A 69293-nucleotide genomic window follows, 5' to 3' on the forward strand; every position below is an offset into this window, starting at 1 on the left:
TCTTTCCCTGTTCCCCATGTAGAGTTTTAGGTTACAAGTTCCTTGGGAGCAGAAACTTGTCTCCTGGGCAAAGGGGAAGCGCAAACTTAATTTATTGTTCCAGGAGGATGGGTAGACAAACCGAGCTTCTCATTCTTTGCCCTGCCTAGCCAAGTCACAAATTAGTGTGTGTCTGTGTATAATTATGTATTTATTATGTTTACATCTCACTAATTTCCTATAAGGAAAGGCAGCTTACATAATTCTCCTCCTTTCCCTTGTATCTTCACAGGAACCCTGTGATGGTAGTTATGCTAAGAGTCCGTGACTGCCAAAAGTCCCCCAGTGACTTTTGTGGCCAACTGAGGACTATTTTATTTTTATTTATTTTTCTATTTATATCCTGCCTTTTTCGTACAAAGGGCTCAAGGCAGCTTGCATCTCCTCCTCCATCTTATCCCCACAACAACAACCCTGTGAGGTAGGTTGGGCTGAGAGCCTGTGACTGGCCCAAAGTCACCCAGTTGACTCCATGGCTGAGCGGGGACTCGAACCCGGATCGCCTGAGTCCCAGTCCCAGGCTCTTAACCACTACACCGCACTGCCTCTCAATGACTAGAACCAATCTTGCCAATTCCCAGTTCAAGAGATGGACCATCATGGCTCTTCTTATGTTCGTAACACTCTAACCAATACATTGCACTGTATATATGTCTGTACATGCACAGAGACCCACGCTAACCAATCTGATAGCCTGACCCATATTGTTATCACTGAAACCTGATCTGGACAACTTGTCTTCCTCTGGATGTCCTTGGACTACAGCTTCTATCAGCCCTAGCCAGCACAGTGAATGGGGAGGGATGATGGGAGCTGTTGGCCAGAACCTCTGGGAATCCACAATTTGCCTGTGCCAGATTTTGAAGCCAATATTTATCTGCTGAATTTCCCCACAAAACTGAAAGGTCCCAGGGTAGCATCTCACGCCAACAAAGGTGGGCAGCTCATGAAGAAGCAGCTGCCTCATCTCAGTCTTGTTGAGCTTAAACTTGTCGCCTTCCTTGCCGGAATATTTATGGAAGGTTTCTACTAGGACATCTAAAGCCTCTTCAAGGGGGGCGTCCATCTTGGTTCCTGGGGGGAAAGCAGAAGCACAGAAAAGAGCATAATTAGAACTCTGTCTCTGAGGCAGAAGGGAAATGTCCTTTGTCCCCATGACAAGTTTTCGGTTTTTAACTCATTTATTTATTTATTTAGAATTTTTATATGCTGTCCCATTGCTGATAGCCTCGGGACGGCTCACATAAATAAATAAACATAATACATAGACATAAAACAATTAAAAACCCGGAGACACCCTGGCTGCAGAATTAAAACCTATAGGTAATATTAAGAGTTGTTAAAATATCGTTTAAATAAAAAGGCCTTGGCCTGGCGCCGAAAAACAAATAACAATGGCGCCAGGCGGACCTCTCTGGGGAGCGCATTCCATAGATTGGGCGCCACCGCAGAGAAGGCCCTCCTCTGGGTGCTCCCCCTCCTAATATCCTTCATGGAGGGCTCCCGGAGAAGAGCCTCTGCCGCCGATCTCAGGGGGCGGGAGGGCAAATATGGAAGAAAGCGTTCCTTTAGGTATCCAGGTCCCAAGCCGTTCAGGGCTTTACAGGTGATTACCAGTACCTTGATGTGGCTGCCATCCCCCAAACCAAGGCCTTAGCAGAAGTACCCAAATGCACCCTGACAAACCTCTCTGCTTGTTCAAAATCTTAATTAAAAGATGGGGAGACAATTGAGTGGGAACTGAAGCTTTTTCGGGGCAGAGGGGAATCACATCATTCTCCTTGGAGAAGGACAGGGCTGGGGGATAAATTTGCAAGGTTCCTGTTTGAATGAGAACTGACCCTATTTCACACATTGGAGCTAAGTGTACAAAGAAAATCTCAGCCTTTGAGATTCTCCAAATTCTGCAACTCAGTCCTACAGTAAAACAAATGCCCGTATTAGGGGAAAGCATGCGTGAACGTAAGAGAAAACTTAAAAACCTGTTTGGTCAATGACTTGCAGAAATAGTGTCTATTGGGCAAAAAGGCATACAAAAATGCATGGTTGGGATGTCGTGAGTGGAGCCGGCTGCAGCTGGGGGTCAGACTAGATGGCCTGGGAGACCCCTTCTGATGCTCTGTTTCTATGTGTCCATTTCCATAAATGGCCACACTAAGAGCTCTGCATTTAAACATTGTGGTAGCTTTGGGCAGTCCTGGCCTCGCCTTTTTTGCTTTCTGCCCCTCCCTCATTTTGCATGTGGCCGTGCCCATCGCTGGCGTGCAGGCCCCGGGAGCTGCTCCAGAGTGGAAACTGGTTCTCGGACTGGAAAACGTTCAGCAACCCTGAGGAAGAATGAATCCCCAGAGACCGTGTGGCTTGATAGAACAGCCTGGGTGACGCTCATGGCCATTTGATGTTAGAAATCCAAAGCTGGGCTTCACTCTCTGGTCTCCTGCCCAGAACCCCCGATTGACTGACGTCTTAAAGATGGAGTAAAAATAGATACAGGAAAGGGGGGTTGGAGGGACGGAGACAAAGATCACTCACCCAGTTAAGCAGAGAGGGGGTCCCCGCAGGAGTCAGTGGGGCTTTGGGTGATACAGAGCAAATGCAGCCACGGTGTCTTGTCTTTGTACGCAGTCGGTTGGCAACTTGCCTCTGTGAATCTGCCTCCTCCTGCCCAAGTCTGTGCTGGATCTGGGCTCTCCCTTCTCTCCCAGCTAGTCCCAAGTTTGAGCCTCGCCCAGAACAAGTTTGTCTCCCAGTGGAGTCCCAGGAAGGGAAGGAACGGCTGCCCTTAGTCCCTTCTTGTGTCAGGGAGACTCTGCTGGGCACAGACGGTGTCCCCGTGACGCATTCGAATCGGGGATCTCAACAAGGGACTTAATTCCCCCCGCCCTCCTTCCCTGCAAGGCTTGTGAAATAAGCTTCCCAAATTCTCTCATAGGCGTCTTCTCACCAACCTGTCTGCTTGGAAGCCAGGCATGTGTGAACATGCCCCAGTGGCGTTGTCTCATGCTGGGATCGGGATGGATCTGGCGAAGGGTGTCTAACCCAAGGCTGGGAATGCTCGGCATTGCAGTCCAGAGCTTTTCGGAAGGGCTGCTCTGCTTGAACTCTCTTCCACCTCTACCAAGATTTGGCGGCCATTTCCAGATCCTGCAACTCTGGAAATCCTTTAACTGGCTGCTCCAAGAATTCAGCTGGTGACCAGGGCTTGTCTCACTGCCTTAAAATGAACCCCCCCTCCAGCCCCCATCACTGAACGCCACACTTTTCATTAGAACACTGAGTTTTTCTACTCCCCTTTGCTTTACTTCTGCCTATGACCCGCAGTCCTTCGGTGGTGCAATTCTATCTCTGACATGAAAATTGGTTCTGAGGTCTCCTTTGTGAAACAGAAGTAAAGGGAAGCAGAGGCACCTGTCCCAAGGAATTCTAAGAAAAAGTGTAGGGATTGTAGGATTCTAAAAAAGCAGAGCATGGCACCCTTAGTTAATTTCATGACTGCCAGCAGTCTGTGGAAGGTGAATTTTCTTCCCGTTACAACATATTCCCATACCATCAACCCGCAGAAAATGAACTCTTAATTCCCCAGCCTCAGCTGGGACAATATCCTGAATAAGAAATGCAGATAGGAATACCCCAACGGTTCTCTCCCAGGCGCGCCAAAGTCTGACGCTATCAAAACAGGATTGCCCGCTTTCCAACGGCCTCCTGGTTTTGAGCAACATTCCTGCGACACCCAGTAACCAAACTCCCTTCTTGGAGGAATATGAGTAACCGCCTTCCAACATGAATAATTCTACACCGGACTGTAGACAAGGCTCTGCACGGTCGGTCGAGCTGAGACCTGCCCGGCAGGTGTGGGGAGCAACCTAAGCATATCAATTTGGATTCCGCCACCGCTTTCTTTTTCATCTCGGTTCGTTTTCTTTGATGTGGCCCATTGCATCTCCTGAGCATGGGAGCCACTGGGCTTCGGTGTCTCAACATGCCCAGTCCCTGCTTCCCATACGTATGAGCGGCATGCAGCTGAAGACTCGTCCTCGTCTCTCTCCCAGAATATTCTCCAGCTTGCAAGTTGGGCATTCTTGGCCTGCAGACAGAGTCTTCTGGACTCTTCTGAGCCTGAGCTGTATTTAGGTATTTCAAACTGGTATTGAGACCTTAAAGGGGTATCACTTATTTTATATCATGGTGAGCCAATTTGGGGGGGGGGGGGGGCTCCCTGCTCGTGAGCAGAGGAGGGCAGGATGTGCTCCAACAGAGCAAAGCTCAGGGAACCAAGGTTCAGTTTAGAAGCCAGGAAGTACCTCCTGATGGTTAGGACCCCGAGGGTGTGGACTGGGCTTCCACTGGAGGAGGTTGAGGCCCCATCGGTGAGGGTGTTCAAGGATAGGCTAGACAGGCACATGGTGGGCATGTCATCAGCAAAGCTGACTGGAGCCAGGGGTCAGACTAGATGGCCCCGGAAGCCCCTTCTGACTCACTCTGTTTCTGTGTTTCTAGTCTTGTGCAGTGTCTAAGACACGGACTCCAGATTAACATGCATTTTCTGTGACGCCTTAAACAGTCTTCTGCCTTGTCGTCCTCGGTTCCCCCTTTCCTGCAATGATAAATGTCTCATTGCCTACCTTGCAGGGTTGTTGTAAAGATTCCGAGAGGCCGTGAGCATAGTGCTTTGCACAGTCCAGTGTGTGATCTAAATGCCACATTTGAGGATGAGCAATATTCCACAAGAGGATCCAGGTGATGGCACAGCATTTACATCCCCAAGATCCTCACCATTTTTAGGGGGGAATCTGTGTGTGTGTGAGGGAGAGAGAGCAAAGGGGAGGTTGATACCTTGACCAGCAGGTGCAGGTGAGGTGTCCTGGTGTTCTCCTGGGTGGAAGAGCAGAGGGTCTAGTCACGCCTGCTCCCTTCGTGGTCAGAAATTGTCATTCTGTGCAGTTCTCCCACTGAGGTACCTATAAAGACCTTTCTGCCACAGCCTCTGTTGCTGTTCCCAACCTCATCACTCAATTTGCACTGTGGCGAGAGCCCTGTGACGCTCTCTTTTAAAATGTGTCCAGCCATTGTACGGTGACCTCTGGATGATGGACCCAAGAACAGACACGGAGAGGCCAAGGCATTGGTTAAAAATATTTTTTTAATTGCAATTAGAACACTCATCCCTGCAAGCCTTCCGCTATTGGGGCTTATTTCTTGGGGACTGGAAATCTGGGACAGCTGCGAAAAACTCATCAAGTCCTATTGACATACGTGGCAGGAAGCAGGAAAACGCCTGGAAATCCGCTTCATTATCCTTATTGAGTCCAGAGCTCCCAGGACTTTCTGGAGTTCTGCTGTGTCCATTTGTTTCTAGGAGCGTCAGAAAAGGAAAACACTTTAAGAGATCGGAAACTTTTAAGAAGGGTGCTTGTGCTTTCCCTCTGCTCTCCTCATCCCTTTATTTGTGTGTGTGTGATCTCTTTGGGATTTGCAAGCTTCCAAATTGGGACCCATGATTAAGAGGCAATAGGGTAGCCAGCTCCCAGTCACTGAGCAGCTGTCACAATTTGCTTCTGTTTTTCCAGATGGTTAGACCCCCAGCCAACAAACTCAATTATCAAGAAAGGGAAATTTGACTAAACACTAGGGCAAACGTCCAAAAAGGATGAGTCTTTCTTCGCTGGAATGAATCTTGTTTGTTGGAGGTTTTTAGGCATTTGGGTGGCCTCCCAGCAAGGATGCGCTGATTTCCTGGAACAGCGGGCAGGAAGGGGGTGGACTAGATGACCTCTGAGATCCTGCCAATTCGCACATTCCGTTTTCCTTGCTGTTGGGTTAGCAAATCTGGGAGCCTTTTTGACTGAAGAGTTTGGTGGAAATAGCTTAGATGAATACACAAAATCCCCTTTCAGGCTTGGCAGTGGGTATTCGGAAGTGGTTGTCGATTAAGCGAATTTCTTTGTGCTCCTCTTTGCTTTGCTTATGCTGTCTGCTATCCAGTAGCTTCTCTTCCAAGTCCCACTTTTCCAGCAAATTTTGGTTTTGCTCCGTTCCTCAGTCCCGTTTCCTTCTCAGCCTAACCTGGCCTTTCCTTCTAAGCTGGGCAGCTGCTTCGAAGTTTGTTTTTTCTTCTCCGAACTACAGTCCCCTTTTGTTAAGCCTGGAGGGCCAGACACAAGGAGTGATAGAACAGCCAGGAAGCGGCTAAAATGAAGCAAACGTTGCTGAAGCAAATGCCGCTGACAGTTGTTTGCATTCTGTGCAAAATTCAGCAACAGCAATTAAACCAAACCACAGTATGACTCCACCGCATGCTGGATGTTTTCTCTAACACGCAAGATCCACTCAAGGGAGCAAGATACTGAAATCGTGCACGATAAGGATATTTAAAAGCATCCCAAAGAAGCCCAGCATATTCCTGAGGGTCTGGATTCGGTCAAACATATCTTCAGTATGGGTAGCAACAGAAAGGGTAACAAACCCTGGTTTGCTAGACCAGATGGATCTGGGCAACGCATGTTCCAGCAACAACCCGCACTCAGACCTGGGTGCCAGTTATGGGGTTGTCCCAGCCCAGCCAAGGATTAACTTTGCACTTTCGGGATATGAAGCTAGTAGGTTAGCTCGGGACATGAAGTGCATCCTGAATGAGTGAACTGGCCCTTTGGCATGGGCTGAGCCGCCGATGCTTTTCCCAAACCGTGATTTTTGTGACCACAGATTCATAGAACATGATGTGGGTTTTCAGCCCAGCCAGTCGCCCTCCCGCTCGGGAACGTGGGCAGCTCGGTCATCAGAATGTGCCCCAGCTCAGACTGGCCGACCTGAACCCACTGCCTTCCTTCCCAGAATGCCTGTGGAAGGCAGGCACAGCGGTGGCCTGAGCTTTCCCCAGGGGGGCCGCCATGCTGAACGGACCAGCCTGAAGGCGCAGGCAAGGAACTCGGAGCGAAGCTGCACCTGTCTGTCCGGAGCAAGGTGGGAGGAGAAGGTGGCCTGGGCAGGAGAGGAGAGGAAGCTTCCGGCCTGGGGGACCAGTCCCTCCTTCCCAGAAGGCCATGGTACCTGCCTCCCGATCGCCTATCCCTGCTTTTTCACATGCTCTCCACCTTGACATTTTTTCCTAAGCCTGAGCTTTTTTCAGGAAGAGCCTTAAGCTAACACAAGCCGATATTGCTGGTTTGCTGGCCCCACCTGTGGCCCCCTCACTGGGGACCTCTGGACGAGATCGTACAAGCAGAACTGCTTGGACCAACCGCAAGCTGGACATGTATCACGCAACAGCAAAATGTTCGCATTGCCCCAAGAATCTTGCTGCTCTGAGGAGTGGAAAACCTGGCAGGATTTGTACTTCATGGGCCTTTTGAATCTGCTGAGCAAAGAGCCCCCGAGCGTCAAAAAATATTGCTAATTAAAGGGAGGTAAGGAAAGAAAAAAAAAGAAAAGCTGCACCAATTTTGCAGCCGATGCAGAGGACCAACATGGCTGGCACAGGACTCAGAAGGGCTGTTAGACCTTTTCCAAGCTCAGCCACCTGAGGTCGCACCTACCGTGGTGGGTTTTGTACCAGCCGGTCGCAAAGGGCCACTTTGGTGGCCCTTCACCCTGCCAGCTGCTGCTGGTTCATGGCTTCTACACTTCTGGCAAACGAGAGGGCCTGCCCAAACCCTGCCAGGTCTCCATGCACACCTCATTCTTGCCCAGCGGAGTGCGTAACTGCATTAGGCTGCTCCCATGGGCTGTCGGCTGTGCGTTCTGACAGGAGACGAACTTCTGGTCTCAGCGGAATCTACTGCCCTGAGATGAGACTTGACATGTGAAAGGAGATGCTACACAATGCATGCAACCTGGTTTCTCCTCACCCTTTCAACCCCTCTGCCTCCTGAGGACAGCTTTCTCCTCTCCCGCTCCTCCTTGCTTTCATGAGGAAATGAGAGAGAAATGCAAAATGAGCAATACCACATGGAGAGCGTTTCGCTTCTTTCCTAGTTCTAGAATCCAGTGGAGTCAACCCACAAAGGGGAGACTTTATTATTATTATTATTATTATTATTATTAAACAACATTTCTATGCCGTCCCTTGCCGAAGCCTCGGGGCGGCTTACAACACAATAAAATACATTGAAATACGATAGAACATAATAAATTACTACTAAATACAAAAATACAAAAAATACACTGAGATACAAACATAATAATATACAATTAAAATTAACAGTATAAAATAAGTAAATAAAGAATATAGGAGGAGAAAAGAGAAGGAAGAAGAAGTTGCCCTGGCCAGATCGTATATTTTAACAATTAAAATGATGTTTAAATAAAAAGGTCTTTACCTGGCGCCGAAAAACCAGTAACGACGGTGCCAGGCGGACCTCTTTGGGGAGTGAATTCCATAGGTTGGGCGCCACCACAGAGAAAGACTTTCACCCAGTGCAGAGTTAAGCGATGGCGCTTGTGACCACAAGTGGCCGTGATGGCCACCAAGTTGGATAACCGGACAACTTCATGGAAGAGAAGGCGCTTTAGTCTTGATGGCCACGTGTGACTTTCATTCTCCGAGGCAGGGGCATGAGGGTGTGGTTGTATTCATGTCCTGCTTGTGGCTCAAAGACGCACACAGAGGAAAGAGACTCTTGACAAAACACAAGGAGGAAAAACCCAAGTTTGTGATCTGAATTGGTGTCTAGGCAGAATGAATTTGAGATGGAGTTTGGAGAACTTTGGAAAGCTCAGCCTTTGCTGATTCGCACGTCCCTCTTCCGTGTGCAAAGGGCTATGCTAGATCTAGGAGGCCGGGTGTCCAATTTTGCAGAGGACATCTTCTCTGAAGGTGTCCTCTCTTTGAAGCAGTCAGCCCAGTTTAAAGAGCAGTAAGACTTCCAGCTCAGCGTTCGTGTTTGGATGAGGAAGTTCCGTACGGCTGTGTTCCCAGGGTGCGACAGCGGAGGGTTTTGGTAGATTTCCATGCCTTTTCGGCTCATTGGCAATTATGTCATGCTTGCTTGTGTGTGCGTACATGTGTGTGTGGTGGGGATATTTGTCCCCATTGCAACCGTCTGTTTACATTCGGGGAAGAGAATTAAAATGAGTGTGTTTGATAAGGAGGTGTGGCATTGCAATGAATTGCTTTCCCCTGAGAAGCTCTGCAGCACTCCCAGATGGGGGAAGTTTATTGATTCCAAAATGAGGAAACCCGTTATTGGAGGGGGTGTGCAGCAGCAGCAGGCTCTTCAGCGTTTTGGAGGGAGTCCCTGGCAAGCTGCCCTCAGTAAGCCTCTTTCTTGAATGGGCATCCCTCTTGGTCAGGATCATCCCGCCTCTTTGCCTTCCCCAAGCATGGCTGGAGCCCACAAAGGAAGCCCAGCCCTGGGTTTAGTTCCAGGTCTAACGTGCAGCAGTCCAAAGCTGGTTTTCAATGTGGTGGTAGACTTCCGTCAGGACTGTACCACATTGGTTCTATGCTTCTGCCTGGTGGGGGAAGGCCTGTAGTGTAGAAGGTTAAGTTTTCACTGCCTAAGGAATTTATTTTCATACAAACTGGAGGACTATTCTTAGAGGGTGGCCCCCAGTTGCGACCTTAAGTGGCTCCAAATACATGTTTGCCTCCTTCATGAGAATTATGCCTTTATTTAAACCGCCGGTGATGCCGAGTCAAGACGGAAACGCTGCCACACCTTGCCTGGCCTGGGGCCAGCCTTGCAGCAAGGGTGGAAGCTTTGCAAATGTAGTAAAACGACACATCTCATTTCATCTCATCTCATTTTCTGTAGTGTCCGTTTTTTAAACCGTGTTTTGTTCTTTAACTCTCCGCAGCAAAGTTCTGGAAGTGCAGCAGTGATTAATAGTATTTTTTCAAAAGCCTGTTCTCGACAGAAACGGCTTCCTTCCTTCTTTTTGCTCTGCTCTTCGTCCTCCTCGCAATCTTTCGAACCATTCTGTGAATCTCAGTGCTTGCCACATGTCCTCCTCGCAATCTTTCGAACCATTCTGTGAATCTCAGTGCTTGCCACATCGCTCGCCCCCAGAAAAGTCCCTTCACCTGCTTCAGGTCTTCTGGGGTTGGCTTGAAACCAGCCCCCTCCCCACCATCTACCTGGGCCTCCAGGTGTTTGGGAACCCCTCCCCACCATCTACCTGGGCCTCCAGGTGTTTGGGAACTGGTAGGACTGGTCTGATGGAGCCCTTTCTTCAAGGAGTTCTTCAAGGAGAGTATCGTTTTGACTCCTTTAAAAAAAACTGGATCACCATTCAGCTCAGCAGCCGCTTTCCTTTCATTTCCCTGCCTATCTCAACCTGTTATCAGCCCTTTTCCTCCACTTTATCTGTGCTGCCATGAAGCAAACGGATATGAAACACTGGGACCTTGTCTTCTCAGAGAAGGGTTGCAACAGAAAGAAAATATTGCCGATAACATGACAACCATAACAAAATGAAAGATGAGGGATCTGTTTTGCTTTCTCTCCCTTAAAAAAAACAACTCAGTTTCTTTTGTGATCCCAATATTTTGCAAAGTTTGCAACTGTTAGTCCATTGTGAGTCAAAATGAGCTGCGCAAAATTGTCACTCTGTCGTGGGCCGAAGACAAGAAGCAACAGCTGCTTTGCACATGGAAGGCATTGTAATGGCCCTACAAGTGTTAAAAACGAGGTGTCATAGTAGCCAGAAGTAGTCGCAGCCTCAGTGAACTGCCTAATCAATCAACCAGGCTGTATCAGTAAAATCAATCGGGCATCGTGGGCCTCTGAGCATGCACAGAGTGCATTTACTTATTTAAAATCTATTCCACATTTCAGCCAACATGTGTCCTGAAGCAGCTGATGCACAGTCACTTAGGCAAGGTTGCCTGTGGGCTCATTCATGCAAGAATCATGCGCAAGAAGACTAATGCAGCATGCAGATATTATGACGCAGACTGCCCTTGAATATGGAGGTTCCATTCAGCCACTCATATAGCCCAGATGGCAAATCTGGCTTGCTAATGCGTGGATTTAGAGTAATCTCTTCTTCCTGGTTGAATTCTCACTAGCTACTGATGCATCTAATCCTCATTTTGCATGTACACATTTTTCCATCCACCCTTTCACCCAAACAGGCAGCACAATCAAAGCTGGATCAAGGAATAGATCTAAGGACAGGGGTCCCCATGAGGCCGTGCGGAATGCACAGGTAATGGAAACAGAACTGGAAATGCCGGACAAAGTATAAAATCCGTTTGGTTTTCTCCCGTATAAAATCCTTTTGGTTTTCGCAATGGCTCAGAAAGTTGCCCGTCTGGCTAGCTGATGCCTTAACCACAAATTCTCAGAAGTGTGTCAGCTTCCGGACTCTGCACCAGCTTGTTGCAGCTCTGGATGCTGCAGGACCGTTGTTTTAAAACTCATTCCTGCTTTTGGCTTTTAGGGGCTTTAAACGGTTGTTTGTATTACTTGTACTGTGAAGTGCCTGACTCTCTCTTCTGTTTTCCAATGGCTTTTACATTCTGGATTGGGTAGAAACCCATGCTACAAAACCCCTTTGCTTACCCTGATTAGAGGGGGAAAGATATTAAACTGGGAAGGACAAAGAGAGCCAGTGTGGTGTAGTGGTTAAGAGCAGGGGACTGGGACTCAGGCGATCTGGGTTCGAGTCCCCACTCAGCCATGGAGCCAACTGGGTGGCTTTGGGCCAGTCACAGCCTCTCAGCCCAGCCTACCTCACAGGGTTGTTGTTGTTGTGGGGATAAGATAGAGGAGGAGAATGATATAAGCTGCCTTGAGCCCTTTGTAGGGAAAAGGCAGGATATAAATCACAATATGAATGAATGACAAAAACGGGCCCTGTTTGTACTGCATTTCTCTGCGCGGTGATGTTTTGAGTGCTGGACAAGGAAGCCGGGAATTCTGGGTTCAAGTCCCCATTTAGCCACGAAGCTCACCGAGCCAGTCACAGATTTCAGTCTGTCCTACCTCACAGGGTTGTTGTGTTGAGGATAAAATGGAGCCAAGCAAGCTGCCTCGGGACCCTCACAAGAGGAAAAAAGGGTTAAATGCACCGTCATAATGTTATAATAATAATGCTGAGTGCCTGTGCAGGGCAGGGGGAACATTCAACAGGTGCATGGCTCTCTTGGGGAAATGTGGGTGTGTGAGAAGCTTCACCAGGCAAATGAAAAGAGGGCCAAGCCCTTGGCTCAAAGGTTACGCCTGTTTGGCAAGTCACACACCCTTCGACGCTGCCTCCCTCATGGTCTGACCTCCAGCCTGATTTTGCCGGCTGTGTCGGCTCAGATTGAGCAATTGCTCACCCCCGAGAGGTGACACATGGTTTCGGCATCCAGCAACTGTGCGCATCATCGGATTATCATATGAGAGCCTGTGTGGCGTCGTGGTTCAGAGCCTGGGACTGGGAATCAGACGATCTGGGTTCCAGTCCCCGTTCAGCCATGGAGCCAACTGGGTGGCTTTGGGCCAGTCACAGCCTCTCAGCCCAGCCTACCTCACAGGGTTGTTGTTGTGGGGATAAGATGGAGGAGGAGAATGATGTAAGCTGCCTTGAGCCCTTTGTAGGAAAAAGGCAGGATATAAATCGCAATATAAATATTGCTTCTGGCCTGGCAGCCAGCTAGGAAGCAGCGCTGGCACCAGCTTGGCCGGAGGACAAAAAAAATCCTTTTTGGGTTCAGAAACTCCGAACAGATTTCTTGATGAGCCGGATCTATCATGCCCTTTTGTGCTGGTGCCCGGAATATTTTCTCACATTCCCGACTGTGTGCATCGGTCCCCAAAGGGGTCACGGGGTGTTTGGTGTGTGGCCGGGGTGAGGGCACCAAGCCGGTCCCTCTCTTATCCATTCCAGAGCGGGAACAAACCGTTCTTGCTTAGAAGTGCTTTTTGTGGAATAGCAATGCCCAGTTTCTCTGTCTTGGTATGTTTCCACCCAACTTAATATCCGAAGATCTTTCGAGAGCCTGGAGGAAACATGTTTGTGGGTTTTCAAAATGTGCTTATAAAATGACTTGAATAAACACAAGCGAACAGAACTTGTGCATGGACAAATATCAGGATGGATTCCAATTTTGGCATGTGAGCGAATCATAGAATTGAAGAGCTGGAAAGGGCCATGAAGGCCACAACAAAGTTTGTTGTGTTTTAATTGCTTTTATCACCCTGCCAACAAAAGTGCGTATAGTCAAGGCTATGGTTTTCCCAGTTGCGATGTATGGCTGTGAAAGCTGGACCATAAGGAAGGCTGAGCGCCAAAGGATTGAGGCCTTTGAATTGTGGTGCTGGAGGAGACTCCTGTGGTCCTTGGACTGCTAGGCGATCAAACCGGTCAGTCCTAGAGATCAACCCTGACTGCTCTTTAGAAGGCCAGATACTGAAGATGAAACTCAAATACTTTGGCCACCTCATGAGAAGGAAGGACTCCCTGGAGAAGAGCCTGATGCTGGGAAGGATTGAGGGCAAAGGAAGAAGGGGATGGCAGAGGATGAGGTGGCTGGATGGGGTCACTGGGGCAGTTGGTGTGAGCTTAGGTGGACTCCGGGGGATGATGGAGGACAGTGTTATGTCCCACGGTTTTACAGATGAGATTAGAGACCAGTTGGTATTTTCAAGAGAAGGTTTATTTCCTATAGGGACGACACTCTCTCACAAGGATGGGATGAGTGCCGTGCGTTTTAGAGGGACCACGGAGTATTTATACCTTGTTACACAAAAAAAAAGGAAAATCGTTACTTGGCAGCATAAAGCAAGCTAGCATGATTTACAGAAGCGAGACGATTTGTAGCTCTGATACAAAAAAGTGGCGCGGCCTTGCAGTTTGTCTATGTTTTGATAACAGTGGAGATGCTCTGCAGCTGGTCTATCCTTTTAAGTTATTACCCCTTTGATGAAACTTGTCTATTTGATAAAGTAACACTCTGTATGCATGAAGTAACTGATAACCCTTCCATTTGGCTATTTTTATTGAGACCCCAACCGGTCCCAGGCACCAAGGGTTCTCCCCACTTGCCCTCTTGGACATCCAGTTGGTCTGTCACAGGAGTTCACACAGGGTTCACAACTCTCCGTTCCCCCCTCCTCCCTGCTGGACAGGATATACAACATGACTGCGGCTCTCTGGCCAAGTGGTCTTCCTTGGTTTAGCCTAAGTGGAGTGAAAGGGGGCATTCTTGGTAACGCTATCATATGAATGTGCCCCCAAACATGTCTACTGCATTGTATGTGTTATTTTTTTCCCAAGCCAGTTGGGTCAAGTCCAACAGACAGGAAGGCCTGGAGGAGTGTTGTCCATGGGGTCACGATGGGTCGGGCACGACTTTGCTAACAACAACAACGTGTTTTATCTCGTTAGTATGTTTTGTGAATTGTAAGCTGCCTAGGAAGGCCTGGGCAGTTATAAGCGGCCTATAAATACATGCATGGATAGACAGAAAGAAGGGGCAAGCAAGCAACGAGCCCAAGGAGCCGGGGCAACTTCTGGGCTGCAACCCCAGGGCGCTGGCCCCGCAGAGGGGCGCTCCCCGTGCAAGGGGCACTCGCTGTGCAAGGGGCACTCCCCGTGCACGGGGCGCTCGCCGTGCCCCTGGCTTCCGCGGGGGCGGAGAGCCTTGCAGCCGGTGACTCACCGGGCGGGAAGGGCAGGATGTCCCGCGGGTGACTCACCGCGCCGCTCCCAGCGCGCGGGGGGGGGGGCGGGCTCCTTGCACGGGGACGCGAAGGAACGCGCGCATGTGCAGAGCGCTTCCGCGCCGCTTCGTCCCGGGGTGCAGTCCCGCCTGCAGGAAGGTTGGGGGGCCGGCCGGCCACTGGGCGGGAGGGAGGCGCCGCCCGGGCCCCGCCGGCGCTCATTTTGCGAGGCTGCGCCTGCAGGAGCCATTTCGGGAAGGGCGTGTGCCCGCCGGGCGCCTCGCTGCAGCCGCTGCCTCGTGCTGCCCCCTGGCGGCCGCTCTCGCTCAGTGCCGGAGCCCGGCCGCTGCCCCTGTGCCGCCAGGGCGCCGCCATCGCAACTAAGCATCGGAGCAGCCTGGTGTTTTAGTGCCAAGGACACCGAGACTCGCTCCCTCCTGGTGTCTGATGAACCCTGCAGCTGAAGTCAGAAAGCTGAGTGCTGAACACATTTTTAGATTGCTCCCTCGTTAATCTTCCTTCCATGCATATGCGGTCTCTCTCTTTCTCCGAAAGATGGCTATCGAATACGTCCATTATTATATTAGATTTATAAATGCGCTTTTTTTAGATAAGAGCATAAGAAAAGCTCTGCTGGATCAGGGCCCAGTTCCATCTAGTCCGGCGCTCTGGCCACGAACCAGCTGCCCACGGGATGCTGCAGCAGGATGGGAGCGAGATCTTTGCCCGCCCGGCAGCACCTGGCTCTGAGAACAGAGGTGGCACCTGGCGGCGAGGCTGGCAGCCACCGATCGGCTCCTCCTCCTGCCCAAAACTGAAGGCAGCATGCAGGGTCCTGCACTCCATTTTTTCTTCCTGATAGCCCTGTGAGGTAGGCAAGCGACTGGCCCAAAGTCGCCCCGCCAGCTTCATATAGCCAAGAGGGGGACTCAAACCGGGATCCCCCAGGTCTTCAGTCCCGCACGGATCTTCGCACCACACTGGCTCTCCAACACCATGTTGCCTCTCCAGGATCAACATGGATCCCGTTGCAGAAGGCTTTCGGTGTTATTTTTGCCTGCAAACTGCATTTCTGCACATCCCCTTGAAAGCGGCAGCAGTGGCTGCGTTCGGACAACCCACCGCTGGAGGTTGACTGTGAGTCCACTATGGGCTGCCATTGAATTCTGGGTTCTAGTGTTGTCTCAACCCAGCTGAGACAAACCGTGGCGTGTTAGGGCAGCTGTGTCCAGACAATGTTGTAACCCCCCTCTTCATCGAACATGCAGCTAGGGCATGGCTCGTCACAGGTAAGGAGCATGATCAGAGTGTCTTGTTCGCGTAAGAACAAAAACCGCAACAAGGCAAGGCTGACCACAAAGCAGCCTTTGTGGCTACACTCCAGCATAACGTCACACCCTGTACTCCTGCTTGCTTGCTTTAGCATAAAAAAATTGTGTGTGAGTGTAGCTCAGTGGATTTCCCCTATTGTTCGCTGTTGTTCAAGCACCTGCATAGCCGTCCGTGTAAAAGAGTATAAAAATCCTGCCTTCGATCTGCTCAACACCGCACTCTAACGAGTGCGTGGTCGCTGCCGGCAGGTAAATAAATCTCTCGATAATTCCAATCGGTCTCTGGTCTCGTCTGTAAAATCGCCCCTACAACAGACAACACAACCACCCACATTCTGACAACACACAGTTCTAGCTTATTGAGCAAGCTCATTGAGTATGGATTGTGAGCTTGTCTCAACCCAGTCCATGAGTCTACATGTCAAAGCAGGCGCCATAGGGCAGGATAGAAATCTAATACAAAAATAAATAAATAGGTAAGTTCGACTTTTTTGAGGGTCTGTTCTTTGCAGCCCTGTCTCTTGTGTGGGTCGTGATTCTGCAGGCAGAATCATTTTCTTCGTGCTTCTCCGCACTGAGGCGACATGAATGTGGGAGATGAAATTTATCTATCATGAACCACCACTTTTATCTTCACCTTCACCTGCTCATAATTACCTTGATATAAGTGGATTGTAACACGATGGGACCTGAATCGCGTTTCTGGTGTCGTCCCATATCCTGTTCTCAGGTTTCACTCAAGCGCTTCTCTTTTTCACGCCATGCCGGCCCTCCACTCAAAGATGTGTTCAAAGATAGGCTGGACGTGCACATGGTGGGCGTGTCGTGAGTGGAGCCGGCTGGGGCCGGGGGTCAGACTAGATGGCCCTGGGAGGCCCCTTCTGACTCGCTCTGTTTCTGTGTTTCACCCTGGGGCCGCGTTTGGCCTCTTTGCAGAATGCCTCTTTCTGCACCCTGATGCCGTGTTAGGTTTGTGATGTGAGCCAGCCAGGGAGCCAAAGGGCTATGGACTGGCCTACAAATGCAATCAATAAATAGATAAATAAACAGATAACCCACCCACCCTTTCCTCTTCCCTTCCCCACAGCATGGCACCGCACCGAATTCTCCATGCACAGGTGAAGTACAGGATTGGGAGCCATTGTTGTCTGGTTCTGTCACTCACCGTGCCATGAAGCTCTCCCTGCTCGGACCCCTGGCATCTCCAGACACGGCTGGGCCGGCACCTGCCCGATCCAGCTACCACTGCCCAAGTTTGAGACAGGTGAAGCAGGCTCTCTTTGCTGGCCGGATATTACAAACAAAGAGCAATATTTTTTACTTGAGGGATATTTTAAGAATAGAACAGCGGGTGACAACTACAAGAACCATTGTTCTGATCCAGAAAGGCTTTCTTTGCCTCCTTGACTCAATGAGGGCTAGAAGCTTGTTCAAGAAAGGTTACCAACAGAGGGAGAGACCTTTACGGGGCTTTGATCCAACTCCAGACTTTATTATGAGGCTTTTCAGGCAGTTGCTGCACTCTATGGCACATGACCAAGTGCAGCTGCTGAAAGGGAAACGTTGGCTTTTGCAGTGAATTCCAGTTTTGCATTGATATGCTGATGGCATATGTCGGGCATGGTCCAGGTCGGCATGATGGCAAGGGGAAAGGGGGCTGTGGAGCACCGTGGCCTTGATTGTCGTCGCTACGTGTGCCGGGCACAATCTACTTGGTGAACTTCACGCTTTCCTCCTGCTGCCGGATCAGGCATGAGATGGGACTGGCGATGCCCCCAATCAGGTTCCAGTATTCATCGAAACTGATCTGGCCGTCTCGATTCTCGTCTAGATCACAGATCAGTTTGTCAGCAGCGTGTTTGTTTTTGGTGTCCTGCGGGTGGGAAAAGCAGGTGGGTGAGTCTGGAACCAAAAGTCAGATCGGAAGCCTTCCAACTGAAAGTCCACCTCTTTTTCTGTGCTTCTTCCCTTGAGTTTATTTATTCATTTTATTTATTTATTTAAGATATTTATATGCTGTCCTGTCGCAAAAGCCTCAGGACGGCTTACACAAAAGGAATATTGTTATATTTAACAATATTGAAATATTGTTATATTTAACAATATTGAAATATTGTTAAACCGCCCCAAGCCTTCGGTAATGGGACAATCTACAAACGCTCTAAATAAATAAGTACAATAAATAACGCTCCCTCTTCTTTTCACCCCCAAAGTGCCTTTATGTGTGATAGACGCTTGCGTGCAAAAGTGAGAGATGCAGTTTTTTAGTTTTTAACATGCAGTGGGTCTGCGTGTTATTTTGCCTCCTAGCTGAAGTGTGCAGTAATTCTCCGGTGTAGCCTAGTGGTTAGAGTAGGACTCAGGAGATCCAGATTCTAGCCCCCACGCGGCCATGAAGCTTGCTGGGAGGCTCAGGGCCAGTCACTGACTCTCGCCCTACCCTACCTCGCAGGGTTGTTGTTCAGACAAAATGGAAAGGAGGTGGATTCTTACTGTGGTTTCTAAAGCCAGATGGTTTGCCTTGCCTTTGACTTCCATCTGCACAGAGTGCTTGACGTACACAAGTCCCCAATCTCTTTCCTCCTGGTAAAGTGGGGGAAAGACGCCTTTCTAGACTCTTCCAGAACCTTTGTCAGGGTAGACCGAAGTACCGAGCTAGCGGTCCTCTGGAGATGGTCCCACTCCACTTCCCATCATCCTTAACCACTGACCCCAAAGCTGACTGAAGTTAGGGCTTGGCAGTGTCAAGAGGACCCCGAGTTCTGTACCCGGCGTAGACAAGACCCACGGTTTTATCCCGGATATGGGGGCGCCCAGCACGCCCCGCCGTCCCCCACTCCTTGCCTCACCGTCAGCATGTGATTGAGTTCGTGGCTCAGCATCTTGCGGAAATCTTTCTTGCTAATCCCCCGCCGTCTCCTGCAGCAGCAGCCTTTGCCGGCGTACTTGTCGTAGTTTTTCACCAGCGTCTGGATGGCCCACTCCAGCTCAGAGGGGTCCCCGCTCATGTGCTCGCCTCCTTTGGCTCCTGTGCAAAAGAAAGTGGCAGCCGCATCAGCCTCATGCGCCCTTGTGCTCAAAAGCGCACCGACCCCATTGCGCCAGAGGCCTCGCTCGCTGGGGGAGACGGTCGGGGTTCCCCGGGGTTTGCTGGTCTGCTCGCCCTCCCGAAGTTCGGGTTCCCCGGTCCCTTTTCTTGCAGGCAGAGCGAGGGCTGGAATGTTCCTCCAGAGGAAAAAGCTCTTCGTTTACGGGCAGAGGAAGAATGGGCGGCTTTGTACGTGGTAGAAAATAGACGGATGTCGCACAGGCGGGGTGGAAAGACAGGGAGAACAAAAGTGGCGGAGTGAAGCGTTTGCACTTGCGGAACCATCTGATGCATGCTTAAATAAAACAAGCCCTGCCTTTCCCAGCATGCCCCAGCCAGCTGGTTGGGGCATGCTGGGAAAGGCAGGGCTTGGCTTCCATTGAGAGGGGCTGTGGTGGCTGATCTTTAGCAACGGTGGGAAAAGTTGTTTCAGCAAAGCCAGGCGCCCAGGAGTGTGGGGAGAAAGGTTTTCAGCTGTACTGCAGTGTTTGGGGTAGGGAAAGAATTTTCCCAGAGAGCAGGGAGGGGTTTGCCTGGCTTGTTTGAACAGGTGGGCCATAAAAATTCCCCAGGGATTTGGTCTCCTCTGCTCCATCTTTTTTGCATAATAAAAGCAAATAATTCCCTCACAGGACTTGGAGACTTACCTTCAGCCAGAAGCAGACTTGTCTCCGGTCATCACTTTTTAAGCTTCCTACACTCCAGTTTCCAAAGGGGGTGTTGAGTCTGGGGTAACTCTCTAGATAATAAGCAGGCAACTAGGGATATCTCTGTTATGGGATCACAGCCAGGAGTGTAGCTTGTGTGCAGAATTCAACTCCCTGAAAAGTCTTTGCTTCCATGTTTGTTTTTAAAAATTAAGTTTCTAGTCCTTATGAGGCATGCAGAATTGTTTGCAAGGACAGAGATGGCCCCTGCTTGATCAGACAGCTGCATAAGATTTCTAGAGGATCGGGATGAGAGTTTACTGATCTGATCTAGCAACATTCCTTTTGGGATTGCTGGATTTCACTGGGGTTTTCTTCTGTGCTTTTTTCACCTCATAATTGAGGCACTGGGATCAGTATTCAGTTTGTGTCTGTTGTTGGGGTCGGGCAAGAAGGTTTAGAGTTGGGGAGGCATTTCTGTGCAGTGAATTTTGCTGCAATGGAGGCAGCCCGCCCCCCCCCCCCCCCCCGCACATGGTGACCCAAACCCAGATCAGCTCCCCGCAAACCAAAATGGTGAGGATGAATTGCATGCCACAGATTCAACATAACAGGTCGTTTAGTCCTTGGGGAGCCACTGGTGTTATTTGGAAGGGCTGGGGAGGCGATCCTGTTTCCAAGACTGTATCAGACTCCGGCTTCTGTTTAAACTAAAGGCTTCCCCTTTGGGGATACGGTCTTGCATCTGCCCTCCCTCAAGCCCACTCTGGGAACTGCTGGGAAGGTACCCCAACTACTCTGTGGGGTCCCTCTCTGCTATCTGGCCTTCCTCCCTTCTCTCCCCTTCTGCATAGCCAGTCACGCTGGTGGCGGTTCCAGCCTGAATGGGGCGAAGCCAAAATACCTCCTTCCTTGAGCTCAAAGCTCTGAATTCCAGAATATGCTTCTGTGGGGAAAGAGCCCCGGGAAGGGAGAGACGACCTTCTGGGGTTCCCACAGAACTAGATGTGGTCCATGGGGTGGGAGGTTTGTCCTCCCATCTTCTCTGCCTGTCATGATCGCTCACAATTTTCACATGGCATTTCAGGTGGCTTTCCTGTCTATCTCCGTTGCTACTGTATTTTTTCTCAAGTCTCTCTACCGCAAACCACCAGCTGCTTCCTGTGTTCCCAAATCTAGCTTTTCGTACCAGAAAAGAGGATCTTCAGAAATCAAAGGGAGGCGGTTAAATTAAAACACAGATTTTGGGTGCATTCAAACCATATGACTATTTCCTCCACCAGAAAAAAAGAAAAATTCCAAGCCCTGCATTTTTCCTTGAACAATTATCCTACAGAAATACATTTGTTCTAATATCCGAAAAGAGTGTGCACAACCAATCCTATTTATTTATTTATTAGATTTCTATCCCGCCCTTTAGCCAAAATGGCTCTCTTGCGTTTGATTTATACTGATTTACTTCTCCTCCTATCTGGCAGAAGGCTTTTGCTTCCTGTGTGTGTAACTGAGGACTAGTGGATTAGTAACCCCTTAAAACCGCCCCTGAATTTATGACCAAGATACACCTCCAGTAAGCTTTCCACCAAGAAAAGAATGGATTTCTGCTTTACTTGAGGAGAACAATTTTTCAAAAGAAGCATAGCAGCTCTTTACCTGCCAAATCTGATTCTTTCCTTGTAGATTCTGCACTCCACATTTCCCAGAAAAGGAATAGTAAACTCCGTAGAGATGCCTGGTAGAGAGAAAGTGTGGCCACACGCCTGTCTGAAGCGAAGTTTGGGTGGAGAGATTATACAGGATGCAGCCCCAAACACTCTTTTTCTCTCTCTGTCTCGCAGTCGCAAACCCACACCAATACCGGATAAGGCTATAGTTGTTGCTTGCTTTGTTTTCCTGAGTCCTTTCTGGGCCAGCCTTCACCTCCTGACTTAGGAAGGGGAAAAGCGGAGCGTATCTCGTTTGCTTTCCTTTGCACACGATGTTCCATTGCATGCGGAAAACACATTCCGATTCCAAACATGCAGCATTGCGGCCACGATCCTATCTGTGTGTCATGCGCCTCCAAACTGCACAGCAGGTCTCTCTGCATCCATGACGAGCACCCATGGGATCCATGCCCTCCAAGGAGAATCCAAGAATTCAGGCCACTGTGTCAATCCGTAGCCACAAGAACCAGTTTGGGCAGCTTGTTGGCTTCGGGAGCATATCTTGTAATTCCAGTGGGTCATAATTGCCCATTGGGGAGCAGGCCACCTCCACATATTTATTTTAAAAACTATATTTACATGCCGCCTATTCCACCAATGGCATCCCTAGGTGGCCCTCTTGGTGCATTATGGTAGGGAAAACATAGAAACGGAGTGAGTCAGAAGGGGTCTCCCAGGCCATCTAGTCTGACCCCCGGCTCCAGCTTGGCTCCGCTCACGACATGCCCACCATGTGGACGTCCAGCCTATCCTTGAACACCCTCACCGGTGGGGCCTCAACCACCTCCTGTGGAAGCCCAGTCCACACCCTCGGGGTCCTGACTGTCAGGAAGTGCTTCCTGGCATCCAAATACAACCTTGGCTCCCTGAGCTTTGCTCCATTGGAGGGTGTCCTGCCTTCCTCTGCAGGGGAGGACAGGTCTCTCCCCACCTCCGTGTGACACCCCCTCACATGCCTGTATGTCGCCAAGAGATCCCCTCGGAGTCTCCTCTTCTCCAGGCTGAAGAGACCCGGTTCCCTCAGTCTCGCCTCATACGGCATCCCCTGCAAACCGGCCACCAACCTTGTGGCCCTATGCTGCACTGACTCCAACCTGGCTATATCCTTCCTGTAATGAGGGGCCCAGAACTGGAAAAATTGACTTTCTTTTTACATACTGTGAGGCAGTATGTAAATTGACTTTCTTTTTACATACTGTGAGGCAGTATGTAAATTGACTTTCTTTTTACATACTGTGAGGCAGGAGCAGGGAAATCGGAGCGCATGGCCGATGTCAGCATCCTGGCCCTCATGAAGTCCCAGCACTAGGTTCCTATAAGCCCAGGTGCCGCCACCACCAATACCTAGAAGGACCCCACGGCTGCTTTCAGCATCTAATGAACTGGGGAGGGTCCAGAAAAGCTCGAGCCAGAACGGAGGTGTCCGTCTCCAGAATACTGCACAGGCCTGCGTTGCCCTTCCAAATGAGCTGTTGAATGTGGAGTCACCATGAGTTACATGGTCCTCTTCTATCATGCTACAGTCCTAATGCTTCTTACCCCACTTGTAGCGTTGATACCGCACTGATGCATGAGGCAGATGAACCTATGAGACCCCTTTGTGGCCGGCACAGCATTACAACCCTCTTATATCCGGTCTTAGTGCTGAAATGCTCAGCACTAAGAAAGCACAGGACAACATTGCAAAGTCTTAGCAAAATGTGGCTTAAATAAAGCATTTCTAGTGCTATGACGCTACAGTGCTAATTTTCCAAAGTAAAATATAATCTCCCATCCCAGGTTATCACCATTTAAATAATGTGGAGTTTTCATTTCCTAATTAAATGCTTCCAATCGATGCTTCTGACCCAAAGCAGACATAGAATTTCAGAAAGAAACCTCATGCTAGAAGATTGCTTAGACTAAATCTGTCCAGGGTTTGGTTCCTACAGTGGTTCTGACAACAGGAAAGCCAAAATATTTCAAGATACATTATTTTAGTGGCATTGCATGCCAAACTCATGCACACTAGGCAAACTTTCAAACACAAATGGGATGCATTAACACACATTTCCCCTAATGGCGCGCACGTTTTCACGGAAACCTTTTTCTTTAAAGTGTTCTGTTTCTCGAATATAAGATTGGAGAAATGGGAAATGGGGTGAAACCAAAACCGACCAATTCCTCCATCTGTAATCCTAGGACACTGAAGTCAGCCCTGTAAAGACTCCGTATTTGTTTTTCCAAATATTTTCATTTATTTTCCGAAAGTACAATAGAAAGAAAAAAGTATTTAGGAAGAAAGAAGCCAAAGACTTCAGGAGTTGAAGACTCAAAATAACAAATTTTGTGGGAATGACAGAGGTCCTTATTCCGTGTTCCTTGTGTGCCAACGTCCTGCTTCGGGGCCCCAATCTTTCTTGTTGGATCAGGCTTAAAAAAGTACTCCAGTCCCTGCGGATGCCATCTTGGAGACTTTCTAGTCATCCTTTCTTGACCCACGAATTCCCACCCTCGCTTCAGGCATTGGCTGCCATTGGATGCCCCCAGTGTGTGTGTGCAGGACTCCAAGATACACCGCAGCCGCTCTGTTGTGGATGAAGGGTGACAGAGCGGGATGCGTGGGCGGTAATGACATGCCCAGCATGAAAGAATATGGGTTGGAGGCTCAGTCCTCTTCCAAGAGCAGGAAATCCGATCTCTCAAAATGAGATCCATGCATCTGAGTATCTTGTGAAGTACCCACAAGAGAAATCAAGCAGTGGAAATCACACGAAGCTTGTTCTTTTCATTAGGTTGGCTCCACGTTTGGCCAGCCTTAAAGCTGAGCTATCTTAATTTCCCTGTATTTTTAGCAAAGCGACAGTGAAGTGGCCAAAAGTGGATTTGGAACCTTGTGTTCAAATTTTGCCTTGGACACAGTTCTGGCTGCTCAGTTTCTTCCCTCTTTTCTGTCTAAACATGCATAGGATTATGTCCTTACTCGATTTAGGAGCATAAGAGCCAGTGTGGTGTTGTGGTTCAGGGACTGGGACTCAGGAGATCTGGGTTCTAGTCCCCGCTCAGCCATGAAGCCCACTGGGTGACTTTGGGCCAGTCCCACACTCTCAGCCCCACCTACCTCACAGGGTTGTTGTTGTGGGGATAAGATGGAGGAGGAGGAGGATGTAAGCTGCCTTGAGCCCTTTGTAGGAGAAAGGCAGGATATAAATTGAAAAATAAATAAACAAATAAATATCTGCAGCCATTCCGAATGGGTAACAGAGGACTGACCCAGCCTAAAGTCAGACGCGGGTGGCCAGATGTTAGACCTCAGGGAGTAGAAATCGGCTGTCTTGAAAGGAAGGCAAATGGCCACTCATTTACTCCCACATATTTTCTGGAATGTCATTGCCTGGCTTGACATCCCATACATTTGATGTACATGGCACACCATTTTTGCTCCAAGCAATACAGTTTTTATTTTCTTTGCTTTTTTAGATGTGGTGATGCAGGACGCATTCTCCAAAGAGGCGCCCCTTCTTTTGTCTCCCCTGCTTTGACATTTGGTATCGGATGGATTTTGTAAGTAACCCCTTTGACATTATTTTTGCTCTCTGTATGATTAAGTTCTTTGAGCATTGCATGGCAATTTCTTTCTGTTTCAACACTGGCTCCCCTGTTCTTATTGGATTTTAGTTGTTGTTGTTATTATTATTATTATTATTATTATTATTATTATTATTATTATTATTATTACATTTCTATGCAACTGTGTTTGATCTGATTGCAACTGTGGCATGGATGCATTCATTTTCTGAAAACCCTTTAAAGATGTATTCATTGAAAGAGGCCTTCCCTTTCTAGTTCCACCTAGGAGGGAACGGCATCTTCAAAGTCAACCCTTGCATTCCAGAAATATTGCAAATATTTGTACCTAACATGATTTAAATCTGGAGTGTCGGACTTCTTTCTGTCTGAGGGCCAAATTCTATTTTGCAGAAATTCTCAAGGGCCACTTTCCATTGGTAAGTGTGGTCAAAAGCAAAATGTGGCCCCCATGCCAGCAAATTTTAGCTAACTACCCCTTAAGAGAGGCTTTTTAGAATGCCGGGGGGGGGGGGGGACACAAAAGCCAGAAACGCCAAACAATTGAGGATGGGGTCAGGGAAAAGGGATGTGTGTATCTAAGGAGCCCCAAAAGACCAAATCTTTGGTGTGGAATTCAATCCCCAAAAATGGTTCAGCACCCAGGATAGCTCTCATAAATCTCCGAATGAAAGCTGCAATGATTACTCTTCCTTCGCTGGGACTAAACCTCACTGAAATCTGGAGAGGGCTGCCTCTTTGAGGCAGGATTAGAACCTGTGGTTTTCTCTCAATGGAGCAGAGAGATCGGGCTGTTTCTTCCTGCAGTGGATGGCTGGAGAGAAGTTAAGCAACCAGAGGGGTGTGAGGCGTCTCTGCCGAGCGGATCAGATCAAACAAGACGCGACTCGCTCCATCACACCTGTAGGTCCCTCCCTCTGGCATGCACATGGGATGTGGTTAATCTCGCAGCTATTTTGCCCTTAGAGAGGCAGTCGTTTGCAGAGGGATGAAGTTCCGGATCTCTTCTGGATGGGATTTGGTTTCCCTTCAGCGCCAGTATTCAAATTTAGGTGGTTGCCCCGCGTTCTCAAGCCAGTTCCTATCCGGGTATTTTAGGGAACGACTCCGAGAATTCCCGATCATTGGCCATGTGGGCTCATCTTGGTGGGAGTTGAAGGCCTAAACTGGGCCTCAGTTGGAGCATGCTGCTTTGCTAGGATTAAAGGATTGCCCCATGAAATGGAATGGGGTTCAAGCAAGGGGCATCAGTGGGAAGTCCTGTCTCCTGCAGCAACATCGTTTAGTTTATGGACCGGACCTCCTCCTGACACTCTTTTCGCTTGTGGTGTGTAGCTTGGAAGGAGTCTCGGACTGGGGACTTGCATACTCTTTGGGGTTGTACCTTATAGGGCACCAGACATACAGAAGGATGAAGGTGTTCCCCACCTTGGCTCCCCCGCCCATATGGCTGAAAAGAATGATAGGAGTTGTAGTCCAAACATCTGTTCCAACTCATGGCATGCTAAGCACGTCCCAAGGCTGACTGGCTCTACAGCTGAATTTCTCTTCCTTCTCCAGATCTTGCCAGCAGATTTCAGTTTCCAGCCAGGTGGCTGGCACAGGCTGAGCTTGATTTCTTGGTGCCTTGGGAGGAATGTTCCAATTGCTGCTTGTAATTTAGCCATCCCCAGTTCTACCACATTGGGAATGTAACGGCCGAGTCCCAAGCCTATCTTTCCCTTTTGGGGCGTACACGCGGGATGAAACGAAAACGTTTTGTTCCCTTTTCTGCACAAGGCAGATTCTACTTTCTTACTTTCCTGGCACCCAAGACTGAACATGCTGGGGCTTGTGGAGAACTTCGGAGGAGCAGCCCGGATCAACCTCAGGTGTGCCCAGGTCTTTCCGTTCCCACCGTGGCCAGCCATGGCTTGCGGGACATCCACACATACGACATGAGTGCCCATGTTCCCCAGCAATTGGCACGTCGCTGCATATTGCCTCTGATACTGGAAGTATGACATCACCATTCTGACTAGGAGCTGTTGGTGTAATTCCCCTTAAAGCCATCCAAGATGGCCGCCACTCCAGCTCATCCAAGTGAATCCCATAAATGAACTGCATGAAGATGAGATTCCTTTGTTCTCCCCTGAATTTCCCATCAATCAACTTGATGGGATGACTCCTCTGGGTTCTGGTATTACAAGGGCGGGAAAAACCCCCTCTTTTCCCTGTTTCTTCCATGCCACGCCTAATTTGTGCTTCTATCATGTTTCCCATCATCCCCGTTACTGGGGATGTTTGGATTCAATTTAATTGTGTGAATGGGATGGAGTTGTCTGTTCCAGGCTTTGCAAACATATGAAATCTGATTTTTGTTTCCTGCTCTGAAAATTATGGAAATAAATCCATGGGAAAGAACAAAGTGCCTTAAGCATTGTATATACATTATCGTAACTTTTCAGACGTGCATAATATATTTCAGCTAACTTTTGGTTCTGTTCACAGAATTTGCCCATGGAAGTAGTTCTGGTTCAAAAACAATGAACTTGCTTAGCAGAAAATCAAACCTATTTCATTCTGCTTTGGATGTCTGTGACGGCCCTGCTCCTCATTCAATTTTCTCCTAAGCCACACAGTCAAGTATATACATTCTGTGGCTATGATCTATTGAGAGATTCGCAGCTCATCGCCTTTTTAAATGTTAAATGTATTTAAAATACTTATTCTACACTCTTCTGTTCTCAACCCTTAAAGCCACTTTCTGAAACATAAATGATCATGAAAAGAAATCACAGAGCGTTGATGAGATGAGTCTGAGTCTCTGAGCAAGAGGGCAGGCATTTTGAAAGCGTGCTGTAATGAGCTGTCACAACACCAGCAGGATATGGCGAAATTTGGGGAAAAGTTTCAGGGTTATCAGTCACTTCCAGACAGGATTTGAACAGAAAGCATGAGCTAACCAGATAGTCCCCTAACCCAGCAATATAAGGACCAAGCACAACATTTCTGGGGACGGCATGTGGACGACGCGGAGCCAAAATGAGAGTGCCTTGCTTCTGTACATGTATGGATCCTGCCTCTGTTTCCATCTGAGTTAGTTGATCACTTGAGCTGGAATGAATTTTTATATACCTTCCAAAAGTCAGAATCTTTTTGAGTGCAAAGGAACATTATACACAAACCTCTACTCCAGTCAAAATAGTTGACCAAGAGTTAACCATTCTAATGAAAAATCCAATGTCATCCTTTGTTATTTCCTTGGGAAATAACAAAACTAGAGTCTTGAGCAAAATTTCTTATATCTTGGCTCCTGTTGTCTTTACATTGGATCTTGCAAACACTTAGGGATGGATAAATCTGTCAGTTTTGGTTTGGTTTGCTTCTCATTTTTCTAGTTTGTCCCAAACATTGAAATTTATTTTTTAGGTTTATTTAACAGTTCATACACATTTTTGTTAATTTCTCCTAAAAGCTAGATTTTTCTCTGCACTTTTGCCTAATAGACAAATTCTACATGAGTGCTTTTCTTCATATGATGCCCAGTGTTTTGAACATTTTTTTTGTATATACTTTCTCCAAACTCACCCATTTTGGAGACGAGCTCCACAGAAACATTCAGGGGATTGTGAATTTTGAAGACCAGCCAACTTTGCTTTTAATTATTTTACAAAGTTATTTGGGTGACTTTGGGACAATCAGGGATTCTCAAGCTAAACTACTTCAAAGGGTTGTTTTGAGGATAAAATGGAGGAGGAGGATCACCAGAACTGCTTTGGGATCCATGCCAGAAGGAAAAAGGTGGGGTACAACTATAATGAATACATAAATAAACGTTTTTAAGTTAGTGGCTTTCTGACCTTAAGCCAAATTACTTGCACAACCCATTTCAATCATTCTGCTCGGAAACGCCAAAAGAATACAAACTGTTGTCACAGCATGTCCTTACTCTCTGGACAATCTAATCTGACGAGGTTCCTGCAAGCAGTTCATCCCCAAATCTCTGGCAACATAAGAGACAAAGTATTTACTTTGAACCTCACAAGATCTTTACATTATGTCGTGAGCTCAGGACTAAAGCAAAGCTTCCCTCAGCATCTCAAGGAAAAAAAGAGGACAATTTGGAGAAACACATCTTTTTCTTTGCCTTGAGATCCTAAACCCACTTAATTGGCTTCCGACCATGTTGTAGTACTGGAATTGCTAAATTTCAGTTAAGCTCGGTATCTTAATTTTCCCATTTTAAGCGCAGGTTTTCTTGGACGCTGGAAATGTCTCAGAGGTTTTATGTAGCTCATCCCAACCTTTCAGATCCTTTAAGAGTCTGTGTAAGAATCCGTAAGCATTTTTTGTGCGTATTTCTATGAAGATGAGAATTGGGAGAAAGGACGTAACTTGGTGGTTATGACTGTGCTTCTAGTTCAGAAGGTTCCAGGTGCCAGGTCTGGTTTCTTGAAGCAGAACTAGGAAATATTCCTTCCTGGAATACGGAGAGCCAATTCAGCTCAGTGCTGACTATACCACCCTACCAGGAATAAGGACCTGGCCATATGAAGAGTTTCTGCTGCTTCACACACACCAATGTTTGCAAACCATTCCCCTATTAGAATGCCTTTAAAACATTATTTCTGGTTACAGGCACATTTCTGTCTCCAGATTCTGATCAGGTGAACTCTGCTACAAAATTCGGATAAATGCAGATTTCAGAAAAGAATGGGTGTTTTCCATCCTCATCAGATGCGCAGAACATGAGAAATCTGCATTTAAAAGAAGGCTTTCCCTTGCCCACAAAGTCTCTATTCAGTAGAAAGCCCCACTGAACTCTCTGATCCAAGAAGTGGTGTTCTGAAGCGAGTGTTTCGGTAGTGGGGATCAGAGCCTACCGATTCAGCAAGCCCGTCGCTTGGAAGAGAGCCAGAGCCTTCTTTGTGTGAATTGAACATGCATTAGTGGCCCATTGGAACGTGAGGGGGGATATTAACTAGACCAACAAATATTCGGCAGAGGAAAGACCGGGTGGTCTGCAAAACCCACCGCCTTCCCTTCCAAAGGCCCTTCACTGCCTACTTCTGAATTCTCCCTCTCCTCCCGCACCCTCGCCTTTTGTCCCAAATGTGTTTTGTTGTCAGGAAGCTTAACTAATGGAGTATTTATCGCCAGGACTTGTAGGGGCACGTCGTACCCCTTGGCATGTTCCCAGCCAAATTCCGAGCTTTGTGCCTTCAATCCGAAACGACCCCTGCACTATGCCCCCTTCAGGCTTGCCTCTTCCCACCCCTTCCGTAGACAAAAGTGCGTGTCCTTGGCTAGCTGCACGCTCCGTTCCCACTCACCTTGCATGACTGGTGCGGGGGTCGCTCTCTGTCTATTTGTTCTTCCTGCCAAAGGCCTCTGCACCCGTCCGTCCGTCCGTCTCGCTTTCCAGCGTCTCCTGTCTGTACAAGACTTAGCAATATGAGATACGACACCTCCTACTTCTTACGTCTACCCAGCGTCTGTGTCACGAGGCCGGCCTGGCCTTCGTTTTAAAGAGGAACGTCCCCCCACCTGTTTTGGAAGGAGCCTGCCAATCTTTGGGGCGTTCCTCAACTCACCTGTTGCACTGGGTTGCAAAACGGAGGAATCCTGTCTCCTGACCAGCTCGTTCTTCCTGCTGGTGATACACAGTGACCCACACTCTGCTCTGGTGTGTAAAGTCCATGGTATGGCACAGCACGGAGCAGCTGGGACAGATTCCGTGTCTCTAGGCAAACATCCTGCCTCTAAGCAATCCCAGACTGAGCAAATGGTTTGCGTTAGAATGAGGGTTCAGTGTCGGACTCCCCAGGCTGCGAGGGTGGGTGTCTTGAAGGCATCTGCTTGGCTTTCCGGTCGCTGGACTTTGATCCGTCTTCCCCTGTGTAGCTTCCATCAAGTGTCTGGGACAGCAGCTCCCATCATCCGTCACGAGTGGCCTTGCTGATGGGAGCCATAGGTTTGGAGGATGGCTGATTTGGAGAGGCGGCGAAAGGGAAGCATGTTCACTGTGCATATACGGATGGCTGGTGTGAGGGAAGAGCAAAATGGAGTTTTCGCCCTCTTCCATATTCTTGAACCCAGAGGGGCCATCCCAGGAAACCGATTGGGGGACATTCAGAACAGATCCAAGGAAGAGCTGCTTCACACCACACATACTTAAATCGTGGAGTTCGTTAGCCAAAGATGTGGGGATGGCCACAATTTAAAAGGGGATTCAACAAATTAATGAAGAAGAAACTTCTCAGTGTCTGCTAGTCCTGATGGTTATTTTTCCCTATTCTCTCCATCTTGTGGCCTTGCCATATTGCATGTTTCCAATCCTGTTTGGTTTGTCCCCAAACTTTGAGAACTATTTTTTAAAGTTTGCACAAAAATTTAGAAGACTGTTTTGTGTCCATTGCTCCAAAGACATGTTTTATTGACAGTTTAGCCTGATGCACACAAATTTGGTGGCAGATTTTCCTAGTATAACACAGGCTTGTAAGCTATTTCCCCTAACATTTGCATTTTAGTGTGTGTTACAAAAATTAAAGAAAGGAATATTTTGAGGGCTAAGGCTTGCTCTCCAATTCCTAAATATTCCCATCCCTACACAGGTAGGTTCAAAAAGAAGAAATCAAATTGGGATGTATTTCTAGACTCTTTGGAGCATAAAAGGTGAATCCCAGCCTTTTGGATTGATCCCAGAAGCGAACAGCTAATTGACTGAGGAAGCTTAATCTTGGATTCTTCAGCTCAAGAATGAAAATAGGGCATTTTGTGAATGGGTGGTTTCTGAAAATCTGTGATGTGGTTGTTGATGGACAATTAACAGAATTTGATTGATTGATTGATTGATTGTTTGGAGGAATAATCAGGCATGAGTAGAGAGGCAAGAAAGTTTTGTTTCAGTTTGGTGTGGATTCAGATCTCCCCTGTTTTCATCCCCTGAACCAAACACAATCTGCTGTTGGAAGGAATGCTTATTTGAGACTGTAGTGTGATTTATACACAAACACCCTTGAATCAATGGGAGAAGAATGTATCTATTTTAAATATACAAACCACTGAAATGCGTATTTGAGAACATGTACACAAAAAGATGCATGAATTTCCATGCAGAAATACGAAACAAAGATTGTGATTAGATACAGCCCAAAGGTGGGATGTGTTGGACTTCCACACAAATATACCTTTTGTCACCCCACACCTCTCTGCATGTTACATGGCTGTTTGCTTGTTTTCGTGTCTTGTATTTCTAGAATAGTTTTTGGTTTGGTTTTGTTAACGCATGCACCTCTGCCTGCCTCATTTTAGAGTGGTTTCCAGGCTATCTTCAAAGGCTCAAGTTTGGTCCGGAATTTTATTTAATCTTGACAAAACTCACTAGCGATGCTTGGCAGATTCGGACACTGCAAATTCTGAACGAAACTGAGCTGCCTTGTACTTCTCTGAATGTAGTTATCGGTCGTGTTTTTCTCTTTCTTGACTGTACTGACATATTTTACTTTAGAGAAAATTGCTTGATTTAAAAGCATATATTCCTATGGATTTTTTTAAACCGCTCAAAAGGGGCAGGTTTTAAATAAATGTGGGAAAAGGACGGAATCGATTTACTGGTGAAAACACAAAAGTGATTTGAATTGCGGGGGGGAAATGAATTCGCCCACAAGCAGTTAGAACTGCAGCATAAACTAACACCATCTTAACAGTCTCGATACAAAATTCTTAGGGCCAATTAAAGAAATCTTGATCTGTTCATAACAGGAGTCTTAACTGATGACTCAGTTCAATGATTAGCCCTAAATCTCCATATAAATCTTGTTGTCACTCTGATTTAAAAAAACCTTGTCTTTGTTTTTAAGCTGATGGAAGGACATGTTGTAAAAGAAGCTGTTTTATTTTAAAAAAGGGGGGCATTTGCTGCTAAGTGTAGAGCAAAGCAGAGCTTGTTCCGACAGAGGGTGTGTGTGAAGAGCTTTCTCTGTGGTTTTCAGGAGTGGCCTGCCTCTTTTGCAGCCATCAGCGTTTCCCTTTGAGATACGGGACCTTCTCTCCGCTCAGGGCAGCCGCGTTCTGGCTGGCCTCCCTATTCTAGTTGGCCACCTCGCTGGGCTACTGCAGTGCCCTTTGCAAGGGGTGGCTTTTGAAGACTGTTCAGAAAGTCCCCTTGATGCAAAAGATAACCTTAAAGGCCACCATTACTAGGCCTGCGAGCATGAGAGACGGGGCCTCCTCAGCGGTAGCCCCTCCATTCTGGAACTCCCTTCAGATTAAGTTACACTCGGCCCCTTGAGTACAGGCCTTTCGAACTGGAAATGTATTTCTTCACAGTGTTTTTTTTTTTTTTCTTGGAAAGTTTAAACAACCCCTGTGTTTCAAAGCAGTTTTTTTCTTAAAGGTTCCTCATTAGGGCTTGCTTTTAAATATCTGGAATGAAACAATGAATCCGTAAAACTAGATGCAAGCTGGGCTTTAAAAAAGTGGTCGCATTTAAAATTAGCTTTGAAAGGAAAGGAATGGAATGGAACGGAACAGAAACAAACTTCATTGTCCAATTCATCGGGGCATCTTAGCTAGTCCCAAATCAATTTTCAGTCTTCTTCGCTAGTCCTTCATCCAGGCCTTAAACTAGTCATAAACTAGTCCTTAAACTGGTTCTTACTCTTCTTAACTAGTCCAAATCTTAACTAGTTCCAATTGGTGAGTCTAAGCACAGTGTGGGAAACCTCGGGTCTTAATCCGGGTCAGCACACCTCAGATGGGTAACACCCCTTTCTCTCTGCTCCGAGCTTAACTGATTTGTCAGCGAAGTGATGCAGCCTTAAGTAACTTTTTGTGAACCGAGCGGGTTGCACATGTCAGAATATCTTGTCTTTGCTCCTGCCAGGCTGACAGGGATGGGACTGGTGTCCCGGCCATTGTGGGTTGTATTGTGGAGGCAAAGCAAGGTGTGTCTGGTGGCATATTTTCCTCGTTACTCAGCTCTCAGCCCTAATAGCCTAATCAGGCTTACCTTTGCTGGAAGAGATGCTGTTTCTATGAACACATCAGAAAATTATTTTTTAATGTTGCATGCAGAAAGTGTTAAGCCCCCCCCCCCCCAAAAAAAGCTGCTATAATTCACCAAGGTGATATCAGTGCTATTTTACAAGTATAACCTGCCTTTCTTTCTCTTGCAAGGAATCCAAGGCAGCTCACATGGTCCTCTCTCCTCCATCTTATCTTCACAACAACCCTGTGAGGAAGGCTAGACTGAGAGTGAGCGTCTGGCCAGAGAATGCAGGTTCTTCATGGCCGTGTGGGGATTTGAACCCGGATCTCCTGAGTCCCAATCCAGCACTCAAGCCAGTCTGCCACACTGCGTCTTGATGTATTGGAGTGAGAAGAAAAGAAAGGTAGGCCCTATTTATTTCTGTCTCTTGCTTGAGGTCTACTGGTGGATTCTCTGGTGTTAGGGTAAGTATATCTGATATTCAGCTCCTTTGCCGTTGCTGAAATGCTGTCCATTTGGACAACCAAGGTCCGCCCCCCCCCCGCATGTGTATTCATATTGGTAATGGAGGCGTTCTGTTATTTGCCCAATGCCCTTTCAGGTGGGCAGGTTGAAAAGTGCCCAACTTTAGCTTCAAAGCTTCATTTGAGCCACAACCTTTGGGGAAGAAGTGGGGGTTACGTATCTAGCTCTCCCCGGATGATGGCAAAATTTCAAAATGCTGGCAGGGCAGTGTGTGTGTGTGTGTGTGCGCGCACGCGGGGGTCATGTGTCTGAAAAGTCTCTGATGTCACGCTCTCCCTGACTGCAGAAAGCTAGCATGCCAAGACAAAGGCTCTAGTGTACTGTTTGGACAGGCAAATTCGCTGGAGTGTTGCTACCCTGACTGTGGAACACGCTCCCCAGAGAGGCCCGCTTGATGCCGACGCTTCTTTCCTTTCGGCGTCAGGTGAAACCCTTTTTATTCTCCCAGTATTTTAATTATTAACTTGTTTTAGTTAGCGGGTTTGTATTTTAACACTGGCTGCGGGGCAACTGTGATTCTGATTTCTATTTTTAGGATTAATTTGTTGTAAACCACCCCGAGAGGTCTAAGTATCGGAGGGTATAGGAAAGTTTTGAATAAATTTATTTATTTTATTTATTTATTAAAACATTTCTATGCCGCCCCTTGCCGAAGCCTCGGGGCGGCTTACAACACAACAAAATACAATAAAATACAGAAATAACAATATAAAATTAAAATTAACAACATAAAATAAATAAACAATATAAAGATAAATTAATATCCAAAGGCAATTTTTTGCGGGGACAAAATGGAAGACTTCATGGGGATGGGTTTACTGTGGACCGCAGTGCCTCCCTCTTTCCCTCAGCCCTTCTTCTTCTTCAGTGGCCACCAGTTGGGAAAGCAATTCCTTTCTCAGCATGCCCTGAACTACAAGCATCATTCCAAAGACTTCTGGGAAAAAAATGGTGGCAGCCCAGAAAATAAATGGTGCCGTGATTTTTTGCTAAGTTGCACAAACCCTCTCCAAAATTAGCCCATTCCCAAAACTTGCACATGGGAGGAGAATATTTTTGAATTCGTAATCAATATGTCATAGGCCCAGAGAAGATGACTGTACCGAACGCTTCCTTCTTTAGAGATCTCGCCTTGAAGCATGTGAAGATAAGCTGCAGGGCAGTATGTATCAGTGGTTAGCTGGCTGCATTCTTAGGTGTGGGAGAGCCACATTACTTATGAACTGTGTGGGTGGACAGTTTCCAGCTCTCAGCCAACCTTGTCTCAGAAGATTTCAGGGCAGATAAAGAGTCATAAAAACAATTTGCATGCTGAATACAGGCAGGGAAGGATAAATAGCAATTGGTCTGAGCCTCAGAATGCCATCGCTAGAAATATTCATGGCATGCACTATTTTTTTAAATTCCTGTTGTGATGGCTGCGCCATCAATCCAGTACTGGTCCATCTGAGGGTTTCCCAAGACGTGGCTCCAGCCTATATCCTGTGGCAGGCAGTTCCACAGTTTAATTGCCATGTTGTCCCATTCCAAAAGCATTTCCTTTTCATAAGGCTGGAATGTGCATCTTCTCTCTTACACCTGCTCATAATTCAAGGAAGACAACAGATGACGTAGGTCTGTCGGAGATGGAAATGTGGATTTTTGAAGTGGTCCGTAATGGACCAGTAAAAGCAAACAGAAATGCAGAAAGAAAACATTTTGGAAAGGAGAGCAGGATCTCTTTGTCCCTCACAAAAGTTGTAAAAAAGAATGTTTTTTCTTAATTCAGAAGCTGTGTATTGTGTAAGGACTGAATTTAAAAAATTCTCCAATGGGATGTGACTGAATTTGGCAGGTGAGGGTGCAAAAATGAGATCTTATCCTGAAAGCTGCTTGTTCGGAAGTGTAATTCCCAAATAGAACTCCTTGGGAGCAATGCTACATAATGAAATAATGTCCCTCCCAGGGGAATTCTGGGGAAAAAATGGCAGTCACCAGGAAGAGTGGGGAAAGCCATCCCTTCACCCCATTAGTTTCCCAGATCCCCATGTAAAAAATTATCCCCACCCACTGCCCTCTGGCCAGTGATCTGGAAGCAGGAAAGGGAAAAATTTGGATCAGCATAATTATATAATCCAGAGTAGGCTGCCTGCAATTCCCATCAGCCCCAGCCAGCATGGACAGAGTTGGAATCAGTGCAGCGAAAGGCCGCTAAGGATGGTGGCTGGTTTGCAGGGGAAGCCATATGAGGAGCAACTGGGGGAGCTGGGTCTTTTCAGGCTGGAGGGGAGGAGGCTCAGAGGGAACCTGCTAGCGACATGCAGGTACGTGAGGGGGTGTCACACGGAGGTGGGGAGAGACCTGTTCTCCCCTGCCGTGGAGGCAGGACGTGCTCCAACGGAGCAAAGCTCAGGGAGCCAAGATTTAGGGTGGCTGCCAGGAAGTACCTCCTGACAGTTAGGACCCCTCAGTATGGAATGGGCTTCCCCGGGAGGAGGTTGAGGCCCCATCGGTGCGGGTGCTCAAAGATAGGCTGGACATGCACATGGTGGGCATGTCGTGAGCGGAGCCGGCTGGAGCCGGGGGTCAGACTAGATGGCCCGGGAGACCCCTTCTGACTCGCTCTGTTTCTAGGTTTCTGTCATGGGAGTTGGAGCCCTAAATATCCGGAGAGGGTGATACTGTAGGAAAAGGTATGAGGGCCAAGAGAGAAGCAGAGCTGGCCCTATCGTTCGGCCAAGTGACGAGGCCGCCTCTCTCAGATGGCTGATCCTCAGCCGTAATTGGAGGGCAGAGCTGTGCATCACAGCCGGCTCTGCACCGCTCAAGCGACCCCCTGGGCCCTTCTGGGGCAGCCGAGGACGCCATTACAAGGGCAGCACCGAAGGTAAAAGCCCCAGTTGTGCCGGGTAAGTCCTCTCTTGTGCATGGACTGGAGGGGCCCGCCATCTTGTTCTTTGCCTCGACTGGCAAAATATCCCAGACTTATCTCCATTTTGCTTTCTCCTGCACCTGACTTTTTAAATCTCAAGCTTCCAAAGTTTGGCGAATTCCTATCAGAAACAGACTGGCTACTTGCACAGCCAAATCCAAGAGCTCTGGCGATTTCCAGTACGGAAGCATCCATGGTGCACAGCAACGGGTTAATTGGCAATGTTACTTCAGCGCTAACTTGGTTAGGCTGGGATTCAAATGCAGACTTGTTAAGAATGAGCTCTCCAAGCCCACGGCTTTCAACAGTCTAATCTGCCAGTTTTGGTTTCTCCCACACTCAGATTCTCAAAAACCTCCTCTTCTTTTTGTCCTGTGCACGGATCTCTCTGCCAGTTTTGACTCATTCCTGTGAAAACCAAGGAGAAACTCAGTCCTGCCCCCACCCTCGTCCTGGAGAAACAGGATTGCTCTCAAGGGCTTCGAAAGCAGGGGCCGCTATTTTTTTTCCTGCTTGGTAGACGGGAGGAATTCGCAGTGAGGAGGTTGGTACTGTGTGGTCAGAATAATAGAGGCAGGTGGATTTTTTGGGCAGGGGGAAAGCATCTGTCACTGTATGTCACCTTAACTTCTCACCCTGCCCCCGGCCCCACAGTCTCTCCAAACCCTAGGAATGAGGTCACCCTGATATCCAAAAGATGAAGTGGGGAGAACTTTAACAGCAGCAAGGAGGGGCCCCCTTGACAAACTCCTTGGAAGGTGCAAATGAACAGCTCCGTCTGATTCATCCTCATTTTATCCTCGTGAATTAGCAAAGCTCTTCTCTAAACATTCCTGGAATAAGTCGGCGCCTTCCGCTCAGAGATGAGACTCGATGAAGAAGAAGAAAGGCGGAATCTGTTTGAAGAGGCTAGGAAAGGGGCTTGCTACGTCCCCGGAGGAAGTCGGCATCTCTGTGCCAGCAATTCCGAGGTCGCTGCTCCGGGTTTCTGCCGACCTGTTGGAGCATTAGATCACGCTTGTTTCTTCGAAGTGGGAAGAAATCCAGGTATCCTGCCCTAGTTGCATAAGAACGTGAGGTAAGGAGGCCTTGCTCGAATCATGTCATCTTCCACCTTCTGGTTCCTCTCCAACGAGTTGCCTTCAGGAACTTGGGGAATATCTGCCGTCCCCTGAAGAACTGCACTCAGCGGTCAGCAGACTGGACGTGGCGGGTTCCACGTACGAACAGAAGCCAGATCTGATCAACGACCCATCTGAGCCGGCGTTCTCTTTCCACCAGGGTGGACCAGCGGCCTGCGGAAACGCACAAGCACGATCTAAGTGCGATGGCAGCCCCTCTCCTGCTCCTCCAAATTCACCAGTTCGTCCATCCCTAACTTGCAGAGTGCTAAACAAGAACAAGGAAACCAAACGGAGCCCCCAGTGAAGGTCATTTGCCTGTTTCTAAGGCTCAAGTCCTTGTGAGTCCAAGGACAGGCTGGACGTGCACATGGTGGGCGTGTTGTGAGCGGAGTGGCTGGAGTCGGGGGTCAGACTAGATGGCCTGGGAGACCCCTTCTGACTCGCTCTGCTTCTCTGTTTCTATGTCTTGCTTAAATAGAAACACTTCCCACAGCCCTTCACTAAACCCAGGCGCTCACCCTGAATTTTCAGCTCCTGGCATGCTCACCCCTTCTCATCCCATGGCAGGTTTCCTTCCTAATTAAAGTCACACCACACCCTTGCCCTGTAATATCTATTTACTAGTTCCCATGGAGGCTGAGAGAAACAGGGCAATCCCATGATGAAATCTTCCCCTGAAGCAAGGGGACCGGCAGCACAACTTGAGTCGGCCCTGCTGGGCTCGGTCGAGGCTCCCCCCCGGTCTAGATTGGCCCGTGCCCGGTGCCCGCTCGTGTGCACAGATTCGGGAACAGGGCTACGTCTGACAGCGGCCCCCAGTTTTGCGTGTCACAATACGACATCTGCTTCTTGGCTCCCAGAGAGAGCGAGAGCGAGAGAGAGCAACACTCAGGAGATCTTCTGGCTCAGCCGCAGAAAATTATTTATTTGTTTATTACATTTTTATGCCACTCCATGAAGGTCAAATATTTGGCCACCTAATGAGAAGGAAAGACTTACCGGAGAAGACCCTGATGCTGGGAACAATTGAGGGCAAAAGGAGAAGGGGACGGCAGAGGATGAGATGGCCGGATGGGGCCCCTGGGGCGGTGGGTGTGGGCTTGGAGGGACTTCAAGGGACAGTGGAGGACAGGAGAGCCTAGAGGAAGGTTGTCCATGGGGTCACAGAGAGTCGGGTACGACTTTGCGACTGAATAACAATGCCGCCCCATAGCCTTTGGGGCTGTCAGGGTGGTTTACAGATAAAAAACACAGAAAGCGCAAAAGCACTGCAAACAATACAATGATTTAAAGCCAAATAGAGTCTCGTGGTGGACAACTCGTGGTGGAATTGAGAAAACAGTTCGCATAAAGCAATGTTGTTAAAACTTCTGGTGAACAGAAAGGTCTTCACCTGGCGCCGAAAGAAAAACAGTGACTGTGCCAGGCAGACCTTAGTGAGTATGTTCCAGAGATGGGGTGCCAACACAGAGAAGGCCCTGCCATTCACTTTCACCCTCTCCCCCTGCCCACTTCCCTACTGGTTGGTGCTTGGAGAAGGAGCTACTCTGTCTCTTTCACACACACACATGAGCCCTACAAGAAAGTGCTTGATTTTCCGCAAACTGTAAATGTTTTTTGGTTTCTCTTTACAACAGCCCTCCAAGGTAGGCTATAACTAGGGTAATTTTTCCACAGGGAGGAGGAAGAGCGATTTTCCTGGAACTCTGGAGTTGTGTTTTCTTGCACCTTTTTAATAAAACCAGCACTGAAGCAGTCATTTGTACTGCTCTTGAGAGCCAAGGAGTGAGAGAAGCCGTTTAACCTTTTATTTCCAGGGCTGTGATCCTCCAGATGTTCCTGGACAGATCCCATCAGCCCCAGGCAGCATATTTATTTATTTATTAAAACATTTCTATGCCGCCCCATTCGCCAAAGCCTCGGGGCGGCTCACAACATGAAATAAAATACAAAAAATAACAATATAAAAATATCAATATAAAATAAGTAACAATATAAAATAAAATAAAATATCCAAGAGCATCTGCATGGCCGACAGGTTCCTCACCCCTTCATGAATCTACCATCTCAGCATCTTCATCCCCAGCTATTTTTCTACCTGCAGGGGAAGAGATGCAGTCTGCACATTTTTATAAGATGCCGACATTTTTCCTGGCTTTCTGGCAAAGGGAGGACTTTCACATGCCTTGCTAGCACAGGTGGTGAACCTGTTGATTTGGCTTTCTCCCCGTTTCTCATTTTCCAGTTTTTTCACCCCGAATTTTGAGATTTTCCTGATTAGACTACTGTAACATGCTCTATGTGGGGCTGCCCTTGAAGACGGTCCAGATACTTCAACTGGTCCAGAACAGAGCCACCAGGTTGTTAACAGGGACCGGCAGGTATGAACATACAACGCCAGTTCTTTTCCACCTACTCTGGCTTCCAGTTGAAGCCCAGGCCCAATTTAAGGTGCTGGTGATCACCTATAAAGCCCGAAACGGCTTAGGGCCTGGTTACCTGAAGGAGCATCCCCTTCCATACATGCCTGCCCACCTCTTAAGATCTGGGGCAGATGCCCTTCTCCGGGTGCCCTCCCTGAAGGAGGTTAGAAGGGTGGCTACCTGGAGAAGGGCCTTCTCTGTGGTGGCACCCCAATTGTGGAATTCGCTCCTCAGAGAGGTTCGCCTGACGCCATCACTGTATTCTTTTTGGTGCCAGGCTAAACCCTTTTTATTTTCCCAATGTTTCAACATCTGATTGTTTTGATTGGGGTTTTATTGTTAGTTGAATTTTTAAGATGCTATGTTTTATTTTACATTTTGTATTGTTAAACCTTCCTAAGACTTCGGTAAGGGATGGTCCAGAAAAGTTTTAAATAAATAAATGTAAAAAAAAATTAAAAAATGAACAGGCACGCATACCACTTTTTTCCCGGCAAGGAGCCAAGATGGCTTCCATAATCATCTTCCTCCTCTCCTCCTCATCCTCACAACAACCCTGGGAGGTAGGCCAGGCTGTGAGTCTGTGATGAACCCCAACTCACTTGTTGAGCTTTATGGCTGAGTGAACACTTGAACTGAGCCGCAATTAGAATATTAGTGTACGTGTCTGAAATTAGGTAAGTCTACATTAAAATGCAGAATGAGTGAGTTTCTCCACTTAGCTGTGGCTTGATTTCTTTAAAAAGCAAGCAAAACGAGATGGTGCAGACTGAACTTGCGAACATCTCCATGTAAAACAGAAGATCTGTTCTTGAATGTGGAGCCACAATCTCCATCAGAAGCCCAAGTAGGCCAGAAGTTCCCCAACGTTTGGACCCTTGGGCATATTTGGGAATTTTAAAAATGCATGTGGCTAGTTCCATAATAGACCACAGGGACTTGTCTTCCAAAAATGAATTAAGGGGGCGAAGGTAGCGGGTGAGAAGAAACATGGGGAGAGGCTAGATGCGGGGAGAAGAAAGACTGACCCAACATTATCCAAAGCTTTTCTTCAAATAATTAATTGAAAGGGGCAGGGAAGGGAGAGTTTTGTGAGCACTGTTGGCAGTTCCTGTGGGTTCTGCCGATGGGTGTCGAAATGCAGACCCCTGACCTAAGGACCACCAGCAATCTTCTCCAGATTTTAATTTCTGCCAGATTTTAATCTAGCTACGGTTTAAAATTCTTCCCAGTTTCACTCATTAAAATAACACACTTGTGTTAACATTTTTGTGCAGCGGCAAACAGGCCAAACCTAGGCATGGTTCTGATGGACACATTTTACGTAACATTTCCACCCTATCCGGGTATCTTGCGGACGGTCTTGCCTCCAGATGGAGGAGTACAAACCCCAACAGCCCCATTGAGATGCGAACAAGATGCGAACAAGAACAAGCCGCAAAGCATTTGATTATGTTTTTCTTGCATTTTTCCTCTTTTTATTCCATCAGTTTCTACAAAACGATCTGGCAAAGAACATGAGAATTCATAATGAGTAAGCCCTGAACCCATGTGACTAGTCCGAAGCTGTGCAGTTGATGATCCATGGAGCCCAAATCAGTTTGGGATTTAGGCTGTTTATCTCCCACCATACCCCCCCTCCCCTCCCCTCAAGGCCAAGAATCATAGAAAGTCCTAACTCCTCGCCTCTTGCTCAAACTATTAGACTTTGCTTCCCTCCCCAAAAGGTGGCAACTGGGAAGTTCCACTCCAAAGCAACCGGTGATGTGACTTTCCGGCTCCAAATGCACAACATCAACTTAGATATTTAGGACCTCTCCAGCTCTACCAAGATGGACATGTTTGCCTCAGACTGGGAAGAAGTGAAGGAGGGTCTCACTTTTCCTCCGAATGCATCGAATCCTGACATGGGAGTCAAAGGAGGCTCCCTTGGCCATGAGAGCCCCAGGCCCAGGGGCTTGGAAGCAAAGCCGGGCTGGGATTCTGGTGGACGGGGCAGAGCGAGAACTAAAAACTGGTCAGGTTTAGACGCTGAGCCTGGAGCTGCCAGCTCTTCTAGTCAAGGTGCAAGTTACTACAGGCTTTCCCAGCAGTGTAGCTTGTTAGGCGAGTTGGCTGTCAATAGGAAGCCTCTGCATCGTCATTCCGTTTCTATTCATAGTTGTTCCATCTTCCTCCCTGTGGTTGAACAAGTACTGAACAATGAGCCTAGACTCGACCCACCCACCTTCACCTCCACAGCGTCTCTCCTTTGCCAGCCCCTGCTTGTCCGGACAAATCCACTCTGATTTCCAAATGCCAAGGCATGAGGCAGAGATGCCGAGCCACTTCCAGCCACAGCAAGGGCTTCCATTCCGGAGAAGCACTCGGGGGCCGCGTTCCAGTGGTGGATAGGGCCCAAAGCAAATGCAGCGAGGCCAGAAATGCCAGCATATTTCACCCTGAAGTGTTTGTTCTAGTGACTAAGCATGGGAGATGAAGGCACCAGCAGCAGTGGTGGTGGTGGCCGAGGATGTGGGCTTGGGGAAGAGGTGTAGACACCTGGAGAACCCCGGAAGAGAACAGGTATGCTATAGTTGGCCCACAGTTCTGACGTTCAACACCCCCAGTTTAGGCACTGCGTGGCACAGTCTCTTTGTGAATTTGGAGGACAGGCCCTAATTCCGCTCTTTGACCCAACCCAAGTCATCCATGTTATGCTGATGTGGTGAATGAAAAGATCAGTTAAACTCATCATTTTGACCTGAAGACAAACAGAAACATATTTGATTTGAGACATTCTTTAACACTCCTAAATCTGGGGAGAGCAAAACTTTACATTTGTGGTTTCAATTTCTTAAAAAGTAAAAAAAAAAAAAAAAAACCCGGAGCAAAACATTTTAGGATTCTGAGTTCCAGATCTAGAAAAAAGAGGGAAAACACAGTGTTTGAGGGATCTAGAGTAAGGGATTTAGTGCTTCATAGATCTAGAGGTGGAATTTGATGGTTGCAAATGAACTGGTATGCAAACGAGACCAGTATTGCCCTGCAGATCCTGCAATCAGACCCTGAAAACCTACAGTCTGAAAATGGAGTCAAGAGCATTCTAGACTACATGTTAAAATGCACTCTTTGGGTTCCAGAGCTCACCCAGCAAAACCTCTCTGAAGGTTCTAGAGTTGAGTGTTCAGGAACCCCGAATGTCACGATTCTGGAAGGCTTGCTCCTAGTGTTTTTCTAGAGCAAACTCAAGGGGCAGGTTGAGAACTCGGAAGGCCCTTCCCTTGAAGGACAAGAGATCAGCTCTAGATTTTGATCTTCCAGAACTGGGGGAGGGAAGAAGTTAGAGGGAGTCCCCCAAATATTAACACTGCGTCGACAACTCATTGACATCATGAAAGGACTGTCTTTTTTCTTTACTTTTCTCTGTAAACGATCCGAGGTCTTGTGGTTCTGATTTCCCTTGGTGCAGGTTACTTCTTCTGTCCTGGGACTCTGCACCCTTTGGCCGCATCTCCCATGATATCCCAGTACTCCCCAAACTGCAGTTTGGCCTCGTCATTATCTCCGAGACACTCAATCTTCTCATCCAGCGTCCCGACACCCTGCATTGAGAAGAGAGAGCCATCAAAACTCAGCAGAGGGACCATGGACCCGGCAATGTCTTCTTCTGGTCTACAGAAGGTCTACAGAACCTGTCTACCACAACATAGGTATGAGAGGACCTTTTCAATGGTGAACCCGAAGCAGAGTGACCACCTGTCCTCTAGGACTGAGAGTAATCCTCTGTTTTGAAGGATTCCTCCAGGTGGAAGACTGTCCAGTCCCTGTCGGGTTTAAAAATAAAGGACCATCGGAAGGAACAGTTGGACCTTGAAGCTGCCGATCCACAACACCTGGACTGCAGACAGAGCAAGGTATGTAGGTCACCTGGTCACAACCTTTCACACTGTGGCGAGATGTATTCTGTTCTAAATATAATATCAGTTCCTGGATTTGCATCTATGCATATACACGAATGCAGGAAGCTTTGTATGCAAATCTTCCAAGGGTTCCCCTTATTTTGCTCTTGAGAACATACCCAGTATCCTGCTGGGTCTGGCCAAGGGTTCACCTGGTCAGGCATTCTCTTCAGAGGGCAGCTCACCAACAGCCCACAAGCAGGGCCTGAGTGCAAGAGCACTCCCACACCCATGTTCCCTCACAACTGGTGGACATAGGCAGACTGACTCCGGAGATGACCTCTAGCCACCAAGACTACCAGCCACAGAGAGCTTTCTCTTCCGGGCATGTATCCAATCCTCTCTTAAAGCCACCCAAATGACAGCCCTCCAAAATGTGGGCAGCCATTTTGGACAAGCATCTAAAGCCTCCTTAATCTCAGCAGACCTTTTACCCCTCTAGATGCTGCTCTGAAGGATCATTTCCAGCCAGAAGATCCTTTCAGACGGGACTTCTGCTGTGCATTCCCACAGCTTCATTTATGGATTTTTTTTACAGGGAGCCTGGATATTTCCCGATGCCCTTTCCAGTCTTTTCTTCTTCCCCAAAGCGACAGGAAACCGGATCTACCTGATGCTTTCCTGTTCCATCTGAGCGAACCAGCGCGTTTTGTCCCATTCACTCATATGGCGCAAGAGCAAATGCAGCAGCCGTCAAACCCCAAACGCACAGGTGAGCAGGTACACGATCGCTTACAATCGCCTCCTGACCTGAGGAGGTTCAATCTGGCACCTTCTGGATGTTTGGACTAAATTCCTACTAGCCTCAGCCGGCACGGCCAATGGTCGTGGATGATGGGAGTTTCCATCCAAAACTTCTGGAGTGTGCCGGGTTGCCCACCCCTCATTTTGGATGTAGGGCAATGTAGGCATGAAGCCCCCCAGCTTTGCTCCCCACCCCCACGGCTGCCTCGCGCCACCTGATGGATTGGCCGGGTTGCTCTCCTCACCTTGGACAAATGCGGGAGCCTCTGACCCACCAGCTCCTTCAGCTCATTGGGGGTAAGGCACTCTTTGCGGCCCTTCACAGCGTAACAATGAAAGTTGTTGATGACAATTTCAATCGCTCTCTCCACATCGGTGAGCTCTTGGCAGTCCTGCAGCCGGCAGAATGGTTGGGAGAGACAAGGGAAAGGTGGAGACAGAATTATTGTGAGAGACAAGCTATCAGCAGAAGTCTGAGACCTCAGGAAAGCTGTCGAACCAGCCAATCTCCCGCCTACCATAGTTTTACAACTCCCTGAAACTCGAAGTGGCATCCTCAAACTCCCAAGATTACGCACCAGCACAATCTCAAACTGATATCCGCTCTTCTTCTCCACCCACAAACATGCAATTCAGGCGGTCTGGCTCCATTCCAGACCAAACCAGTCGATCATGAAGGGCAGCAACCTCCTCCTCCACTCCAAACCAGTGGAGAGCTGGCCCCTCTTCCCCTCTCTTCCTCACACCAAAAGATCCATTCCTATCATCCCACATAGGAAGTTAACTCGTGCACAAGCCTCTTTCTTTGCATCCGTTTAATAAAACCCAAGATGACCGGGATGGATCAGTATCACATCTTCCAGGGCAGCAGAAAACATACAGTTTGACATCCACCATTTTCCACAGGCTTGTTTGGTGAACTCCTGATCAATTTATCCTCTCCCAAAATTAAGAGGCTTTTGGTACTTCATCCCAGGACTTGGTGGTGTCCATTTTTCTTCTCTTCTGGTTAGCTCAAGCCTTCCCCAGCAATACACCCTCCAGATACTTGGAACCTCGGCCTCCGTCGCCCTCTCCGTCAGCATGCAGGTGATCAAGGATGATAAGAGTTGTAGTTCAGAACATCTAGAGAGCACCTGGCTGAGGACAGCAGAATGAGGGTCTGTTCCAAGAAGGGGAGAAGGTCAGAAGGACACCCGAGGAGCCAGACTGAGGACTGTTCTGCGTGCCCAAGTAGAATGGATTCTAGATTTCACTGCACTGGATGGGGTGATCCCACTGCCAAATCCTTTTTAATCCTTCGGAGAGAATCCACCCTCTTTCTACAGACAGCTGTTTGCACCTGAGAGCACGAGGTAAGCTCAGGTGCGTATTGGATGCACACAGGTGCTCACTGTGTGTATGCCCATGGCAGACCCGAGTGTGCTCAGAAGGTACCAGCTCCTGCCCCCAACTATATTAAGCAGGGCAGAGGCGATGCACAGGAAAGGCGTGGAAGCTCAGGTCCCCCTTGCCACTTCACCAGCCGATTCCTGCCCTTTTCCACAAGCACCAGGTCATGAATGGTTCATATTTGCCTCTTCTTGAGCCTTTGCTACTGACAGTAAGAGCTTTCAGCACAGATGTGCTAGTGTGTTTGAGGCTTTGGGGGTGTCTGGCTGGCTTTTGGCCTCACCTGTGTTGCCTTCGGCCTCCCGCATCCTGGAACTGAGCCCTTCTCTGAAACTGGAATTCAGTTCGGGCTGCAGACCGGAAAAGATTCAGCACCTCTAGCCCGTGCCCTCTTTGCACAACTGAACAGAGACGATTTTCCAGATCGGCGTCTTGCCAGGACCACGAAAAATCCTCACACAGGGCGCAGGATCGCACTGAACGTCTAACAGCAAATCCCCGGTGTGCATTTAAGGATAAGCCCCATCAAACATTCTGAAAACCTCGCAGGTGTGGCAGTTTTGCTCCTGCGCTGTGCTAGGCTCACGTGTGACTCCAGTAAATCGCTCCCCGCCAAGAAGTCCCTTTCAGCAGAGAAACCCTTTCTGAATATGGCGAGAAGCACCAATGTCAGGGGAATTCTCAACGAACCTCCTTCCACTTGATGCTCATTCACACAGAGGATCAACTTGGGGTCAACCTGTAGCCACACAGACATTCACGTGGGACCCACACTTCCCCAAACCCGGGGCCATCTGATGTGTTGACGACAGCTCCCACCATCCCCAACCACTGGGTAGATTGGCTGGGGCTGATGGGTGCTGTAGCCCCAAACATCCAGGGGAAACCAGGTTGGCGAAGACTGCAACACGCTATTGGTATGTCGACCCAATGCGATGAGCAACTGAGTCATCTATAGAGTCGCCTGTATGCAGTCGCTGCACGGAGCTTAAGTACAGCTTGCTCGTTGCAATGCCTGCCACCTCGTTCCTTCTCCTGCTTTCTCCCAGATCCTGGTCTTCTTGTCCTCAGTCCGAGTCAACACCAGTGTTGGCCACAATCCCAGCTCTTTCTGGAAGCACTGCTCCCATTTGGACACTCAAACTACTGAGACTCCCACTGGGACATTTCTAGGGGAAGCATTTCAGTGCCTCTCCGAAGGAAAACCCTTTGGGAAGAACCGAGAACCTAATAAAGTCGTTATAGGCCCCAGTGCCCAAGAGCCACGGCGCTAGAGCGAACTCGTCTGGTCTGATCAGCAAGATCCTGACGTTCATTATAGCCACCCTATAATGTTGCACAAGCAATAAAGACACCTTTCTTCGGCGCCCTGGTACCTTAAGGAAAGAGGTCGGCCCTAAACATCTCTGTTCGATGCCATCTTATTCCCTCTAGCACAACATTATCTGGTCCTCCCAAATCCAGAGAAGAACCTCTCCACCCCGGAGCTTGTTTTGGGAAAGGGCTCCAAATGGCATTGCCTACATGCCAAAAAGCGCACCCACATCCCCCCACCGCTCCCTCCCCCAGAAGAATGACCTTTCTCCTCTTGCAGCATCTGCACCCCATCGTTCCTTGAGCGCGTTGGTTCGGAGCGTCGGCAAAATCCCCCTTCGGGAGCTCAGTGCGGCCGTCGGCTCCTGGAGAGGCACCGAGTTGGGTCCTCCGGTCGGCTCAGATGTCAGTGCGGAGACTTCCCCTGGAGCAGGCAACAGAAGGGAGCAAAAGCATTCTTTAACGGCGTGATTGGCCTCCGCTGCCTTGCGTTCCCCCACTCCTCTCCCCGATCTTTCCTGAGCTGCGGCAACCTGTTTGGAAGAGGGAATGCTCGAACGCTGCCTGAACTTGTCCAAAGCATGAGGTATCCCAACGCGAGAAAGGGTGCGGCCGAGGCAGGGGAAGGGGTCTTCCCCAGACCTGCTCCCCCCGCCTTCAGGGCTGCTCCCCAAAACACACCCCGGCCACCGAAGCCGCCCAGCCGGGAAAGGCCAACTTACCTCCTTCCAAGGATCTGGTGTGCTGGCGAGGGCTGTCTTTCCTGCCACGGTTTTATATCGAGAAGGTGTGTGTGGGAGACACCTCAGGAAGATAGCACAGGTGGCGTACGTTGTCTCACTTCGTTGCCTGGCCCTGGGCCAGCGTGCCGCGCTAGGGTGCCACCCATCTCCCAGTCTTTAGGCATGGCTCACCGGATGAGCAATAGAAAGGCAGAGGGCTGGTTTATGGGCGACGCTCGGGGCCCGGCGCCTGTTTCCCAAGTCTTGCAGGTGTTCCAGACATGAAGGAAGCAGCGGATGGAGCAGGCCAGGACCCAGGGCCGGTGCGGCAGGGTGAATCCCTTAGGCGGCAGGTCGGGAAGGGTGGGCGGTGGGGCCTTCCCATTGCTCGACGGCCCACCCTGTCTCTCCCTCCACGGACCCCTCAGAGTAGGGTGCTGGGGCTGGCTGCAGCTGTCCAGGGTGGTGGGCCAAGATCCCACTTCCGCTGGTTGTCAGAGTGACGCATCGGCTTGCCTGGAACTCCAGCAAAGCTGGGGGATTTCTCAGAGCATCAGACAGAGGTGCACCCTGGGAAGGCATGCTGGCTGCTTGCCCACTGCAAGTGAGAGTGCCCCCTGGCCCAGATGCCTAACTCAGAGGGGTCCTTCCTCAAAGCGAGACGAGGACAGGCCATCTCGGTGACGCTGTCAGGCAGTCAAGATGTTTGGGTGTGTGAGAACTGTGCATGTGCCCAGGGAAGTCTTTGCATGGGTTCAGGGCAAGAAGGTGCATCGTGCGTCGCTTTCTTGGGCACATCCAGGGATGTTTTCCTGTGCTTAAGGGGTGGGAAGGGGCTTGTGTGTGTACCCCGTGAAGCACCGGCGTGGATAAGTCCACATCCACACCTCGGGCAGCTTTCATGCGCATAAGCAGCTGCTGTCTCGCTCCACTTTTCCCTCCTGGGTAAATGCGCACACATGCGCTCGGTGGTTTGCCTCGGAAGCGGCGTGTGGTTTGCCTCGGAAGCGGCGTGGGTTCAGGAGGCAATCTTGCTATTATGGTCACCTGCTGCAGCACAGCAGTGCCCCAGGGGTTAAATTCCAGCGTGCATGCCATTCACCCTTCCAAAAATATTCAGTGTGCGCCTTGGAAGTGGGGATGCTTCATTTCCGGCGCCAGGCAATTGACAGTCCTGACCTGCAGCCGCCCATCGGAGCGTCATGACTGGTTGAGCTGGTCCCGGGCGAGCCAGCCGCCCTCCCCTCCCCTCCCCAGAGGTGGCTGCATCCCGGCAGCATGCGAAGGAGTCAGTGGGTCACCGGCTCCTCCTCTCTGGCCTCCAGGGATGCTCTCCCTCTCTCCAGGGAGAGCCAGTGTGGCGTCGTGGTTCAGAGCCTGGGACTGGGACTCAGGCGATCCGGGTTCTGGTCCCCGCTCAGCCATGGAGCCAACTGGGTGCCTTTGGGCCAGTCACAGCCTCTCAGCCCAGCCTACCTCACAGGGTTGTTGTTGTGGGGATAAGATGGAGGAGGAGATGTAAGCTGCCTTGAGCCCTTTGAGGGAAAAAGGCAGGATATAAATAGGAAAATAAATAATACAATAAATAAATGCTGGGTTCCCAGGTTCCCTCTCCAAACCGTGGCTGTTGAGCAGAGGGCAGGCGTGTAGCCCAGGCGGAGAAAGCCATCACACCCAGGCCTGGAAGCAGTTGCTTCTGCTTCCCTTTAAAAGGGGATTGCGGACATTTGCAGAAGAGAAGGCTATCAAAAGCTGCTAGTCCTCAGGGCTCTATGTTACCTTCAGCATCAGGGTCAGTCTACCTAGATACGCTGGGTTTTGGGGAACATGCAGCTGCACTCCAGTTCTGCTTGTCAGATCCCATGGGCAGCTGCTTGGCCATTTTTGGAATTGAACGGTGGGCTAGATGGACCCTCGGACTGATCCGGCGGGGCTGCTCATAGGCTCTTAAATAAGTTAAAGCTACTAGTCCTTATTGCCATATGCAACTGCCTGTATCAGAGGCCATAAGCATGGGTACTCCAGTTGCTTCGAACATGGGCAGTTGGCCACTCTGTGAACAGAATCCCAGACTTCCAAAATCCTTGGCCGGATCCAGCATGGCTCTATTTTGTACCTCGTATGGATGAACCCTTCCTGTTTCTCCGGTCCATAAACGAGTCAGTTGCAAAGCCCAAGTTGTATTTTATATAAGCATTCCACAAAATGAAACACTTCTTTAGAATTTAAGTGCTTTCCCCATAGCGTCAGGGGTTTCTTGGGGTTCTTTCAGAAGGATTTCGAAAGGTCCCCAGGCAATCCTGGCGTTTTCCCCCACAACTGCATTTCCCCAACCAGCTGGGATGCTGGGAGTTGCAGTCTGGCCTGCCTGAAGGGCACCAGGTTGGGGAAGACTGCTGCATAAAAATAACCTGCATTTTGATGGCTTCTCACCATCCTTTAAAAGAAAAGGAAAACAGGTAAACTCTGATTTGGAAATGAACTGGAGACCGAAATCTTCAAGTGCAGCTCACATCTGTAAGGCGGTGAAAGTTTGTGTTGTGAATTGCTAAGGGAGCTTTGGCTGATGGGCCGTATTGAAATAATAAAATAAAATAAAAACCACACAACAAAACAAAACACAAACAAGCATAAAAATAAACATAAAATAAATTTTAATTTTAATAAATGTCTTTTTATTTTCATTGTAATAAATTTTATAGATTTTATTAAATAGGTTTTAATACATTTTAATAAGTAAATAATTTTATTTTTAAACTAAACTAAACCAGTAAAATAAAATAAAGAACTAGGAATAGGAAGAAATAGAAATAATAGAAATAAAAATAATAGAAATAGAAATGCAGAGCAGCCAGCCTTCCTGGCACCTCTCTGAAAACATCTCCAACAAAATGCCGAGGTACCACAGCGCCCCCTGGCCAGCACTCGTGGCCACGAAGGCCGGCTGGGAGCACGGACCGGGTGCCCCGGGGCAGTTTCTGACCCTGCCACCCCGGCCTGCATCCTTCCCGGTACTGAAGTCCGACAGTGACCAGAAAAAGGGGTTCGTGGAAGGTGCCCTCGAAAGCAAAAGCGGGCAAGCGACATGCGGCTCATTCGGCACATCACTGAGCTCCCGGCAGACCTGATGAGCACAAATTTTAATTGTATTTTGCACTATGGTTGTTTATTTGTGTGAGCCGTCCCGAGGCTATAAGCGATGGGACGGCATACAAAATAAATACATAAATAAATAAATATTTGCATCCAAACAAGGTGCAGGGTTCCTGCAGGCTCCATTTGAAAAAAGGAAAGTGCAGCTTTCGGGGGGGGGGGATTTTGAAGGGTCTGGGGGGGGGGGGGGGGGGAAGGCCGGGCAGTGCATGTGAGTTGCTGGACACATCGCTGTGGCTCCTGGGCCCCCAGACTTCCCGTGGCTGGAGTGTGCCATGACGTGGCCGAGCGGGCGCATGAGGACATGCTCTTCAGCACAGACCGTGACAGTGGCGTGAATTTTGCTGCTTTCTCTTCCGGCCAGACTCTGAAGGAACGACCTGGAGCAGAAGTTGCCGGACGATGGGTTCTGGGGAAGAGTTTCTTGGTACCCACACTGTCTGCAAGATCCAGGAAAGTTCCCAAGTAGGTAACCTTGGTTCAAGGCCATTATCTGGTACCAGGGGTGGGGGAGGCTGGGGGGGGGGGAGAGAGCGAGAATGCATTACTCAGGACCTGGGAAACCTCCCGAAGAAAGGAGGGTGATCTTCTGAGGCCGTGAGCTGTGGAACAGATTTGGAAATGCTCCCAAGGACAGAGCCATCCCTGACTCAACGGAGTCACCATGGGAAGGTTTGGGCCAAAACGGCTGCATGGTTCAGGAGGTACCTGTCCGCACACCTGCGCCCAGGATGACCTGGCCGACGCCAATTTTGCAACAGTGCGAAGAGTGCAATGGTTGTCTTTTGCTGTGCGACAAGCAAAAGCTGTGGCAAGGGAGGGGGGGCTGCTCTGTTTCGCCTCAGCCCCTCGCAGCTGTGGGGGAGAGGCTGGAGGCGAGCATGGGGCGCCTCGGTTTCTAAGGAGAGGAGGAAAGGGGGTGACCAGTGGATCTGGAGATGGAAAAGAGGTGGCATGCCAGGAAGCACTTCCTGACGGTTAGGACTCTGAGGGCGTGGAATGGGCTCCCCCAGGAGGTGGCTGAGGCCCCGTCGGTGAGGGTGTTCAAGGATAGGCAGGACATGCACATGGTGGGCATGTCGTGAGCGGAGCCGGCTGGAGCCAGGGTCAGACTAGATGGCCTGTTCTCCCCTGCAGAGGAGGGCAGGATGCGCTTCAACAGAGCCAAGCTCAGGGAACCCAGGTTCAATTTGGATGCCAGGAAGCACTTCCTGACAGTCAGGACCCCGAGGGCATGGAATGGGCTTCCCCGGGAGGTGGGTGAGGCCCCATCGGTGCGGGTGTTCAAGGATAGGCTGGACGTCCTCATGGTGGGCATGTCGAGAGCAGAGCCAGCTGGAGCCGGGGTCAGACTAGATGGTCCGGGAGACCCCTTCTGACTCGCTCCATTTCTATATGCAGCAGTGCTATGAAAAGCTGAGAATATGCTAGCTAGGTTAGGTATCTTGAGCAAAAAGGATCACAAGTTCTCTTCAAGTTGCATTCTCATTCTCTCTCTCTGTCTCTGCAATCCTTTGGGATGCTGCTTGTGCAGCAAGTGTTGTTCCCTGAGGAAGTGTTGTTCTCTTAGGAAGCATCCAAGAACCGGTGATGGATGTGCTTAGCAGGGCTGGGTTGCAGTCGTCTCCTTTCCCCTGGCCCCCGTTGTCGCAAAAATGGCTTTAATCCAAATTGGAACCTAATGGTCCTCCCTGTTTTGGAAAAAGGTTGTGCACTCGGAAGAGAAAGGGAGGGGAAAGCTACAGCAAAAAGCAAGATGGAAGGAGAAACGGGTGGATGTGAGCATTCCTTCCTCAGTGAAGGGCTGACTCATTTGTGGCAAGGTCAAAAATAGTTATAAGGGTTATTTTTTGTTTTGTTTTTCCTGTTTTTAAAAAATATGTGTTCAGCACTGCCCATCCAGGGATGGATTCATCTCCTTCCACCAACTTTCAGTGCTGCTGTCCGTATAGGCGAAGTATACGCACCCCGCACCCCATCAGGAGGTGAAAGCTCATGAGTTCCCTGGACTCGCTTTTGGTCTTGCCCATTGCAACTTGGTTCTTGCCCTGGCCCGGAGAACAGCGGCCAGGAAAGGAGAGTGCCAGGCTGCAGACTCGCTCTTCGCTTGCTGCTCCAGCAAGTTGGTAGAAGCAGCTGGTGCCAGGGGTGATGAGGAGAGTCCTCCACAAACTGGAGACAATCTCGAATCATCTACTCTTGTCTTTTGCTCTCGGGCGGCTGCTTTCCCGGGGGAGGGTGAGCAGCCAGTTTAGCATCCAAGTTCGGCATGCTAAGGCAGCTGCTGAAGGCCAGAGGAGGAGCCAAAACGGCCGGTGGGAAGGTTGACTCTTTGTGGGAACAGGCGATGGAGCAGAGCCTTGTCCAAGAGCACTCCGCAGCCCGGAGCTTGTGCTTAGGAGCAATCAGAAGTTCAGGAGAACTTCCAGGGTGTGCAGATCTTCAAAAATAATTCCTGGGGGGCTGTCGAAGGCTGGAATGCGTAAAAGGGGTGCTCCTTCCCCTGTCTGCCTTCGCAAAGTCACGATTTTCATGTATCAAATGTTGAGCATTCGAGAAATGCAGTCAGTATTCTGGACTGGTGAGCAGAACAAGCATGACATTTCTCAGCGGACATGGCTTGGAATATTGCTTTCTCCAACCTGCCCCCAAGCAGAAAAAAACTTTGCTTGGGTGTTTTAGAATTTTAATAGGTATTTAAGAATTCTTAAGTACCTAAATTTTAAGAATTTTAGGTATTTAAATACCTAAATAGGTATTTAGAATTCTCCCTAAATATAATCACTCTCACTTGCACTTTCTCGGTGGAGGGTATTTATGGCGGCTTCCCTTTCCCCCCATAATGCGCCTAGAACAACGCGAGATCCGGGTCACTGTGGAAGATGCTAAGCGGCGGCCATGTTGCTGAGCCAACAGCGGCCGTCACTCCCTGGAAGGGTCCGTGAAATCAAAGCAAAATGGAGGAGGCTGGGTAAACAGAGAAGCTGTTCTCTGCAGCGTGAGCACTGTGCAGAGAGGCCATCGAAAAAGTTTCCTTCCCCCTGGAGAAATCTGGCAGTGCTTTCCCCCGCTTCCAGGAGGGTGGGGCATGTTGAGGGCGACAGAAAGCCGCTGTAGTTCAGGCGGCCCGACAGCATTCGTCTGCCACACGAGTGAGCAGAGAGGCTTTCCGTGTGCAGCCATGGACCATGTCTCCGAGGTCCGTGGGTGTATTCACTCCGGGTTTTAGCCTGAATGGGAAGAGACCGGTCCATGGGGCTGGATGTCTTTGCTGGGGTTCAGCAGGCACCAGCGCTGGCATGCTCAGGCGTCTTGTGCAGTGGGAGAGGCTGGTCCTTAAATGCACTTATGTACAGTTGCCCCATCTTGTCGACTGCAGGGGTAGAGCATGCCCAGGTAACCAATTCTGGGGGCAGGATTTGCACAGATGCTCTTCTGGAATCACTCCACCCTCCTGAGCAGAATGGACTTAGGCCAGCTGCTGTTTAAGTTGTGTGTGTGTGGGGGGGGGGGAGTAATATTTCCTGAATTCCTCAGCAGCTTTCCAACACCCCCCCCATTCCTAATTTGTCTACTGAGCAAATAACGGGCAGAACCGCTCAGGATAAAGGCTTTTATTTGGACGTTCCAGCTGGCCACATGGGTTTATATATCCCAGGATATTCCTTCCCCACTCCCACCCCTACGTACTGATGGTCAGACTTTGCTCCCTCCTCTTGTCTGTCCCCTTCACTCACTCACACATGGACACAGAGGCACACCCTTCACTTCTTCCCTTTCTGCTCTCTCTTGATTTCCTTGGCCAGCTCTCCCATGAGCCTCCAGTACTCCCCGAATTTCAGCTCCTCGTCATTGTTGACATCCAAGCTCTTCATTTTCTCATCAAGATCCCCTACGTCCTGTAAAGAGGAAAGAAACGTTAGGGGAGACTAGCAGAAAGTTTACCCTGATAAACCCCCTGACACAGGAGGGATCGACCTCAAATGTTGAGGGGTTGGGGCAAGTCACATAAGCTGGCCACTGTTTTCGGGAGCGGGCTGACCACGCTTAGAAACAGGATACTAGGGTTTGAATGTGACCTCTTGGTCTACCCCGCAAGGCTGGTCTTCTACAGGAGTGGCAAAAGGTAGACTTTGCTTATCCCTGGTCCGTCCTCCCCGTCCTCCAATATTGAACCCTCACTAGGATGTGTAATTATCTTCTGGAGTGTGCCCAGGTATTTATTTATTTAGAGGTTTTGTATGCTGTTCCATCGCTTAACGCCTCGGGATGGCTTACATAAATAAATACGCTCCCCAGAGAGGTCCGCCTGGCGCCGTCATTATTTGTTTTTCGGTGCCAGGCCAAGACCTTTTTATTTAAAAGTTATTTTAATTGTTAATTGTAGATTGTATTTATTTATTGGTTTTTATATTTATGCCAAGATGTCTCCAGATTTTTAAGGGTATTTGTATGGTTGTTTATATATTTGTTTTGTAAGCTGCCCCGAGGCTTTTTGCGAATGGGGCGGCATAGAAATGTTCTAAATAAATAATAAATAAAATAAACAAACATAGTATAAAAATACAGATTATACAAATTAAAAACCCGATTCATTCCAGCTGCAAATTAAAACCTATAGTTAATATTAAACTTTATTAAAATATTGTTTAAATATTAGTTAGAAAAAAATCCACAGGTGCTTTGCGTGTTCTTAGAAACCTCTTTCCCCCTCTGCCCCCCAGTCTAGGCCCACCTTCATGAGGTTTGGGAGATGCGTGGTCACCAGCTCCTTGAATTCGCCGGTGGTCAGTGTGCCCTTCTTGCCTTCCTGGGCTGCACATTTGTGAAAGATGAAGACGATTTTCTGAATGGCTGCTTCCAGCTCTGTCCACTCCTCCGAGGCCATCTTTCCCAGCAGCAGTGGGGAGAAACTCGTGCCCTTTTGGGGGAAGTCGGTCCAGGGATGGGGCGATGGGGAATCCCTGCGTTGTGGGGTTGGGCACTGTGAACAGAGGGGAGAAGGAAAAGATGAAATAAAAGGAAGATGTAACTGTAATGCCATCTATCTGCATGGCTATAAATAGACGTTATTTTCTTTAAAGCCTTTTTAGCCCACCAAAAAGGTTCCCAGAGCAATGTGCGAACATCAGTAGTAAGAACGACGCTCCTCTCAGGCAGACCGTTCTAATGCGGTTGGCAGATGAGGAAAGGCAGATGTGGAGGGTAAAGGTAAAAATCAAGCTCTGGCTATTCTCATTCTTAAAAGTATAGTGTTCATCACGGCTGGCTGAGATGGAAACATTTTAGGTAGCCTAAGGCCAATGGTTGCCGGTTTGGCAACAGCTGGAGAAAGAAGAGGCAATGGAGCAGCCCAGCTGGTGACAGGCAGTCATTTTGAAGGCTTTTAAAAGGAATTTGATGCTAGAGATGACAGAGGAAAACTGCTCTTTTGCACGTCAGTGCAGACCTAGCTAATGCTCCCTTCCCAGACCAACACAAAATGTAGTTCTCCTTCGGTGTGCTTATAAAACTAAGCATGCAAAAATATACACTAGAAATGACTCACAAGGATGCATCTCATTAAGTGAAATGGCATCCAAGAAGCAAGATATTAGAAGAAATGCAAATGCCGATACGTATTGGTTTTCATGCTGACTTTTTTTTTTTTTCTAAAAAGGAAACCGAGGGAGAGACCAGCCGGAAGAAATGGAGAGGGAGAAAACGAGAAGGCAGCCTGGGTGGATTCAGCCTTTCCTGTTGCCTTCACTGGTACCCATGCCATTAAGTGGATCACCCGTGTTCAGAGGCAGTCTACCTCCCAGAACCTGACCATGGGGATCAGGCAAAGTACAAACCGCAGGGACGGGTGCCGCTTCCTTGCTGATTTGCGCCTGCTCACTGCTGAGATTGGGCCCATTGGAGGCATCCTTCGGATGAAAGACCAGCCTCCCTTTGAGTCTTCCCAGCCTCACGCCCTGGCAAGCCCGGCGAGGCGAGCTCACCGCCTCGGGATCCTCCAGGATCGTTCCTGATCCTATGTCGCTCCTGATCCTATCAAACCAACGCGCCTCGAGACGCGCATTCCCCCATTAATGGTGGCGGGCAGGGGCCCCGCTTTGTTTTACGAAGCCCAGCCAGGAGGGCGCCCTGCAGCTCCGTTACCTTCGGGCGAGGACCAGGCGTGCCCGTGGCGAGCCCGAGCGCCTCCTTGCACACGCACACGCGACGCGCACACGCGGCACCCACCCCTCGCGCGAGAGCGCGGCCACCTACCCTGCAGGACGCGGCGGCGAGGAGGACTAGCCGGCCAGGGGCGGCTCCGGCCCCCTTATATCGGTCGGGGCCGGGGTTATATAGGGCGCGGGGGGGACCAGGGCTCGCCGGTGTCCGGTTTCGCTTTCCAGCGCCGGCCAGGCGCCGCCCCCGCCCGGTCCGCCCGGCGCTTCCCCGGGTCCCGCCGCCGGCGAAGCGCAGCATCCGGGCCCGGCGCGGCATCTCTGCGGCCTGGGAGTCGCCGGCAGAGCCGCTCCGGAGGCGGGGAAGGGGCCGCCCGCGAGGCGAGCCGGGGGAGCCCGAGCCCCGGGGGCAGCGCCCCGGGCTGCGCTGCGTTAACAGGCGAAGGCTGGAGACTCCCAGGGCGATGCTCTCGGTGGAAGCTGCGGGGGGGGGGGGAGCGCTGGCACTTGCTCATCGGGGTACACGAAGCGGGGGAATGGTCTTTTTTGGTTAGAACACGTAAACAGGATGTTCCTCCTTTTTCAGGCACTCCGCTTTAGTCACTCACCCACGGGTGTCACACCGTCTCCTTCTCCGCTTGACCCTCAAAGCCACCCTGTGAGGTCGGTTGGGCTGAGAGTTACCCGCGTGCTTCCTGACTGAGGATGGATTTGAACCCGGGTCTCCCCGGTGCGATGCACCGCACGGGCTCCCCAGCTGCATACTAAACGTGGGGTGCAATCTGCTTTTTTGTTCGTCGGTTTCACATAGGGTGGCTACTTGTGGATTACCTGGAGGAATGTTGTCCATGGGGTCACAAAGAGTCAGCACGACTTTTTGACTGGACAACAACTTAGGAATTGCCAGGAAAAGAGCAATTATGTTTCCAAAGGAAGACAGATTGTATATGCTAATTTCGATCCAAATTGAGAAATGGTTATTGGAGTTTTAATTTAAAAAAAGGGCATCCAACTGGAGTGGACGGCTGTGACTATGCGACCCACGCGCCCAATTTTCCAGTCTGTTGTTCAGGTACTAACTGGGGAAGGGCAACAATTTTTATGGTGTTTTATCTTCACACCAGAACTGGACAGAACGGCACTTCGGAGGTCAGACCTCCATAAAAAGGGACAACTGCCCATCTTAAGCATTACATGAATTGGAGTCCAGTTATCTTTCTAAATGTGCATTTCTTGCTGTGGAGTTCTCCAATCATGACATGGATACAAACACTCCCTTGCTTATTAAAATAATTTTTGAAGCTGTACAGCCTTCAGCAAGCACTTAAAAAAACATGTAACTTGGGCTACATTGCGTACAAAAATGGGTGTGTTGGCAGAATATACACACCGATGTTTATGCAAACCTTGTTAGAGTAGCCTTTTTAAAAACATCTTCAACATTTGGGATGGAATGAAGCCTATGAACTGTGTACTGTTTTTCCTGAATGTCCTCATTCTCCTATGTGATTCATGTTGTTTTTCAAGTTTCCTCCTCTCCTTTTTTATTTTTAGTGAGTGCAAGGCAAAGCTGTACACCACCCCCACCACCAAAGTTTAAAAAGAACACCCCTTAAAGCAGGGGTGTCCAACCGACAGCCCAGGATGGCTATGAATGTGGCCCAGCACGAAATCGTAAACTTACTTAAAACATTATGAGATTATATTGCAATTTTTCGCTAACTTCATGGCTCAGTTCTCGAGTGCGCACCTTGTAGACAACAACGTTGTGTTGTAATGCCACGTCAAATAAACGTGCGTGTGCTATTTGTACACAGGCATAGCTTCAGTTTAAAGGCAGGGTGGGTGGCTTCCAATGTGCTATCTCCCAAGCGCAGGAAGTCGAATTATTTATTTTATTTATTGTTTATTTATTAGTTTATTAATTATGTATCGAGCCCATCGGGCATCACATGTGCTCAAGGTGACTTGGTAGGTGAAGCGCAGCTATTTTCCATCATATTTCAACCTACTGTTGCAAACAAGGGATACCACCATAATCATCCACAGATTTTTTTTTTTGCTCATCAGCTGTCGTTAGTATTTGTGTATTTAATCTGCGCCCTGAGACAATTTTTCTTCTTCCGATGTGGCCCAGAAAAGCCAAAAGTTTGGACACCCCTGCTTTAAACCAAGTTGGCATCCTGGCTGCCTGGACCAGCCCGGTCCGCAGCAGGGGTGGGGGATTTCAGGACCTGGGGTTGAGTCTTTGGGTCCAGGTCCTCCATTCCTGACTGCAGATTGTTTGGTGGATTTTTGGCTCCTGAGCAATTCTTTTTTTTTTTCCCACCCTCAGAAGTTCGAAAGCTTCTTAAGCATATTTACCTCCAGAAGCAACTTGAAGCTGAATTATGACGGTGCTTCTTCCGCAGTCTGGCTCTGCTGTATCTGCCTCGGCGCTAACCCACCACCAGAACGTGTGTCTCGCGTTTCGCCAAAATCGAACTGGGCCGCCAGGCTGAAAGTTTCCCTACCCCTCAACCACACTGTGTTGCTGGAAAAGCATCCAGTGAATAATGCGGGGTACCCTTTTACATAGGGTCATTTCTGCGGGGTTTTTCACCATGCCCTAAGAGCCAGTGGGATGTGTCCGGTCACATTTTTCCAGTAGCTGAAATGGCTGTTTTAAGCCAGATCGAAGCTTGGTTGTCAGGGTGGCCTTGGAAAGGGAGCGGGAATTCAGAGGATGGAAAGAAGCATGTGGCAAATTAAGGAGGATGGGAAGAATCGAGAAAAGAATTGGTGTAGACAACCCTCCACCCCCATCTTTGCGGGGTAGGAGCACAGAATGGAGGCAGAACTTGTCCTGCACCAAGGGAAACATCACACCTGGGTCTTTAAAAGAAAAACGTATTTCAGCACTAAACATCCAGCAAAGCCTCAGTCGTTCTTGCAGTGGACATGTACCCCAAAAGGCAGCCCCCTTGGCCAAGCAGAGGGGGAACAAAAAGTTCAGGGGAACCCCAAACCTTGCAGAAATTGTTTGTTTGTTTGTTTATTTATTAAAACATTTGTATGCCGCCCCATTCGCCGAAGCCTCGGGGCGGCTTACAACACTAAGTTAAAATAATTATAATATAAATCAAAAATATAAATATTAAATTAAACATACAAAAATACAGTATATAATGTGTGTGTATCTTCACAGGGAGGAGCTATGGGGAGAAAAAGCAACCGGCTGAACTGAAGAGGGTCAGTTAAAAGGATCAGTTCATGAAGGCAAAGTTCAAATGCATGCAAACTGCATGCAGTGTACAAGAAATATTGCAGCTATTCCAGATAACATCCATCGCCCGAGGTTTTCCTTTTTCTCGCCTTGCCCACCCGCATGGAAAAAAGAAGGCCGTGTTGCTGAGTTTTCTGTAATGCAAGGTGCAAAACATGAGAGCTAGCAGCCCTCATTCCCTAACCACCAAATGGGGGATTTCCTGGCTTTTGTGTAGTTTTGGAAAACTTGCTTTTAGCCCAGCCCCTCCAGACACACCTCCTGAGTGTTTCTCTGAAATTGAATTTAGCCCGTGGGATGAAAGAGTCGACATGCCCAGCTAGACGGTCCCAGGCCAAGATTACTCAATAGCCTGGTTTGGTCGATCAGGTTGCTAAAGTAAAACAAGTGGGAAGGTGTTTTGCAAGAGTATGACTACTCCTTGGGCCTCACAGAGAGATAACAGTGTCATGCGGAGCATGTAACCAGACAAGAATTACTGGAAAGATTCTTCCCTGTACAGAAAGGCACCTCCACACACATACCTCCATTCTGTGGAGAAATCAGGCGTGTCTAACATATCCCAGAAGACAAGAAAAGAATGTTGGCCGTCTTTATGATAGCAGGGCATATTTCATGGGGATTTGGGGTAATTCTAGGGAAATGTGTGATCTCGTGCCAAAAGGTCCATTTAAAAAAACAGAAATTGTTACTGCATTGGAGAATGACTGTGGGGTGTGTGTTTGCAAGAGGGACCGTTTGCTAGTTAGAGGAAATTTTGCAGAGAGAAATTGTCTTGAGCGATTCATTCAGTGAATGTCTTGTATTTCAGTCGATGGAACCAGAGTTGAGGGAGAAATTTGCTGTGTGTGGGAGGCTTCATGGCCAAGTGGGGCATAGGAAACCCAGTCTCCCAAGCGGCGTGGCAGCTAACCGCTAAATCACACTGGCTCTTGTGTTCTCTTCCCAGTTTTATGTTTCTGATGTGGTGCAGCTAGGTTGGGGTTAAGTGGCTGGACAGTGGTGACTCTGTATCCGTGCACCTCCTGGAATTTAATCTCTGCATACATGTGATACATGCACGTGAAAAAAATGAGCATGTTTGAAAAAGGCATTCAAACATGATTTAATAAATAAATAAATAAATAAAAAAACATGATTTAATTCACAAAAAATGCATAACTTTGGAATATGCATGTCAGAATCACCCTGTTGGAGCAATGGGCAAAGAGCTACAGAGTATTCTGCTCACATTTTCAGCTGGCACTGTAAGCATTAAATTGGAAATGGTTCCTTTTCACATGGGAAGGAAAATTTCGTTCCCTTTTCCTTCGGGGTAATCATTTTTCAAATCTGCCTTCAACTTTCCATCTCCCCAAGTTAGTGAGTCTGCCTATTGAGGCAAGGAAATCTGGCAGCTTTATTTAAAGGGGTGTGGGGTCTTCTGAAATCCGGTCTTTGCGGTAGAACCCTTTTACCTAATCCCTGAAGAGGCAGTGAGCAGGGTGACCATTTGTCCTCTTTGGAAGGACTGTTCTGTTCAGGAGTGGCCAGAAAGGAGATGGAGACCTTGGAGTTGCTTCTCAACTCCAAGTTATTTATGTATTTATGAGTTGTTTATTAAAAGCTTTTCCACCCCATCCCCCACTAGCATCTTGGGACGGCTTACAATAAAGGTTATCTGGCCAGAGTTGATGGGGAGATTTTGTATTTCTGCTTAAACTCTGCCAAAGATTTCTGACTTTACAGCTCTGCATGTATAAATTATCCAATGTGCTTTTCCTGCAGATTTATGCTCTCTTTTGGCTGGTGATAATGTGTGTGTGGGTTATGCATTTTCTTTTTTGGTGATAAAAACACCCTGGTCAGTGAAGGGGACACATTTTCTTGGGTTTAGGGCACCCTTCTTACAAAGGGCGAAGCAGCCAGAATTGGGAGCCAACAAGCAAGCAAAAGAACATGTCAGCTAGCAAAGCTTTCCACTTCTTCCCCCCTATATGACAGGGAGTGGGGAGACCTCAGAGCCGATTTGATTGGGGTCCCGGTCTGCCCTTTGGGGTCTTCCAGTGGCCTGGTCCCCTTTTACTCTGCCCCGTTGGCAGCTTCCTGGCTTCTGTGCGAGTTTTCTCTGTCCTGTTCTGAAAGGTAGAACTGCTTCCCCTGAAGTTATGTCACCCAGCAGTAAGAGAGTCCAGCTAAAATACCTTGGCTCTTTGGGCCCCATCCAGCCGGCCCCCAGCCTGCCCACTGCAGCATGTGGCCCCAAGAGCATTTCCGAAATCAAATTTGGCCCTCAGGCTGAAGTCTGACAACCGTTGGGTGTGGCAACATGCAACAAGATGCAGATGACGTGTTGTGTTACCACATCTATTCCTTCCTGCCACGGTAACAGTGGAAAGCCACTTGGGAATTTATCCCCTTCCAACCAAGCAGCGCCCTAAGACCTTCGGATGACTTGGGCTTTCGGGAATGCAGACACCGGCACATGCCAGATGCCCACGCTCAAATTCCATTTCTTGCTCGTCTGTACGCTCATACCTTTTCATCTCGAGGGTGCCAGACCTGTTAAGCTCCATGCCATTCTTATGGGTGTATCCAACAGGTTCCGGTGAACAGGGACAGATGAGATTGTGCTATCTTTCTTCGACGGCCTCGGAGGAAGGAGCGCCCATTGGCGGCTGGTGCAAAAGCACGTGAGGCGAGACTTGGAACGTCACCCGCGGGATCCCCAGTGAGTAACCGCAACTCGGGATGGTGCTTCCCACACACTTCCCAATTCTTCAGCAAAGCCGGCGGGGAGTCAGTGAAGCATCTGGAAAAAAACGGTGTGACATCATGGGCAAAGGAATGGAGATTGATTATGACTGTCTGAGCCTCGGGGAGTTTTGTGTACGCACCTGGAGAAGGTGAGGGTCCACCTTTTTACATACTGATGAACTGGAATCCGAAGGACAGGGAACACCTTAACCCCAGACTTGAGAAGGCATACGCTCAAGCCAGGCTGCATACAGCTCTCTCTCTGAGAATGTTCTGGCATTCGCTTGATGTCCAGCATTGGTTCCCTTTTGACTTCAAAATCATGCCCAGGGCATGGAGGTGAGCCCGACTGGGCAGGGTGTCCTCTTTACAAAGGGCAGTTCTCTAGTTGAAAGTTGTGAGCTCATTTCTTTCCCTCCACCTTGGCAGATCAAAATGAAAAGCCAATACCGTACGGTCCTTTATGGGAGCTGAACAGGTTTTGTGGCAAGGCAGGGTGTTTCCAGGGAGAGCTGTCAAGAAGCTGCATACGGATCCACCCGCTTCAGAGACGGACAGCACTGGCATCCATCCATCACGTGGCAGGAATGCGGCATCCATGTTTCCAGCGTGCCCGATATCAGACGATTTGCTGTCAAGTGGAAGGGGAAATTGATTCTCAGAGAATCTTTTTCCTTTCTGTTCGATTGCATCCACAAAGCACATCAAGGCATGTACTTCAGGAAATGTTAGAGGTTTTCTGTACCCATGTAATCACCCAAAAAAAAGCTACAAATGGACAATGCCAAAGCCAATAAGCAAAATTAGCATTCTTCCGCACTGCTGGTAATTCGCTGAATTAGAAAACCCTTTTAAAAGAGGGTGTTGTCGTCCTTGTCGTTCAGTCGCAAAGTTGTGCCTGATCCTTTGCAACCCCATGGACAACATTCCTCCAGGCTCTCCTGTCCTCCCCCATCTCCGGAGTCCACCCAAACCCACACCCACTGCCCCAGTGACCCCATCCAGCCACCGCAACCTCTGCCGTCCCCTTCTCCTTTTGCCGTCAATCGTTCCCAGCATCAGGGTCTTTTCCCATGAGTCCTTCCTTCTCATTAGGTGTCCAAAGTCTTTGAGTTTCATCTTCAGTCCCTGTCCTTCTAAAGAGCGGTCAGGGTTGATTTCCATTGGGATTGACTGAGTTGATCTCTCTGCAGTCCAAGGGACTCTCAGGAATCGTCTCCGACACCACAATTCCAAAGCAAAAAGAGGGTGGATGATCGATTAAACAGGTCACAAACATTTTGGCTGAACTAGATAGAGCCCAAAGGCTGAAGAAGCCAAAGTCTCCAGCAGTTAGGCATGTCCTAATGGAGCCTAGGACAGTTTCCTCAAGTTTAATTTCTCCCATGAATCCAGGACGGTGTGGGCCTTGACCACTGCAGCATGACCAACCAGAGAGCTTAAAACATCCTCATGGCTAAATATGGTACCAATAAGCATAGGTGGTGAATCTGGTGGATTCCTATCTTCAAGATCAGCTGTGGAAGTTCTTCTTGCTACAAGAGAGGATGGAACCTCAGTCAATAGATTTGCTTTAAGATCAACGTTTTTCTTGAGCGTGTGAATGGCCCTTAGCCACAAAAGGATTTCGTTTCATTTCCATACACTATAATTGGTTTTATATGGCTGTGTCAAATTAGTACTGCTCTGAGCCCAAGGAAGTTCAGGAACTGGGAACCAGCTAAGATCCTATACTGTGGAGAGGTGGAGACTTTGGAGAAAAATTGTAAATAAATCAATGGAACAATCTTAAGGTTCTGACAACTTTGATGAGGAAGACGCAGGGAGGGAATTTATTCAGGGTGTCTTGTCCAAGGGCTCTCCAAAACTTGGGATAGAGCTGGCATTGGGATAGAGGAAAGTCTATAATTCAATGGATAGCTGTGTAAATTAAGAGAAAATAGCAGTTTCTTTGGACTTAAAATTAACGAACTGCCCCAGGCTTACCAGGTGGTGTTCTATGATGCTTAGCTGTTCTTAGCTATAATTAATCTCGCTGCTGTTATTAAACTTGTTATCCTTTATTATTCCAATCCATGATTTTTTTTATCAAACTTCATGGCATCTTTGTATATTGAGGAACTTCTAAAAGAAATAACCCAGTAAAGTAAAAGCTTTTAGCCCACAGTTGCTCTGCCTTGGGGGGCTGCTTTGGGTTCACAGGTCTAAGGTTTTGCCCCCCCCCCCCTTGTCCTATGGCTTTTTAGGTTTATTTATTTATTTAAAATATGTCTATGCAGTCCTCATTCGCAAAAAGCCTCAGGACGGCTTACAACATAAAATAAGATATAACATAAATAAAATCCCCGGCCCACACTGGCTGCAATTAAAAACACAGAAAAAAAACAATATTAAAACTTATCAAAATATCGCTGGAATAAAAGGTTCGGGGGGAAAGATGTCTGAGCCGGAGAAGGGGGTGGGACATGAATGAGGTTTGCACCATAAGACCCTGCTGCAGAGGACTGGAGCTTCTGGAGTAGTTCCCAAGAGTGGTTTTGGCCTGAGGATCCATCATGGGAAAGCAGTGAAGGTCAGGTCATGCATGCCCTAAAGTCCGTGAGTGTGAATGTTTCTCAAGGACTGGTCCTGGCAGGCGTGTTTTGTTGATTTCATTTCTCTACTTGCCCACAGCGGAAGCTTTATTTGTAAAAGCAGAGAGAGGAAGGAGGTCAGGATCTCTGCTTGCTGATGCCAGAGCGTAGGACACGGAGTAATCAACTCAAGTTGTGACAACCCAGGTTCAGGCTGGGCATCAGGCTGGGCATCCTCACTGCCAGAGCAACATGACAGTGGGGCCAGCTGCCTGGAGAGGAGGGGGGCTCTCCCACACTGGAGACATTCAAGGAGAAACTGGGCAGCCCTCTGAGTGGGGTGGTGCGAACTGGTGTCCTGCAACAGCAGGGGGTGGACCGGATGGCCTTCATGGCCCCTTCCAACTCTACTATTCTAGGATTCTATGATCTGGTTTCAGAAAAAGCCCAGGCAGAAAGAAGCAGAGGAAGGCCAAAAGCCACGACGGCCGTCCTGAGGCTTTTTTGCGATTAGGACAGAATATACATATTTTAAATAAAAAATAAAATAAACAAAACGTTCTGGCAATCTGATGCAACGGAGAGGATGCAGGCCTTGGGACCCTTCCCTCCCCTTTGCTGTCCCTTAAAAAGCGGATTTCGCTGCCCTGCCTGGCCAGCCAAAAGCAGCTGCTTGAAGGACCGGCTTTGCTCCGCCTGATGCAAGAGCCAAGGAGGCAGAGCTGTGCTTTGCTGTTTGCAGTCCTTGCCCTCCAGTTACGTGGATCGGCCACCTCGCCACTGGCTCTGGACTGAAAACACTGTGCCCATTCTGGCCGTGGAGCCCACCTTCCCCCCAGCTTGGACTGACTCCATCCCTCCGCGGCTTCTTGGCTGTGTGCTTCCAAAACTCCAGGGGAAAGGGGTGGGATGCACTCTGCGCATGCTACTGGCTGGAGAGAGTGCTCGGAAAGAGTGGGAGGGGAAGGAAGCTAGCTGCAAACAGCTCCCCCGGCCCTCGCCAGTCCACCCGCTTCAAGCACAGATGTGTTTAGCCCTGTAGCAGAAAGAGATGCGCTGGAGAATATGCATTGGGGAATTACAGAGCTATTGGAAAAATAGAAGGGATGCTTTGAATAAGCTGAATAACAAAACCTCCAAACGTGGGACCTCAGTGCCCATCGTCCTGAAAACTAGGTGGGGCTGCCGGGACTAAGGGCCAACCACATCTGGAAGGCTGCAGCCTCTTTTCCGCTGCACTCAGGCCTAATGATCAGAAAGCCCTGCTGGATTTGCTCATGAGTAAGTGAACAGAGCGTGACCTCTGGGCATCTTGTAGTCGTCTGATGACCCGGCCGAAGTAGCTTGACGAAGGGCAAATTAACAAGGGTGCAGTGAGATAGGATGCAGCTTGAATAACGTTGGCCCAGGTCTTGATTAATAAGTTAGAGCCGCAGTTGATTAATAGACTAGTTCAACAAATTAAAGGCGGCAACCCATCATTTGGATGTCCCTGGATTGCCCATGCAGTCTTGTGTGCACCCAAGCAGCACAAATAACTCAAAGAGGGGCTTCGAAAAGTTTAGTCTCCAAACCCATTTCTTGATCAAGGCCCAGATCTGATGAAAACTAGAATCTCAACGCAGGTATATTTCTTCCTGTTCAATCGGACTCCCTTTCTGAAGCCCTAAAAGTTCGAAGGGCATGAAATTAAATGCCGCCACCTCTTTGACAGGTTAAATTCCATCCCGTCCATCATTGACCACAAAAAGTAGCAACGTTCTTTGCCGCTGATTCACACACAGGCCTGATCAGTGTCTCTCCTCATCGAAGGGACTGGAGGCAGAGCCCTGTGAGGAGAGATGGAAAGAACCGGGCATGTTTAGTCTCGAGAAGAGGAGACTGCGGAGAGGCTTTAGAAGTCCTTGAAGGACTGTCACAAAGAGGAAGGACGGGATCTCTTCCCAGTTATTCCAGCGTGCAGGACATGGAATGACGGGCTCGCGTTGCAGGAAGCCAGATTCTGGCTGGATTTCAGGGGAAATGTCCTGACGGCTGGAGCAGCAGACAAGGAACCCAGGGGAGGTGGCGGGTTCTCCCACACTCGAGGCACCCCAGATGCGGCAGGACAGCCATCAGAGAGGGATGGCGAAACTGGGAGTCGTGTGCTGAGCAGGGGGCTGGACCTGCTGGCATTCTTGGCTGCTCCTCACACTGCTATTCTATGATGCTAAGGTGCAAGAGGAAGGGGACATTCTGGAGCCTGAATTATCTTTAGTGGGCCCACAGTATTTGATCTCTGCAGCGGAATATGGCAGAGAATCCATCTCTGTGAAATCCCACCTGGATCAGTGGGCAGCATACAAATTTTAAAATAAATAAATGAAATT

General features: G+C 48.8%; 4 protein-coding genes and 2 long non-coding RNA genes across 9 annotated transcripts in view; 2 read left to right on the plus strand and 4 right to left on the minus strand.

The window, feature by feature from the left end:
- LOC123032615 (protein S100-A2-like) overlaps nt 1–1493 on the minus strand; it is a 3412-nt gene extending 1919 nt beyond the window's left edge. Inside the window, exon 1 of the mRNA XM_044448656.1 lies at nt 965–1493. Within this exon, the coding sequence (XP_044304591.1) occupies nt 965–1195 (231 nt within the window). The 5' untranslated portion in view covers nt 1196–1493. The remainder of the gene's footprint in view (nt 1–964) is intronic.
- Nucleotides 1494–17432: 15939 nt separating this feature from the next.
- Nucleotides 17433–30611, minus strand: S100A16 (S100 calcium binding protein A16). 2 transcript variants are annotated; one of them, XM_044448653.1, is made up of 4 exons: nt 30546–30611; nt 30285–30386; nt 18811–18989; nt 17433–17834 (listed from the first exon to the last, which is right to left on the minus strand). In XM_044448653.1, the coding sequence occupies exons 2-4, from the start codon at nt 30289–30291 to the stop codon at nt 17670–17672; spliced, it is 351 nt and encodes a 116-aa protein (XP_044304588.1). In that variant the 5' UTR covers nt 30292–30386; nt 30546–30611; the 3' UTR covers nt 17433–17669. The 2 variants fall into 2 exon arrangements, with proteins under 2 accessions (XP_044304588.1, XP_044304587.1); XM_044448652.1 differs by lacking the exons at nt 30285–30386; nt 30546–30611 and adding an exon at nt 21350–21577.
- Nucleotides 21338–47358, plus strand: LOC123032618. The gene is made up of 3 exons (XR_006416509.1): nt 21338–21442; nt 29659–29668; nt 47348–47358. It is a non-coding gene; the product is annotated as an uncharacterized LOC123032618 (long non-coding RNA).
- On the plus strand, nt 34139–45893 carry LOC123032617. 2 transcript variants are annotated; one of them, XR_006416508.1, is made up of 4 exons: nt 34139–34346; nt 44378–44618; nt 44703–44822; nt 45406–45893. It is a non-coding gene; the product is annotated as an uncharacterized LOC123032617 (long non-coding RNA). The 2 variants fall into 2 exon arrangements; XR_006416507.1 differs by having other exon boundaries at nt 44378–44822.
- LOC123032616 (protein S100-A14-like) lies at nt 44379–46165 on the minus strand. Its single transcript, XM_044448657.1, has 2 exons — nt 45857–46165; nt 44379–44510 (listed from the first exon to the last, which is right to left on the minus strand). The coding sequence occupies exons 1-2, from the start codon at nt 46163–46165 to the stop codon at nt 44379–44381; spliced, it is 441 nt and encodes a 146-aa protein (XP_044304592.1).
- Nucleotides 47359–55791: 8433 nt separating the features above from the next.
- S100A13 (S100 calcium binding protein A13) lies at nt 55792–58562 on the minus strand. Of its 2 annotated transcripts, none has more exons than XM_044448654.1 (3): nt 58448–58562; nt 56928–57176; nt 55792–56091 (listed from the first exon to the last, which is right to left on the minus strand). In XM_044448654.1, exons 2-3 carry the CDS (start codon nt 57078–57080, stop codon nt 55957–55959), a joined length of 288 nt encoding a protein of 95 aa, XP_044304589.1. In that variant the 5' UTR covers nt 57081–57176; nt 58448–58562; the 3' UTR covers nt 55792–55956. The 2 variants fall into 2 exon arrangements, with proteins under 2 accessions (XP_044304589.1, XP_044304590.1); XM_044448655.1 differs by lacking the exon at nt 58448–58562 and adding an exon at nt 58337–58355.
- Nucleotides 58563–69293: the final 10731 nt, after the last annotated feature.

This window comes from Varanus komodoensis, unplaced genomic scaffold (genome assembly GCF_004798865.1).
Source record: "Varanus komodoensis strain SLA01 unplaced genomic scaffold, ASM479886v1 scaffold55, whole genome shotgun sequence".
NCBI classification, from domain to species: domain Eukaryota; kingdom Metazoa; phylum Chordata; class Lepidosauria; order Squamata; family Varanidae; genus Varanus; species Varanus komodoensis.

Coding starts and splice junctions, on each gene's coding strand:
- S100A16 (XM_044448652.1), bottom strand. CDS start 21,392: ATGTGGAGTGCAGAATCTACAAGGAAAGAATCAGATTTGGCAG. Junction 18,990..21,349: donor GAAAGAATCAGATTTGGCAG/GTAAAGAGCTGC, acceptor TCTTTTGCACAG/GAGCCAAAGGAGGCGAGCAC. Junction 17,835..18,810: donor AACTCAATCACATGCTGACG/GTGAGGCAAGGA, acceptor TCCCACCCGCAG/GACACCAAAAACAAACACGC.
- LOC123032616 (XM_044448657.1), bottom strand. CDS start 46,165: ATGCCACTTCGAGTTTCAGGGAGTTGTAAAACTATGGTAGGCGGGAGA. Junction 44,511..45,856: donor GGCTCCCGCATTTGTCCAAG/GTGAGGAGAGCA, acceptor TTCTCAATGCAG/GGTGTCGGGACGCTGGATGA.
- S100A13 (XM_044448654.1), bottom strand. CDS start 57,080: ATGGCCTCGGAGGAGTGGACAGAGCTGGAAGCAGCCATTCAGAAAATC. Junction 56,092..56,927: donor ATCTCCCAAACCTCATGAAG/GTGGGCCTAGAC, acceptor TCCTCTTTACAG/GACGTAGGGGATCTTGATGA.